This window comes from Ostrea edulis, chromosome 3, assembly GCF_947568905.1.
Source record: "Ostrea edulis chromosome 3, xbOstEdul1.1, whole genome shotgun sequence".
Taxonomy (NCBI): Eukaryota; Metazoa; Mollusca; class Bivalvia; order Ostreida; family Ostreidae; genus Ostrea; species Ostrea edulis.
This window is the reverse complement of record NC_079166.1, coordinates 50,846,480-50,907,427: the sequence shown is the minus strand read 5'-3', so window position 1 is coordinate 50,907,427 and position 60,948 is coordinate 50,846,480. Positions and strand designations below refer to the sequence as shown.

At 36.4% G+C, this 60,948-nt stretch overlaps 2 protein-coding genes and 1 pseudogene across 2 annotated transcripts; 1 reads left to right on the top strand and 2 right to left on the bottom strand.

Moving 5' to 3' along the window:
• Positions 1-2,762: 2,762 nt before the first annotated feature.
• On the bottom strand, positions 2,763-4,660 carry LOC125676447 (uncharacterized; annotated as a pseudogene).
• Positions 4,661-25,170: 20,510 nt separating this feature from the next.
• LOC125674156 (uncharacterized) lies at positions 25,171-45,334 on the bottom strand. Its single transcript, XM_048911245.2, has 2 exons — positions 45,035-45,334; positions 25,171-27,567 (listed from the first exon to the last, which is right to left on the bottom strand). The coding sequence occupies exon 2, from the start codon at positions 27,330-27,332 to the stop codon at positions 25,260-25,262; it is 2,073 nt and encodes a 690-aa protein (XP_048767202.2). The 5' UTR covers positions 27,333-27,567; positions 45,035-45,334; the 3' UTR covers positions 25,171-25,259.
• A 13,322-nt stretch (positions 45,335-58,656) lies between these two features.
• LOC130053583 (uncharacterized) lies at positions 58,657-60,273 on the top strand. The gene has a single exon (XM_056160930.1). The coding sequence runs from the start codon at positions 58,657-58,659 to the stop codon at positions 60,271-60,273; it is 1,617 nt and encodes a 538-aa protein (XP_056016905.1).
• The last annotated feature ends 675 nt before the right edge of the window (positions 60,274-60,948 follow it).

Here is a 60,948-nt window from a genome sequence, read left to right as displayed (position 1 = left end):
TATGACATGGGATATATGAGATATATATGTGAAACGCTGAGAATTCATTTATATTATGAAATTAAGTTGATTTCATACATTGACAATTTTGTTTAACGGGGAAAACATTCCATTTAGCATGTCGATCCGATTTTCCTCTGTCATACACTGAAATATATCTGCAAAAGTAACACACTATTCCGCATACTTTTAGATACTTTTTATACACCGTGTGAAAGGTTATAAACTAATGTACACTTTCTATTAAAGTACATCCGTGATCTATTTATAACAGTCATGCAAGGACGTCATACGGAAGCGCATGCTTGTCATGATACAAAATGTTCTCATGTAAACAACCAAAATAGTTTTTAAAAGTTAGTAGCTCCCTCTCTCTGTGTAGGACAGATTTTAAAACTTATGCAGTTTACGTGCATAAATGAAGCATGACCTGCCTTAAAGGACACATCTCGTGTTTTCAAAGTATACAGAATTATATGCATTTTGTCTTCCTTATGCTTATAGAAATTAATTGTAATCCCTGAAGTATTGCGATAATTAACCACAAACGGACTTAAATCGAAGCCCCGATTTCAAAAAGCCTAGTTAATTAGATAGGTAGTCACGTGGTACAGTGACGTCATATGCGACCTTCGTCGATCAACTTGTTGTAAAAGTAGTGTTAGATATTTTTAAAAACTCGGGTTTTAAGGGCCTAATTTATTTACCATAGATAACATTTATTTCGATGTTGACAAATTTCCCGAGTCTTATATTTTTTAGCCACCAGTGCATACAAATAGCGACCCAAATATAGCGAGGAAAGCGAGTATGAAATCTGCATTTGCGAGTAAATAATGTTTACATGGGATCGCTGTCTAAACACTATTTGGTAATGCCATTTCTTTGAACAACTGTAATTAGCGTTGTACTTTTCTAAAATAAACAGTGCAATTATTTTAAAATTTATTTTTGGATAAGTTAGATAGGGGTAAATTATGATACGATTACGTAGAATCTATCATTGACAACTAGGCCTACTGTCACGGGTGCATTTCGAAAAAATAAAAATAAAATTTATAGTGAAAATCGCAATACTTTTAAATTATTTTACTCAAGCAATTTTATTAATCATTATTTTTTTTAATCTAGGCCTATACGTTGTTAGGAAGTGGGAGCGCGACGTGCTGTTATTGTTACGTAATGAAAGCATTATATAATTTAATTCAAAGTTGGGAAATATCATATTTCATTATTTATAATTGAAAGTTCAATTATCTGAGGGCTGGGTGGGTAATTTTCAAAGCTGTCTGCTTATGGTTACCACTCAATGAGGTTTAAACAGGAAAAGGAAGTGGTATGATTTGGTAGCTCATACCACTAATGGGTATCTCTATAGTCAACTTGTACAAAGTTGTATTCCATCAATTTGTATATATAGTAGGTTATCACTCAATTAAAAGAGATTATCTTATATTCATTTCAATAATTCTTATTAATTGAAAATGAACAAGTAAAATGTAGCTGAGCCAACACCGCTCACAATGTTATCCAAATTAGGCACTGAATCACAATGACAACACCAAGTTGTATTTAACCTTTTATTGTTCAATCAAACTATATTACACTAGTAGTGGATAAGAATGGCCGCACAATTTTTGTAGGAATCTAGGGAGACAACTAGTATACCAATGAACGGTGGGCAAAACTAGTGGCCCCACTTTGATGCGAGTGCCAGAAGGGACCCAGGCTTAACATGGAACCACCCCATGTCTTAAATTACAAACCACGCCTGGTGGCCAGGTATACAATACCCAGCTTTTTCACCCTCTCTCTCGCTTGCTACCTGTATAAGTCACCGTTCAGTTTTAATTCCAACAGGCTTGTAGCCTCTCCTCCTTTTTATAGAGGTAGAGGGGGACCTAGCTCTGACTGCATCGGACCCCAAGCATTAAGTGAAACCAACCAACACAACATGATATATCACCTAGCCATGAGTAACCTGCCCTCATGCTTTGATGCAGATGGGGAGAGACACCCAGGTTAAGCATGAGGCCAGTTGTCTCCCTAGACCCTGCCACTGACATTGATATGATGTCCCCCACAAATTTTTTTTTGGTCTTCGTTCCAAACTTACAAGCGGTATGTACAATTAGAGGGTTATCCAGATCGAGGAGGGAAGATTTTGCCCTTTCCCTTTAAAATGAAATGCAACCCTCTTTGTAAATTATCCAAGCGTTCCTTATTGCCTGAATCTGATAAGTCTGAAAAGCTGTGCTTTTCGCACATCAATATTGGCATCATGCATGATACACGCCCCATTAACTTCAGATGTCATAAATTTTTTCAAGCATTTGTTGATCTTGCGGCGTTTCAAATCAATTTTGGGTCCCCCCTTCTTTAAAGGTGCCCCATGCCAGTAACGACGAGGGAGAATAGTGGACCAAATAAGCAATGTCTTAGGTAACAAAGCATTATAGCGGTACATGCTACATTTAATTTGATGTGAAAATTTAACTGTGGCGTTGCCCGGGGATGTAAGATCATTGGAACCTGCATGGATGACGAGCACATCTGGCTGTGGTCGGTTCCTGGGCTCCTCCACAATTATCTGGTCCAGTGATTCCCATTTCAGTCCTCTAACCCCCTTCCAAAAAATGTCTACTCCAAGGTCAAGATTCTTCCCACCTGGTCTGTTCCTAGCCCCCTCACCCGCCCAATAGGGGATGGAGGTTCCAACAATCCACACCGACTTCACACCTGTAACTTGATTTTATTTGAATTTATAATCTGATATAATTCTGAAATGCACTGGATTCCCATCTTCCCAAAATTTTGATTTCTGAGTCTGGAACCCCCAGCTTTGCTAAATCTGTGGCTCTACCTATTCTGAAGCTGTGTGGCCTAAAGTGACCTTGTATATTTTTGAACTGTAGTGCTTTCTGAAGAATGAAATTAAATTGATACCTAGTGACCTGGCGATGATCCTAGTGAACGAAAATATTGTGAGGGACAAGGCATGAGCGAATGTGCATTAACGCAAGTTGGCAGTGAACTGGACATATTTTGGGATTTGATTGCCTAGCTATATGTAATGTAGCCGTGTTGCCAACTTGGTCAGTTTTGGATTTTGGAATTATTATATCGACCTTGTCCTTGTAGATTGACAACTGAGTTAGTTGTATTGACAGGACCTCTCCTACTCTTAAGAGCCCATAATAAGACATGGAAAAGATTGTAGAAAATAGCACTGCCTCGTACGGAGCCTTGCAAATTGCGGGGAGTGCATCGATGACCTGTTCTAAAATAGAAATTGATATTGGGTCCACTGAAGTGCCTTGTTTTCTGTGAAGACCTTGCAGGGCTTTTTTAACAATGAATGTTTGAGTGTTGTCCTGAACACCTTTTAATTTATGTGCATAAGATAGAGCACTTATATACATGGTCACTGATCTATAAGCTTTACCTGTGATAGAAAGATGGGCAATAAAATGAAGGAGTTGGTCCGTTAGGATAGGAAATTGGAACGAAGACCCACTTCTGAGCAAAAATGTTTTGAAATTAGTCAATGCCCCTTGATAGGCTTTGCGTGTGTTTTCGGAGAGAGCGCCATGTAACAGTTTGCTTGCCTCACTGGTTAGATATCCCAAATATTGCGTGGTAGTGGGGTTGGCAATGGATCTGCTGTTGGTGCCATCAGCCGGAATTTTCCCCACTGTGAACGAGAGATAGCGTCTGCAATTGAATTTGATTTGGAAGGGATATGTTTGGCCTTAATAAGGATGTTGAACTCAAGACAAGTCAGAACAAGTTTCCTAACCAGCTTTATGACCCTAAGGGACCTTGATGTTACTGTTTTAACTACATTTACCACCTACATATTGTCAATGTAGAAAAGGATTTTTGAGTTGGAAAACTGCATTTTCCAAATTTGAATTGCAACAATGACTGGGAACAATTCCAAAACAGTCATGTCCCGAGTGACTCCTGACATGAACCAATCCTGAGGCCATTGTGAATAAGCCCATTTGCCTGCAAAGTGAATTCCAAACCCCCCGAATTCGCCTCCAGCGCTATCTGTGAAGAGCTGCATTGCTTCGCTGTTTACCCAATAACCCTCACCAATAACTGAGACGCCATTGTAGGACTTGAGAAAAGCAAGCCAAACCTGAAGGTCCGCCTTCATTTCTGCAGTAACACGGGTATGATGGAAGTCTTTAGTGAGACCGATATTTGCATTGATGAGGCGACGGCAAAAGACCCTACCAGGGGCGATCACTCTGCAAGCGAAATTCAACAGTCCACTGATGGACTGTAGTTGGATGAGTTTAACCTTTTTCAATCCCATGATGACCAGGAGTTTTTCATGTATATCCCTGATTTTTTCTTCAGGTAATTTCATAATCATTTCCTCCGTATCAAACTCTATGCCCAAGAAAACCAGGGTTTTTGTTGGTTCTACAGTTTTATCACTCGCAATGGGAACCCCTAAATCCTGACATAAATGACAAAAAGTGTCCAAGGTAAGCTTGCACATGGTTCGTTCTGAAGCACAGAAGAGAAAATCATCTAAATAATGTAGAATGTGGGTCTTAGGTGCATGACTGTGGATCAACCAATGAAGGAAACTGGCAAATCTGTCCCAAATGGCACAGCTTATTTCACATCCAAAAGGGAGCATTTTATCATAATGAAAAGCATGTTTGAACTGAAAACCTAATACATCAAAATCCCGACTATTGACTGGCAGCAGCCTGAAGGCAGATTTGATATCTGTCTTTGCCAGAAATGCCCCCCCCCCCCCGCCCGCCCTGCCCAGTTTGAAAATAATTTTTGCAGCATCATCAATTGTTGAATAAGTAACTGAACTGTCTTGAGAATCAATGAAGTAATTAATAGATGATGCTTCGGGGTATGACAAGTGATGGATAACCTGTAATGTTGGAAATGGGGGAGTTATGAAGGGGCCTGCTACCCGACCTAAACTGACCTCTTTTGCAATTTTTTCCTCAGCAATCGAATGTTGGTTTAGTAGACTTGCTAAGTTTTTTGACAACCTGAAAACCCTGGGGCCTTTATACTGCAAACTAAAACCGTACTAGCTGTCTGCTTATGGCTACCACTCAATGAGGTTTAAACAGGAAGAGGAAGTGGTATGATTTGGTAGCTCATACCACTAATGGGTATCTCTATAGTCAACTTGTACAAAGTTGTATTCCATCAATTTGTATATATAGTAGGTTATCACTCAATTAAAAGAGATCATCTTATATTCATTTCAATAATCCTTATTAATTGAAAATGAACAAGTAAAGTGTAGCATGTAGCTGAGCCAACATCGCTCACAATGTTATCCAAATTAGGCTCTGAATCACAATGACAACACCAAGTTGTATTTAACCTTTTATTGTTCAATCAAACTATATTACACTAGTAGTGGATAAGAATGGCCGCACAATTTTTGTAGAAATCTAGGGAGACAACTAGTATACCAATGAACGGTGGGCAAAACTAGTGGCCCCGCTTTGATGCGAGTGCCAGAAGGGACCCGGGCTTAACATGGAACCACCCCATGTCTTAAATTACAAACCACGCCTGGTGGCCAGGTATACAATACCCAGCTTTTTCACCCTCTCTCTCGCTTGCTACCTGTACAAGTCACCGTTCAGTTTTAATTCCAACAGGCTTGTAGCCTCTCCTCCTTTTTATAGAGGTAGAGGGGGACCTAGCTCTGACTGCATCGGACCCCAAGCATTAAGTGAAACCAACCAACACAACATGACATATCACCTAGCCATGAGTAACCTGCCCTCATGCTTTGATGCAGATGGGGAGAGACACCCAGGTTAAGCATGAGGCCAAAACGATAAACTCCATTTGCATTTCAACAGTAAATACCATTGTGCATTGTACAGACTGCGATCCACTTAGTCGGCCGTGCCGATCAGCTATCTTCAATCAGGGGAAGTATCAGAATATAATATTTACACTGAGAGAGAGAGAGAGAGAGAGAGAGAGAGAGAGAGAGAATATCGATGATCTTGTAATAATCGCGCTCTTATTAAGACAAATGATATCGTTAATTCGATAAAAGAGAACAGTACTAGTAACTCAATATAGCTCTCATTAATTGATAATACAGATTTATTTGATTCATTTAAAGCATGCAATAAATAAAAATTAAACATATCTTTAAATAATGTTATTTTCAATTACTTCAGTTTATGCTAATTTGGCGCACAATAGATCTTATATATCTATGCCATTTTGCGTTATTACATTCTGCGTTGAACTCGACGCAAATTGTACTAATGCAAAATGTAATAGTCGAGTTTATCATATTATGCGTCGCTATCAAGCACATAGAATCAAGGGGAGGGGACAAGAATGTATGTCCCCCATCTTTAATAAAAATATCCATTTTTTGTTATTTTATAATGCAAATAAAAGATATATTGGGTGACAACCCCTCCCCCCACTTGACCCCAGCTTGAAAGTTCTGATATAATAGTAGAAGACACACACCACCACCAATTAAGAAAATGAAGATATTATGAGGCGCTCATAGTAGAGGACTCTAACCACCCCATCCCACCCCCAACAATTGAAGAAAATGAAGTGTAGGGGGAAATTATTGAGAAAGTCAAAGTAAAAGACTCTTTAACCCTTCATTGTCTTGTATTTATATTGTATATGTGACTATTCCTAAATAAATAAACTATAAAAAAAAAAAAAAAAAAAAAAAAAAAATATTAGGACTTTGAACATTGGACAAAACATCTTGGTTTGTTTGGGTGTTTTGTTTTATTTTATTGCTGTTTTCGTTCATCTTTTTTAATTATTATTTTGAATGGCAAGAAATTTTGAAGAATCGAATTTTCCATTTTTTCCCCTGTTGTACCCCCCCCCCCCCCCCCCCCCCCCCCCCCATGAAAAATGACGATACATGTCTGGTTATTACATGTACATTTTGCTTTGCAACACATGCATGTATACTTATTGTATGGTGTAAAATTGTACCCTTAACCAAGTTTTCCTTCATTTACACAGTGTAAGGAATGATAAACCAAAATCACAAAACAAAATGCATAAAGACCAAGATATTTTCAAGCGTAGGAACTACAGTCATGGGACATAATTATTCGCCACCCTGTGCGCAAATGGCGTTGTATTTGCGATTAGGAACCGAAAATAGACCCCCGTGCTATAAATAGACAACAAATTTCCCCTTCATATTTTTACAACAGGGTCAAGCTACTAAAATTGATGACGTGTACACATACATTTTTTCGTCTGCTATTGATCATAAACTTAGTAAACATTGTTGATTGAAATGGGTCGTAAAGGGAAAGAGCTGAGCATTGAAGTCAGAAATCTCGTAGTTAATTCACACAAAGTGAACGGAAATGTTTCTAACTTATCAAAGACTTTAGGAATACCCAGATCTACCGTGCGAAGTGTTATTAAGAAATTCAAACAGCATTCTGATGTGAAAAATCGCACGGGAAGGGGCCGTAAGTGTCTATTCACGCAGAGGGATTCTAACAAACTTTCAAGGGTCATCAAAGAAAATCGGAGACGTACTTACAAAGACATAACAGGCATTATTAATGAAAATAGGAATCATCAATTTTGTACAAAAACTGTTGAAAGAAAAATAAAAAAAATTAGGATATGTACGGAGGGTTGCAAAGAAGAAAGTGGCAGTTCGTGAAGTGAATAAAAAAGAACGTGTAAAATGGTGCAAGGAGAGGAAAGATTGGACAGTTCAGCAAGAATGGTGTAAATGGATTTTCAGTGATGAGAGTCAGATTGTTATTGGGGATAACAACAAGGTATACGTGTGGCGAAAAGCGGATGAAAAGTATAACCCCCAACTAGCGTGTCCTGCTCCGCGACGAAAGTTAAGTGTTATGATCTGGGGATGCATTTGTTTTCAAGGTATGGGCACTTTGACTGATATCCAAGGTAACATTAATGCTCAAAGATATTTACAAATAATTGATGATAATATATGGCCAGTAATAGCCAGGCATTTCCCGGAGAACAACTACATTTTCATGGACGACAATGCCCCTGTTCATCGAGCCAAAATTATTAAAGATTATGTAGCTGACAACAATATTAATACAACAACATGGCCAGCACAGTCACCAGATTTAAATATAATAGAGAACATATGGTTACATTTGAAAAGAACACTAGAAACCCGTGTCCATTTTATAAACTCTCGACAAGATCTTATAGCGGAAATTCGGACTGTGTGGGAAAACATTCCATTAAACTATGTACAGAACCTTTATAATTCTATACCAGGGCGACTAAAGGAGGTAATCAGGATGAAAGGAAATCTGACCAAATACTGAGGTAAGATTTTAATTCTATCCACAGCAAACAACTTTCAAACTTCACCAAGTGGACGTGCGTTTCATGGCAGCCATTTTGAAAGTGGCGAATAATTATGTCCTATGACTGTACATTCACGAATACATAAATACATGTATTCAGAAAAATCGCATGCATGCATTGCAGGACTATAGCATATGTGTGTTTTACCTCTCTGTAACATGTCATAATGGTTACTTCAGTGTAATTTATTCATAAATATTTTCATTTTGTAGATCTGGCGCAATGGCCATACCGCTGTAAGTCGAAATTTCAAATTCAAATGTATTCGATAAGATGTTAGTATTAATAAATCAGTAAAATTCGTGTTGATGTTTTATTTTATATATTACAATGTCAATATACTGTATGCATTAGTAGGATATGCAAAAGGCAAAAGTATAAACATTTCCTTTTTCATTATTAGTGTCAATATCTATATGATCACGAAAAAACATTACATAATTTATATCCGGATTCATATACCGATTTAGATATCAATAGAAACAAAGCTGCATAGTTTGGGTGAGGGGGTTCTAATGAGTCTGATGAAATAAAAAGAAGGAACCCAACATTTGCATTCAAACTAGATGTACTTCAAAATGAATTAATTTCTGCTCTGACTGAAAGCATGATTCTAAATTCAGGAACGAATCTTGCATACAAAATAATTAATAGGGGAACACATAAATTCGAGCTCCTTTGGAATTTAATGAAATGCAGATATGCACCTTGCTTTCAACACCAATTGATATGTTGTTTCAGGCACGTATACAGAGGGTTGGGGTGGGCAGGAAGGCTGGTCTGCTTCCCCCACTTTTTTGACAATTTACTTTTTCCCCCGTTATTCTAACATACAAAGTCAGTATTTTCTACATGTACAGTTCAAACTAATATTTTTTTTAAATTTATAATTAATTCAATTATAAGCATCGAGTTGATGCAAATAACTACTGTAAGTTTCCAATATATTGTCAATCATAAATTTTTAAATAGCTGGAAATTTTTAATGCTTGTAAGCTTACATTTATATCAGTGATCAATTTTCTTTCTTTCTGTGAAATGATATATTGTACATCGAAGTAGGACGGTCTCTCTCTCTCTCTCTCTCTCTCTCTCTCTCTCCTGTTCAATCAATGAATACAGAGACCGTAAATAATTATGTGGTCCCAAAAGAGACAACAAAACTATATTTTCGTTTATAGATTTCCTTTTATATGTGTGTTTGTATTATCAACTGTTTATTATGGATTGCAAATGTAATAAACGCATTTTCGATCATTATTCCCTTATTTGTATATCCAAGTTTGTATATGATCATCGATAAATTTTGAATTGTGCACGCAATATATCCAACGAGATATTAGATTCCCGATTTCTATAAACTGCAAAACCTCGACCAGACAAGCATTCAATGCAGGGAAAAAATTTCGACTCTGACATCTCCCCTGATTGAAGACACCCTGTTTGGCACGGGTGACGTGTGTCGCAGTCTGTATAATGGAATGACAACGTGTTGTAAAGTTCTAACGAGATACAAATGGAGTTTATCATTTTGTTTCGTGGATTTATCAGAATAAAGAGAATCTAATATTTTCGGTAAGTGCACACCTCCGATACCTGTTGAATAGACGCCCGTATTTGATACCGGTTTGTTTTTTGTTTCTTGTTTTTTTTTTTTGGCGAATATACCGTGTGCATTACATATTATGCATATGGCATGCACCTTTATTTTGCAAGAATTGATATAAATAATATATTTTATGCTCTTTGCTTATTCCATTCTTACTATCAGTATGTAATTGGCAAATGATTTCGCCGCATTTATTTTATAAGAAACTGCAAATACTTCCATGCACTTGCAAGTATGCAAGAAAAGCTTCTTTTTTTCTTTCTTTTTTTTTTTGCCATTTTTTGTCTAACTTATCTAAATTTCCAGAATGTTGCATTGGTATACAATAAATATTTTGTAATTTTGAGCAAATCATAATGTTTTAAAATGTGATTTTATTTGTTTCTCATTCCCTATATATTACTTTCGGAGATGTGCACTGGTCGAATCCACCTAGAAAAATCACTCAGGTGTGACAATTACATTTGGGGTATATACGGGTAGAGTAAATTAGGCTACCTGAGAGAAATATGGCGGATAAGATGAGAAAGGTGTACGTATTTATTAATTCATGTCAGCTTTAAAGGTCCAAGGTACAAGTAGATCAAATATAGGAAACATTGCCATTCGCTAGTTACACCTCTGCCCGCCAAAGTTTGGAACAAGAACATATGATGTGGAAGCAGAAACCAACTTTATTTTGTCAGTGGCCTTATTTTGTTGTCTGTATAAATTTCTGTTAGACGAACTTTCATTATGGCAGAAGCTATGAAAGAGATTATTGACTATGGAGTATCGTTAGGTTACAAGAAGGATACTCTTAGAGAATTTGTTAAAGCTCAGCAGGATATTCAACGCGAAGAGCGACAGACAGAAAGGGAGCGAGTGAGAGAAGAGTTAGAATATATGCGAACGAGAGAGAAACAGGAGAAAGATATGCAGCTGCAGCAACTGGTCCATCAGCAACAAATGAAATACTGCACCAGAAAGAGAAACTTAAAGCCGCAGGTATCGATGAAGTGAGTGTTCAGTTGAAGGGACCGAAAATCCCAGCTTTTGAGGATGGGAAAGGTGAAATGGATAGCTAATTGCGCAGATTTGAACGATATGCAGAGTTACAAAAATGGCCGAAATCATCTTAAGCTATGAGTCTTATTGCACTTCTAAAAGGTAGGGCTTTATGCATTGCTACCAGCAGATGATGCTTTAGATTACGATCAGTTAAAATTGGCTTTTAAAGCGCTATGAACGTACAGAAGATGGGTTTAAGCGGAAATTTAGATCAGCTAAACCAGATGCGGGTGAGATATTTGAACAGTTTTCTGTTACAATGAGTAGTTATTTGCAAAGGTGTTTAAAATGGCAAGCATAGTGGAGACGTTTGAAGTATTGTTTGATTTGGTATTGCGTGATCAGTTTCTTAATGTTTGTAGTAGAGTCTTCACCCTGTTTTTGAAAGAGAGAACTCCAGAATATTCAGGACATGGCACAGCTGGCAGATCAATATTGAGAGGCAAGAGTGATCAGTGCTGTGACCCTTATCAATGCAAAGGTGAAGAAATTCAATCTCCATCAAATACTCATCCTGGAAATCACAAAGACATTTCAGGTAAGAAAGATCATGATACTAAGAGGTCATTTGTTACTAAATCTGAAAGACGATGTTATAAGTGCAATAGGTTGGGACACATTGCTTCGGAGTGCAGATCAAAACCGAAGGTTGCCGCCATCACAACTGAAGAAGCAGCATAGTTACAGGAAACGACATCCATTACAGCCTTTATTAGCACGATGCCTACGGAGACAATGACAATTTCATTGAATCTCGTCTACCACTGTTTTCTAGTCATGCTATAGAGACCAACATCACAACATGCCGTTGTCAGCAGGGTACGTTGAAGGTAAGCCAGTAACTGTGTTGATAGACACAGGATGAAGTGGAATAGTGGTACGGAAAAGTAAGATTGATGAGGTAAATATAATCAAAGATAAACTACAAAAGTGCATCTTGGCCGATGGTTCATCTATTAGAGTACCAGTTACTTCCATTTTTATTGATACGCCCTATATCATAGGAACGTTTTGAGGCATGGTGTATGGACAGGCCAGTTTACTATCTCATTATTGGCAACGTCGAGAAGGTAAGACCACCAGGAGAGCCAGATTCTCAATGGTCAGAGATACATGCTGTAGAAACCTACCAGCAAGCCAAGTCGGAACTAAAACCATATCCTCAAGTCGGGAGTTGCAGAGATCCGCAAGGAGGAAATTGTCCCAGAGGATATCAAAGCAGAACAGCAGACGGATGAATCAGTACAGAGAATACCACGATGGGTAAAGTATATTTATCAGTATGTTTTGTATCTTCAGACGATGGCAGAGATGGTCAGGGAAAACCAAGAGTAGGCTTCTCAAAGACAGGCGAAATCCTATAACAGATTTACCAGAGCACAGAGTATGAAGGTAGGGGATCGAGTGTTAGTGTTGATACCCACATATTCCAACAAGCTGCTGATGCAATGGAAATGGCAGTTCAGCGTCAAGAAGAAATTGAACAAAGTAGACTACCAGATTGACATGAAAGGTAGGTTGAAGTAGCTAAGTACTAAATTACTAGCTTGAAAATACGGATGTATATTTAATTGCTGGGATAAAATTTAGAAATTCATTTCAAAATTAAGGATTATCTCCCTCATGTATAGTTCTTATCCTTGGACGAATTTGGCTCCATTTTTTGGCACTCTAGTTTTCCTTTTAGCTCTTACAAGTTGATTGTTTTTTCGAATTTACAAAATGTCGGCTTGAGCATCACTGAAGAGACATTATTTGTTGACATGCGCATCTGAAATACAAAGTGTTGGGGATATAGGAGGTTCAGCAATAGTAAATATGAATTCAGATCTTAGTCTCAAAGACAAGAAGACTGACGCTTCAGATAGGGGAATAGGTACAGTTCCGATGCAGTTTGATGATGAAAGTGGTTTGAAACTTCCAGTGGTATATGCTATTTGGAAACTAAAGGATGGCGAATGTAAGTATTCCACAATTGAAAATGAATGCTTAGCGATGGTGTGAGCTGTCTCCCAAGTTCCCTCTATACATTATGGGTTCGAGTTTCTAATTGAAACTGATCATCAACCATTGGATTGTTTAAAAAAGCCAAAGTAATCAACGCTAGGATCATGTGATGGGCATTGTATCGATACTGCGTCATTGCAATCAGAGGAAAGGATAACCAAGGAGCTGATCATCTAAGTAGACAGTGATTAATGTTGTGTGATATTTGTATATACATGGACTGTTGTTTTTAGCCTTCATAAATGTGTGTTCAAAGTATTAGCATACTTCTCTAAAAAAGGGGGGGGGGTGTTGTCACATTTACGGTGTTACGTGTTTGTATAGTATGTTTTCAGTTATCCTCTACTCAAACACCCTTTAGAGTACCCCTCGATACCTGTATTTATTCACCTAAGTTTAGGATTTCACTCTCTTCGGACCGTGTTCCACGCAATACAGTAGCACGGGTTCCTGAAAATTCTCCTTTTGTCAAACTCTTTTAAGTTTAATTTCGAAATTCGTAACAGACACGACTTCTGAGGTCCTGATGTAATGCCTTATTGGCACTTGGTGTTCCACATAAACCGGACCAAATGTGAGCATGCATTGCTAGTAACGAATACCTGAGCCAGCAGTGGATAATGATTATGTACAATATGTCTGCAATATAAAGTGAAAACGTTTGAAATCTTGTTTTTGATTGTTAATCCTGGAAGCTATCCCGGTCAACCTGTAACATAGACAACTCCTCTTCCAGAAAGGTGAAGGCAGATTGAGGTGCATCACCTGTTTTGGTATCGGTCAAGGTGTGATGTACGGTACAAATCACGCCATTTATGTTTACTAACTCATTTATTAATCTCATTAGTCAGGAGAGTGCAAACAAGGGAAACAACTCAAGACAAACATAGAATGGATCATGAATACATCACATCCTTCCCCTTATAAAAATGATATTTTTGACTGTTTTAAGATGGACTACAAAATAACTGCAAAATTACTTCAAAATAAATTTAAACATGCATTTGATTATTGACCTGTTAATATACATGTAAATCACCATCTCAAAGAATGACAATATAAGCTGTTTTTCCAATCCAGTCCCAAAATACACTTCAAGTTATATGAATGAAATCAACAATCCAATTGTAAATTACTTACTGACAAAATATAATCACTTAAATCAATCATGTCAAAATTTAATCCAATTCTCTACTTGATTGTTAAAGCAAATAAATGAACACATTATACATAACTGTGCAGAACATATAAGCACCGATCACAATGATACACTATTCACTCCAATCACTGAATTCACTAGTAGTAACGCTCAGAAATAGTTATGCAACGGCCACTACGGGTCACATGAGCAGGGCTAATTGCTGACGGTTTGGCATCAGGTGTTACCACAGGGACAAAGCCCGTTTTGGGGCCCGAACCCTGTGATACCATAACTATAGACAAGAATAGATATGGGTTACCCCATATCTAAGATATTCGACTTTTAATTTACTTGAATTTTCACTATGCTCAGCTGATCTCTAAGAAAAGACTGCACTTATTATGAAACTGGTGTATAGTCCTTCATGTCCGTAGCAAATACCGTCACCAGTCTTTTGTCACAGTGCACACACCGGTGCTTGCAAGACATATGAAAAAATGGATAGATGGCACAAATACGGTACAAAGATATTTATGCTTTTTTGTCGAATAATAAAGAAGGAAATCAAGGAAGTTGGGGATTAGCAAATTTATTAGAATACAGCAGAAAAGTATAGCTTTAAAAATACTACATGAGAATGCGTATACCTATTAATACAACTTATTGGGGCACATACTTTGTGCAGGCTTAATTTTTTGCTAAAAATGATAATTTTTATCACAAAATTTCCCTATCAAACCAGTCTTATTTCATCATTCTTCCCAAATTTTTCCTTTTATATCTGTATGGAAATTCAAAGCAAAGACGTAAAAAAAAAATTGAAATCTCTCGGAATAAATACAATTGTACTCTAATTTTTACCATGTAACAAATTAATGTGAACTTTAGAATGGCAAAAACAAGAAGGATTGATGAAATCTACACTTTCTCCAAATTTTGTCTATGGTATAACCTTAACAGCAAAGAAACCCTTAAAAGAATAAATAGACATGTATATGTCACACTGAATACATTGCAAATGTCTTCAGACTGGTGACCTTCACCTTTTAATTGTGGTCCGAATCCAGGTGTTGAGTGTTGTATACGCATTCCGTCATTAAACAACGGGAAAACCCCACATAAATCAATGATTAACATTCTCTCTCAGAAGAAATTGTATGATAATTAACGAACAATATTCATCAAAGTAATATAATTGTTGCAATAGTATAATCAATCGTGAAAAAATTTTCAATCGAAGAATGACCTATATTTCGTGAAAAGACTGAGGAGGCAGCTAGCGTAGGAATATGAACACTTCTTATATACATTTCTGGGGGGAACGTGATTTTTCTTAAAAACATTTGACTTTAATTTTGTTTTCTCCCACGTATTACATACACATCGATATTCTATACATTTGTTGTAATCCTGTATCTGCTGATCGTGAATGGAACTATATTTTTTCAGAGCAATTGTGTGAAGAGTACCTGAATCCAGTAATATATCTTGAATAGATAGTATGCACTGATCGAATATATCAAAAAGGGTCTAACTCTGACCCAGATTAAAAAAACTAACCACTCGCTTCAAATGCCTAAAAAATCTTAAATCAGGTACGCTATGCTTAATTTGCCGAACTGCTTGCATAGATTAATGTTTTAACTACTTGCACGCCAAATTTCAAGTCACGGGTTCTTAAAATAACAAAGATACACGTCATCATTCTCTCGATTTCATTTGTTTATTTTTACAAGGACATTTACCGGTCCAGGTCACGGAGTCGTTCCTCGCCTATGACAGCAGCGAAATTCGACTAGTGTGGAAGATTTCGGACCTGTCAATTAAAATTTCACATCAATTATACGCTACTTATTTCCTCATATTTTAATAATGTTCTTCGTGTAGACGTTACACGACTTATTTTTCCTCAGCAGCATCAACTGTTGACAAGATCTGCCATTTTAATGAAAGCACTAATACCCGATAGACTTAAAATCTCAAATACCTTAAAATTGATCAAAACATTATTATTGTGATATTGCACCTAGAGAAGGAAACTGAACATTGTTTTTTGGTTTTCTTAATTTTTTGTTTTTGTTTATTTTATTTCATTTAGATTATTTTAGCCATTTTCCCCTTCTTTAAAGTTTTAGATATTTTTGGGTCTTTATTGCGTTTCTCAAAATGACAGTTAGAGTCAGGAGTTGATGTTTTGTAAAATAAGCGACCCAGATACAGCGAACATAGAGAACTTTATTAAGGTATGAGGAAGCAAGTAGTGTATAATTGATGTGAAAATTTAATTGACAGGTCCGAAATCTTCCACACTAGTCTGAATTTCGCTGCTGTCATAGGCGAGAAACGACTCCGTGACCTGGACCGGTAAATGTTCTAGTAAAATAAACAAGTCAAATCGAGAGAACGATGACGTATATATTTGTTATTTTAAGAACTTGTGACTTGAAATTTGGCATGCAAGTAGTGAAAACGTTAATCTATGCAAGGAGACCGGCAAATTACGCATAGCGTACCTAATTTAAGTTTTTTTTAGGCATTTGAAGCGAGTGGTTATTTTTTTTTATCTGGGTCAGAGTTAGACCCCTTTCTATATTTAAGGTATCGCAGGGTTCGGGCCCAAAGCGGGCTTAGCCCCTGTGGGTGTTACAGTAGTAATTTCATCATAAGCTGTAGAATGAGACAAAGAAGTTTCGGTTCCATTGACTTCTGATTTTGGCGTACTGTACGACGGAGCACTGGATATTGAAGTATCCTCTGTAACTGTGCATTCAAAGTTACTTCTAACTCGAGTTGGCCTCAAGAAATAATGTTTCCATTATTCTGAACGATGTATGAACGTTTAGCCAAATGCGAGTCTTTGATGTTCCTGCTTGTCCACTGTCCATATGGATCTCGCATTTGGCTAACCGTTCATACATCGTTCAGAATAATGGAAACATTCTTAACATGTTCTTAACATACTCATTACATGAGTAATCGCACACCTAGATGTCAATGGTTCGAGTCTAGACACGTCTGGCCACTTTGACAAGTAATCAACAGTGAGTAAATAAGAGCATCTATTTTTCATACAAAATAGATGCCTTATTTTACGAGAAGCACTCGCATTAAATTCGGGTGCGGGATATTTGGGCCCCAATAAATAAGTACAAGTGTGCATCTTATCGGGATCGGCCTCCTTTCTGATGCTGACTTCAACCAGAGCAGTCGAAGAAATAATTTGAGAAGTATCTTTTTTGTGATAGCCATTGTATTATGGCATCTGTTGAAAATCCCACCCACCCATCCCATATGCTATAGGGACAATTTTTAAGGTCTGGATACTGGCTTATGTTTTTTGTGTTTTTTCAGATACTCGTTCCTTGCCTTAGTATACGGGATGGTAGCTGTTTCCCGTTATGTTGTCGTGGCATATCTTTTGTGATGGAGGCATTTGCGCACACCAAGTCAATTGATTCTACATATATTGGTGTATTGCCAGTGAATTTGAAACTGTTCTGTGCAATTGAACTGTGACTGAATTTGTGAAACTGTGACTGTTGTCAAATGATTGCTATTATCACAACTCCCAACTGATTCCAGAACTCTAAATCAACTCTCAATTGATCCATATATATTGTGTTGCCAGTGAATTTGAAACTGTTCTGTGATTTGGTGAAACTTGCTGTTGAAAAAATGAGTGCTTTTATCATAATGCATTGCATAATTGAGCTAAAAATTGGGTTAATTTAACATACTCTAATTAATTAAGTAACCATCCGCGGTTGACCCGGGGTGGTCATTTCTGAACTTGTTGATTGATGTTGTATTTTGTGTTGATGTTGCTTTTTGTGTGGGTTTGCCCATACATGAGTTGTTATTGAATGGCATCCCACAACTTCTTGCTTTATACCACTGCCAATACTCGCCAAATAATGTTTAAACTGGTTTTGCTTGTCTTTTTCTCTGTATAAATAATGAGTTCCATCGAGTTCAAAAAGATCCATAGCAATCTTTGACCAAGGTCTTGTAGGTAATACGCTTTTTAGGATTCGTGGCTTGGTACTTTGCACAAATCTCACAGAAACTCTGTTCCCCAAACCATTCCAAAGCAGAATGCCTCTTGCACGGTTTTTAGTCTTGACGATTCCTTGATGTTCGATATGATGTTTCTCCAGCATTTCGTTTTGCAGCGACTTCGAAACAATGTGTTTATGAGACTTATGAGAATACCATCAATACAAGAGATATCGTTTCTGAAATTCCAGTAGTTCCTAATTTCTGGTGATGGATCAGCTTTGTTGTTCGGCCATCCAACTAAGACCGTATCCATGAGCTGCTGTAACTCCATATCATGAAATTCTTACTGTCATCCTCCGACAGGTTCCAAGTACAATGTAATGTATGTCTCTCCCCTTATCTCCAATCCAAATCATCAAGTAGTTACAATGCTTCTCTTCATTTTTCGAGCTCAGAGGGTCCTTTATCCAAAATTCCACGTGTTGAATAAATGTGCGCCATTCTTCTACGAGATCCGGGGCCTCTCAGTTAAATCTGGGCGTGATAGGTGAACTAATCATAGCCATGGTGTACGCTCGATTCCTATCTAAAATTCTCTGTATTTTATTTCTGTGGATGGCGATGGATGGGTTTATCCGACATCTGACACCATGTGATGTACGGTACAAATCACATCATTTACGTATACTAACTGATTTATTGATCTCATTAGTCAGGAGAGTACAGACAAAGGGATACAACTCTAAACAAACATAGAATGGGTCATGAATACATCACACAAGGGAGTCAATTCAGGTTGAAGCTGGTAAGGAAACTTTACATAAATATGCGTAATGTCCCACTCCGGCTCCATGAAAAATATTAGCTGGTTTGGGTTTTTTTTTAAGTGTGATGTCAAATCTGTGGCTTTGGTAGCAGTGATTAGGTGGTGGGAAAATGGATATAAAATTTATGTCTATACCGAGGAAATGTAGTGCTATACAGTATTACAAAGATCTTCCATAGGCTTAATTCTACTATAAAATCTTCAGAGCCAGGGACATTTTTTGTCTAACACTCAGACAGTAACAAAAGGAGATCAAAGATCTGTGATTTATTCCAAATTTTAAAGCCAGTCACATTCCATTATTCCAATAGGGATTGGGGCTGGGTGGGGCTAGTAGAGAAAGAATGGAGGAAAAAATTCCAATTCCCACAGAAGGTGAAAAAAATCTTAACCGGAATCTGAGATATTCGCTTTCGGTCATTGAATAATACATTCTGGTGCTGAAACAGAGTAAAGAGAATAAAACAAAGAAACTGTGAATGAGTTTCCCTTTGGAAGCAATGGAAAATCTGCACACAGATGAACATTTTCTGAAGTGCAAATAGTTATGGATCTGATAGCAATGTTCAATATTAGAAGAGACTTTGTCAACAATGTATAGTGCTGTGTACATCAATATCAATATTTCTTAATTCCACAATTGTTATAGATTATGGTAAAATACACGATGGGATTGATAATAATACCATATTTATATAGCACCCTTTTCATACACTATGTACGATCAAAGATGCTTAATTACATTACATTATATTTGTCTATTATGCACACATTGCATGTATTTAATTTTATGAATCAGACCAAAAATATAAATTTTTGTGTTTCTGCTAACATCCAAGTCAAAACTGGGGTAGATTGATAGTATATTCTCAAACTTCTATTTTCAAAAGAACACACAGAGACAATCTAATCTATATTTTTAAAGTTACAGGTACATAGTTGATTTGAGGGGCTCAGTTTTCACTATCAATAGTACTTTTAAATATGCTTGATATTAAGTACCTTTGAAATGAGTACAATTGTGAACTTCAAAACAATGTTTATTGAAAAATCTCTTTAACAATATATATTTTTTTAAATTCTAGGGTACGAGGTATAATTCATAAATAGCTAGTGGAAACACAACAATTCTCATTTTAGGCCCCATTGTCAATAAACAGACAATGCAAGGATTTTGTAAAGAACTGAATTTTTCTCTCAGAATACTCCATATAGCATTTATAGAACAAATAGTGATAATTTGAAGGTTGTTAAAACTTAGTGGATGCAAATTTGGGCTTTTTTATTTGACATCATAGTTTTTTTTAATCTTCAAAACATAAAACTTGTAGTGAAGGACTGAAACTTAATCAAGATAAATAAAATTTAATGAAAGTAAAGGCCATGTTCAAGGTCACTTCTTTTTTCACAAATAGATAGAAACCCAGTGAATGAAAGTCATGTTTAAGGTCGCATTTACATGTAAGGTCAAAGCATTTCATGTAAATAATGTTCTTATTATCCTACACATGTTAAATCTTGCACAAAAGTCAATCTCATGAAATAATCTTTTTGTACATGTTCAGGGACGAGGTCAAAATTATATATTACTATACTGTATCTATTTCAACTTCAGTAATTCTACAAGATCCCTCAAACATTTAGACAGCTTTGATTGTTATGTTATGGATTTAAATGTTATGTACATTATTTAAAAAAAAACTTTGCAGATTGTTTCATCTACAAGATATTCATACCAAGGCTTATACATTTTATGACACAACGTCACCAGTTAGCAATTTGAATATTTTGTGAAATTGTTTTTATCGATCGATTTGGTTGTCTATCATCATGGCTCAGTGAATAAAGCATTTATTTTTATTTAATGAAATGAATTTTTTAAAATCATGTTATCTTTATCCAAAATTGCATATTGTCTGCCTTTTTGACATTGTATATATTTATGATATATCATCATATCCTTCATGTTTAAATCATTTTTGTGCTGATTTGAAAAACTCTTTCAATTTGTAGTGAGCCACCTTAACTCTCCTTGAAAGAAGATGTGCGTATTGCTTTGCACATATTGGTCTATCTGTCAGTTGGTTCATAGACAGACATGATATTAGAAAACACTTTTCTTTATAGGCTTCCTAATGAAAGCTGATGTATCTTAGTATATAACCCTTGTTCAATTTTAGATCACTTGGTAAAAGAAGTTGGAGTAGCATAAATGTCTTTACAAATTTTTGTTTTTTCTTATCGATTGAATATTGTTTTACGTCCCTTTTGAGAATATTTCACTCATTTGGAGACGTCACCACTGCCGGTGAAGGGCTGCAAAATGTAGGCCTATGCTCGGCTCTTATGACCATTAAGCAGGGAGGGATCTTTATCGTGCCACACCTGCTATGACACGGGACCTCGGTTTTTGCGGTCTCATCTGAAGGAACGCCCCATTTAGTCGCCTCTTACAACAAGCAAGGGGGTACTGAGGACCTGTTCTAACCCGGATCCCCACAGGAATGTTTTTTTCATGAGGGACTTATAGTCAGAAACTGGTGATAATAAGTACTTATTGTTTCTTCGTACATGTAAATACATATATACAAATATAACTTCCCAATTGTCAATCCCCAAAATCATTGATTATGAACTGTACAATGATCTTTTAAATATACATTTTTATCTACTACATGATTTAACGATCAGGGGATCAGATTTATGTGGATTATTTCGAAATTGTGCATTTTAGTACAGTTTTGGTGTATAATTACTATAATTTGTATAAGATACTTTGAATTACCAATTTCAAAATTAGTATTTATTAAAATTATTTTAAAATGAGAATTTTTTCCCTTTGGTATTGATATAATTGTTGTTATGGTATGTGAAATTCATTGTGTGGTGGATTTTATCGACTTTGTCAGATTTCATAATGGTAGTCTCTTCGCATTCCTTGTCGAAATGGACAATATTATTTGCCGACCTCAATATTTTATTAGTTGGCCATATATGACAAGGCTTTTACTAAATGAACACAGACCCCTCAAACTTGGCCTACCTTGGAAGACTGATGGCTCTGAACATAGGGAAAAATGCTGAATCAGCTATTTTCTTGGGGGTACCCATAATAAAGGCATCGGTACTCGATTATGATGAAATAATGACTGGATAATAGTGACTGGATTTATGCTGCATTGCGTTGGAGGAGACGTTGAACACCGGTTGTGTCATAGGAACGGTGGAATGCAACTCAGCTCGACGAGCTCCATTTCAATATCAAGTAAAAAGCTCAACACCTCTTCATCTAAAACGCACTCGTTGACTGAGTCCCATATAACGCAGTTCAATTCATTAGTATCTCCCAGATCAAAAGTCGCCGCTTGCTCCGTCATGTTATCGACGATTACGCACAGGAAAAGATAACTCCTGCAATGAATCTAACGTAGTCCAACCCTTTTATGTTGGGTGTAATGAGTTTTATAGACGGAGGTGTTGTACACTGCATTTACAATCAGGCTAAAATAAAATATTACCTTCTAAAGAAATTAATTCCTGTTTCAAATACCGTCATTTGCGTAAAAAAAAAATCTAGGTTTTTCCATATATATACATGTATATAAACACCGAGAGTTTCCGAAAGCTTGAAGTTAGCTTCATTGCAGGATTTATCTTTTCCTGTGCGTGATCGAAGACAATGCAGACAACTTGAATTATTTTTGTTTTTATAAACTGGCAACTCTCGATACACCACCACCAAGAATAATAGGGTGAGGCTTAATATAGGATTAAACATTCTTTTTGAAGAATTTATCGATGTGTAAACTCCAGACATTTTACTCACAAACTGAATAAAAGTGCGAAGCACTTTTATGTTAAGTTTGTGAGTAAAATGGCCGGAGTTTACACATCGATAAATTCTTCAAAAAGAATGTTTGATTCTTATAATTCCAATTCATCCACTTCATTAACAATTGCAAAAATTTGAATAGTTTCCCCGCACTATGTTATTTGTTTTCAGGCGTGTATGAATACATCGCGTTTTCGGATTTATTGATGTATAAACTCTTGTTCAGCTTTATTTCTGTCCAATCAAAACACTTGTAATAAATAACATTGGAATTATTTACATGTAAATGTCACTGATAAGACTGAGCCATGCATTATTTTTTAAACACTACAGTGAATAGGGGTATAACAGATAACGTGTAGATGTGTAACATTTATAATCCCAACACAAAAATGGTACAATCTGGACAAAGGAGTATTATGATATAAGATATGATTAGTCTTCAATAGAGTTATATGTAGACGGCGGATGTGACCATTCAGCAGGATGCTCCCCTTGGGCACCTGATCTCATCTCTCATGTGTTCTGGGGGGTCTCTGTGTGCCTTACTCTTAATTTTGTATTCTTTATGGGATTTATGAGATTGGTTGTACTGTTCATTATCTTCACTTTTCCATGCATAAGTAAGCAGACAAGTTTCTTATGTATGTTACTGATTGTTGTAAATTTGTGAAATCCGTTAGGAAAACATTTTTGTTTTGAAGTCGTGTCTTTTTTGATAGAAATTCCAGTTTGACGTCTAGGGTTAGCAGCATCTTCTAGATATTTTACTGAGGTTGAAGGTCGATCCACATTTTCATACGAGTCTAAGAGTGCTTAATTTATTCTGAGCTGATAGGTGTTTTTTCCAAAGACAATTCTTTTGTCATGGTATTGCAAAAGAAAATTGTTAAAAGATTCAATATAATGAGTGTCCGAACATAATCGAAATTCCTTTGCTTTCTTGTAAACAGTTAGGCTCTTTAAAATTTTAATCAAAGTTTGTTCAGCTTCCTTTTCAGTAATCAAATATTTGGAAGGCTCATACAGGCTCATCTTCTAGAACTTGTCTGCAACTAGTATTTTCAAAACAAGAGGTGTGATCTCCTAGATAGTGCTTGACTAAATTCGAAAAGCTTTTTCTTCCTTAATTCTTTCTAATCATTAATGAATAAAACTATTGGTCATTCAATTTCGTGGTCTTAGTTGCTCAACAATAAAAATAACCATTGCGATATTTGATGTTCACGAATAATGAAACGACAATTTGAATCACAAAGTTGGTTAAAAGAGGTATACCACAACCCATTAGACCCCAAAAATGATCGAGATTACGATTCATTATATATTTGTATGGAACTTGCAGTAATACCCCAATGATAAATATATTTCATATGAATGCTCCAGATGGTACTTTTGAAAATATGATTAATGTGAAGATTTTACTTAAAATCCGACTTAATTTTTCATTCTTGCAACTCAACTCGTATATTCGTCACTTTGCTGCATTTATTTCATAGAAAACAGTTAGGAACATGTATGATTTATTACACCATATTCCCTGTATATTTTTCATGTACAGCAAAAATAGAGTTTTCCTTGGCAACATTTGTAGGTTTCCTTAACCATATAGATTTTAATACAGCTGTAAAACTCATTAATGAATTACAACGCGTAATGATTCTGTAATTTTACTAGTCCAACAACAGTGTGATAATGACAATTTGCTTTCAAAAATATCTTAATAAAAATCTTCCTACATATACTGTTACAGTAGTGTGTTGTCAACATGCGGTTGATTTATATACTTGTAAAATCTGGAAATGAAGATGGTTTCTTATATTCAGTAATAAGATACATTTTCATTTTCTTTGCCTGTTTTAGTGCATTTTATCCTGAAGGTATATGTATTCTTTAATTTCTTAAAGACTACAAATAAAGTCCAAAATCTCTGTATGGAAAAGCGTTTTGAAATCTTCCTTCTTAAGATATGGATATGAAAACAATCACGCAGAAAATAAAAGGTTTAGAGTTTGCGGTATTGCTTGTTGTCTTAAATGATTTGGTGTATGAACAAGAGGAACCAAAGTATCTATAATTAAATTTCAAGTGCTCTGTGAACTTGAGTGACCTCCATTCTTGTGAATTGTGGGGTTATATTAAATCGCTGGTGGGTAGATCTTGATGCACATATATAAAGTTCTCATTTAACGGATTAGTCGATAATCCAAACATTGAAACACCGTATTAAATATCGGCCCTTCTCACAGCAACGTGTCGACTATTTTCCTCAAAGCAGACGATACCTTATCTTACAAGAATTATTTATGAAGCTTAGATACAACATACCTCACCTTCTTTAATAAGTCTTGCTAAACATTTTAGATACAGTGCAAATAAACGATCCAATGCAGACTATCTTATATAATTAGTCATTATGAACAGATCCTTTCAATTTTTGTCTGACTTTTATACAGCTGTTTGCAAGTGTTTCATGCACCGTTAGTGTCGACTCGTCAGGTACCATATTGTAGTTATTTTCTTCATGGATGGATACCGCAGATATTTGATACATTCTCCTATCATAAAACTCGTCATCACTGTATTGTGGTAGGGTTTGGTTCAGATGTTGGCACATCATTGTATATACGTTATTTTCTCTTGGCGTTGCAATATCATGCATGTAACTCTGTTCACGAGTAACATCCCTTTCTTGACGAAGTGTCAGCTTGATCACTTCTTTCGTCCCTGTATCACTTTGTTTCGGAACGTTTACGAAGAGCTTCTTGTTTTTGTTATTATTATTGTCCAGGTGATTCGCATGGATAACCAGTGAGGGATGATAACTAACGCTTCGATTACAGGTCTGATCAGATCTGCTGGATAAGAGAGATGAAACTTCGAGTCTTCTGATGTCACTTTCTTGGTAAGAACGATCATCAGCAGAACTGGGTTCATCTTCCTCGGATTCTTGATGTCGAACACTATCCTCGAAGTCATGGACGCTTGGTAATCTGATTGCGTTCTTACTTTCATCATCTTCTCCATAATTTTCTGCTCTAATCAAACGAACTTTATCTCTGTATTGAATTAGTGCTCTACGATGCATCAAACTAGAGGTTCGAGAAACTCTTCTTTGTTCCACCTTGTCTGTCCCGTCCTGAGCACTGATTTTATTGCCTTGTAATCTATTTTCACTGAATTTGGAGGCTGGTATCTGTTCTCTTATCATGGGAGCACGGTATGTAACACGCGCCTGGGCATCCTCGGTGGATCGCTTCTTTTGTATCTCTTTGTGTTTAACATGTTCCGAGCTGTAAATAGTTCTTGTTTCACTTTCCTGATTGTCTGGAACTGTAGTCTGTCCCATTCCATTTGGGGCAAGAGCTAAAAATCTGTAAAGTTTGAATTCCTTAGCACTTTTACGTGAATGTTTCCCTCGGTCTACACGATCTTTAAACGATTTGGAGGATGATAAACCTCTTTTACAATGAGTCCGTTTTCCTTTCGATTCCATTATTGGAACACTCTGTGTCGATAAAACAGATCTTGATCCAAAAGAATCCTTACTATAACATGAGTTTCTACTAGCAATTCTGGATTCTGAGTCAGATTTGGTATCATCTCTTGGTGGTTCTGTGCTAGGACGGACAGTTTCTAGAGGTACGCGCTGAGTTGTTGCAATAATCTCTGTCTCAGGACGCATATCGATAGTGCGTATTCTCTGAGAATCGCTATCGCTATTAATGGAAACTTTTCCAGCTCCAGATTGCTTCTGAGGCATCATTTTTGTACCGTTTTTCTTCTGAAGAAACTGAATTACTTGCTTCATGTTAAGCTTATCTGGATCATGGTCATGTATAGGTGTAGTACTTCGAGGAAGCTGATTCACATTAAGCTTATATTTCTTACGTTTTTGAGCCTGTTCTCGTGCATAGTTTACTTTATGCTTCTCTAACTCAAGCTCACCTGGAGTTGGTTTTAAACCTCGCATTATTCCATTTGCTCCATAAAAATATTTTCTTTCTGATAAAACAGATTTAGTATTTTTTTTTCTATCTCTAGTAGAGAATTGAGACTGTTCCATTTCGTATTCAAACTGGGGTTCTGTATGGATATCACAATTTTGTTCATTTAAATCCAGAATGGAATATTTCTTCTCAACACAGTCTGAAACAGACGATTTTACACTGTCACTGGGGGTAATATTTTTCCCCCTATAAAATGATTTTATGAATTCTGTGGGTGGTCGTCCTGAAAATGGCACATTCTTTGACCCATCAATTGCAACTCCTTCCGAGCCAAAGGTCGTGCAAGAATTTGAGCGAGTTACGGCTAAGATTGGATAATTTCGCTTTCCTTTCCTTGCTGAATTCGAATGTACATTAGAAACTGAAGGTCTTGAAACTGTAAACTCCTTGCCGTCGTGTGAAAATGGTCCTATCTGAATAACTGTAGGTCTCCAATTAGAATTATCAGAATGCAACACAGCTGCGCTCATTTTTCTGCCCTTGCTGACGGAGCGTCAACCGAATTGTTGACTGAACAGTTAGTGATTAGGCGCATTTTAAAAGATTAATCGGGAAGGCGATTTTATTCAAACTTCTGTCGATCACTTTTTATATACTGGCTTGATGGAGGCATTCAGCGATTACATTAATAAAAGGTCTATGATTAGCCTCTCGGATACGTTAATTGCCGTTTTGAGAACTTGAGTAAATGCCAACATCCTTAACCTGTAAAATAAAATACAATAAATGTATACGAGATTTGTAATTCAGTGAAAAGCCGCTTGGATCAAATTGATCATACATGTAACAATATATGCAATGGTATAATACTGTATAATATACAGTTACTTTGGAATGGGTGTTGCTAAAACGCGGAACGGAAAACGGAAGGAAAATGGAACGGACACAGGGATTGTATGCCCCTCCCTATCTCGTGGCAAAACGTCTTTAACGCACATCTATTTACACATAATACAGTGCATGTGTGTACTTACACTGATTTATCATTTTAAAGACTTCGTAATCGCAGTACTCCAATCCTAAATAGACGAGGACTTCTGGCAGTTTATTTCTAATGTGAATACATGTACTTGTATGAAAGGTGAAGATAACAAACAGTGATCAATCTCATAGCTCCTACAAGCAATACAAAATAGATAGTTGGGCAAACACGGACCCCTGGACACACCAGAGGTAGGATCGGGTGCCTAGGAGGAGTAAGCATCCCCTGTCGACCGGTCACACCCGCCGTGAGCCCTATCTCCTGATCAGGTAAACGGAGTTATCCATAGACAACCTATCATTGGGTCAAATGCTGTATGACGTGTTTCATACCGATTGTTAAGGCGTTCTTGGTACACTGTTATTGACAAACTAGATCTTTATAACGACCATAGAATTTGCGAAATGCTGACTTCAATCGAGACTGTTGAAACCCCTGTACCATCAACTTGTTTGTCAGTAGCTTACCTCGATTTAAAAACTGACTATACGCAGAACAAGCTCTTGCATATCGAATCAGTTGAGATATATAACCACCATATGCAGGTGATAATGGAATATTGCTACATAAATATGGGAAGTTGACGATGGAGAAGCTGAAGTCATCCCGTTTATCATACAGTTGAGTTGTCAGTGTATCTTATTATTTAGATTAAAAATGATTCAAACATAAATCCTCTATTAGCCTTTTATATTAATTTTATATTAATATTTCAAATATTATATGAAAATATCAACAGCTATGAAAGAGAAACTTCAAACGTACTATACCACTACATATACCAGAAGTGGTGTTAATCAAATATGGATTCTAAAACATTCTAAAGAACTTTTAGTAAACTTGAAATCGCAAAACTTTTCTCAAATCAACAACATCAAAACGTATTAATTTTTAACACTTTACACGGCCATTCTTCACGCTAAATCAAAGACTAGATTTTTGACATCATAGACAGTTAATTCTTCAACAAAAATGGAAAACGGAAATTTTCATATGTAGTGATCAAAGATTACTTTGTTAAACACCACTCTGATTCCACGCACAAGTACTCTGAAGTTGAGATTAAAAGTATGCGGTACTTCCTCATTGACAATATCTTCGTAGTCTTTGGTGATCAGGTCTTCCAAAAGTATGTTGGAATTCCCATGGGCACGAATTGTGCTCCTTTGTTAGCTGACCTGTTCTTATATTCTTAAGAAGCAGAATTTATTCAAAAACGTCCTTGTGAGAAGGAAAAATCTCTCTGTGGCCTTCATTGCGTTATTTAGATGTAACGACGACATATTATCTATTCACAATAATAATTTTCATTCATATGTCGATTCGATATACGGTATCCCTGTGAACTCGATATAAAAGACATCACACAGTCGTCCACTTCTGCTTCATGCTTAGATATTTTAATGGAAATAGATATTAACGGCAAACTAACAACTCAGCTTTATGACTAACGGAATAATTCCATCTTCTCCATCATCAACCTCCCATGTTTATGTAGCAACATTATCATCTGCATATGGTGTTCATATCTCTCAACTGATTCGATATGCAAGAGTTTGTTCTGCGTATGGTCAGTTTTTAAATAGAGGCAGGCCACTGACAAAGAAGTTAATGGTGCAGGGGTTTCAACAGTCTCGTTTAAAGTCAACATTTCGCAAATTATATCCTCGTTATAACAATCTAGTTTGCCAATACAATATCATTGGGTCAAATGCTGTCTGACGTGTTTCAAACCGATACCGATTCTTAGGCCTTTCATGGCACAGTGATTTTGACTGCGGATAACTCTGTTTACCTGATCAGGATATAGGGCTCGCGGCGGGTGTGGCCGGTTGACAGGGGATGCTTACTCTTCTTGGGCACCTGATCCCACCTCTGGTATATCAAGGGGTCCGTGTTTGCCCAACTCTCTATTTTGTTTTGCTTATGGAAGTTAGGAGATTGACCACTGTTCGTTATCTTCACCTTTCATGAAATAAATCTGTTAATCCCTCTTAGTAAGGTCATAAACTACACCTTAGTTTTGGTTCTGTTTTAATCTTTTGTCCCCGCTGCATCTCTTCAGGTTCAACACTAATCCATAGGATACCGGTACATGTACGAACTTTCACTTTACATGAATGGATCCCAAATGTGGCAAACGTTTTATCCACACATCATAAGCTAGAGAGAGTATTCTCACCAAAATCAAATTTAATTGAACTTCCGAAAACTTCACTGTTTTAAAATGTGGCCATTCCAGATGCTCTTAAAGACCCGTAATTGTGCGATTAGTGGATCATAAATAATATACAAACTAACAAGTTCAAATATGGCTAAGTACATGTATACGACGTTTATGCCAGCATGCCATAACATTATTTACTTTATCACACACCATAACTTATATCAGATAAAGGAGGGAGAATTTGACCACTCGAATGTTAGACATCAGATTAAGAAGAACCAGGAATATCGATATCGGTACACTCAGTAGCAAACATTTTAATACATGTTGCAGGAGTAATTTTACCGTAATTCATCGAATCATATGATCTGTATTTAAATGACATATAGTTTTATGCTACATGTATGCATATTTATACACTTTGTATGTATTTCATCAAAATTCTCAAGCCCTATTATGTTTCATTTTATTTAATTATTACTGTTTCTTTCTTAGAGTATTGAAACATCGTAATTAAGGTCTTCCGTTTCCAATCTTCACATTGTAAGTCTCTCTCTCTCTCTCTCTCTCTCTCTCTCTCTCTCTCTCTCTCTCTCTCTCTCTCTCATATTGAGTATTCCGTTTCCAACGGAATTCCTTATTGTTACTATAAGGTTTACTTCCTCTATTATTATGTTTGGGAATATATTGATTTTCCTCTGTTTATTCAGGTATTTAGGTCTTCTGTCTCAACGGAAGACTTTATTGTTGTTCTGTTGTTTCTTTTTCTCATTTATTAAGGTTATGGTGATTGTACAGTTTATGATTAAGGTTCCAGACGGAAGACCTTATGTTGATTGTACAGCTTATGATTTGTTATCATTCTTTTTCTCCCTTTCTTGTCCGAGCGATTTCTCAGAGATGGATTTTCTTGAAATTTTCAGTGGGTTTTAGGAAATGAAATTGAGGTCCCCCCCCCCCCATTCACTTCCTGTTGGCAAATAAGTCTGATTGTCTGTTTCAAAAAGAGAATTTTGTCCGTAAAATTTCTCAGAAACGGTAGCAAATTTACACACCAAATTCTTGTGCTTAATAGACCTCGAGTAATAAGTGTGCAGAACGGTGTTAAGAATGTCAGCCGTAACTTCCGGTCGTCACCGGAAGTGAACAAAGAAACGTCAAATTTCATCAAATTTATGTTTTTGAAAAACTTCCATGGTATAACTAAGTCTCCTTTGGAATTTCAGAAAATGTTAGACTTACCGGAAGTTAAAACATCAACTTTCGGTTTTCAGATTAAGAGTTCGTAATGTTGGTTTTTCTTTGTTCCCATATATCTCGCTGATCAATAGAATGTTTGATATGATTTCCACATATGTTATTCCCATTATCTATCTCTAGAGTAACGTCAAATATCTCTTTTTTTTCAAAATTCACTTCTGGTCGGCAAACACTGTCGATTTTCTAGGTGTTTTTTTTAAAAGAGATTTTGTCCACAACTTAACTCATAAACGGTTGCAGATTTACACACCAAATTATGTGGAAAATGCATCTCGACGGGTAGGTGAGCAGAACGCGGTTAAGAATACTGGTCTTCACTTCTGGTCGTCACCGAAAGTGAACAATGAAACGTCAAATTTCACATTGATGTCTTCAAAACAAAACTTGCACCTTATAGCGAGGTCTCTTTGCAGTTTTAGAAAATGTTAGACTTACCAGAAATCAAAACGGCAACTTCCGGTTTCTTGATGGAAAAAAAAAACCTTTATAATTTTCGTCTTTTGTGCCACCATGTCTCTAGAGTAATGCTTATGTTTCAAGTGTTTGATGTGATTTTGATATGTACTACTCAAGAAATGTTTAGAATCACCCGTATAATAATCACTGCTGCAATGATAAAATATCACAAAATATTAAAGTTTAATTAAAGCGAGGAATGTCGTTCAGTTTCATACATATCATTATTAAGGTTATCTAGACAACGTCATTTTATCGCAAACGTCACTCAAAAGTAACGAAAGTGTTAAGAAAGATTTCATTATTCTGGGAAAAAATATACTTTTCTTAAACAAGCTCCTGAATTTGGTTTGGTATTGAAACCTGTATCCAGGCTTATATCGTGTTCAGTCGACCTTAAACAATACCTTGAAGAGTAAAAGAATCGAAATCGAACACGCACGTATAGCTACTCAATGTCAGCATGGGTAAACGACCTTCGTTGTCACCCGCGGAAAGATCTCGAGTTGTAGGGATGCTGCTAGCATGTTCATCAACGTATGAAATAACTAGAACGTTTGGGGTAGCTCAAAGCACAGTGTCAAAGTTAATGCCGAGATATAGGGAGACCAATTCTGTCAGTGGCAGGCCTAGATCAGAACATCCAAAGAAATCAAATCTACGACAAGACAGGTTCATCCGTACACTTGCTTTAAGAACACGAAGTATATCAGCCAGGACTCCCCAGACTGAATTGAGAAATGCAACCGGAATACGTGTCTCGGACCAAACAATAAGGAACCGTTTGCACGCCGGTAACCTACGTTCTAGGCGTCCAGCATTAAGGGTACCTTTGACACAACGTCACCGACGTCTCCGTCTTGATTGGTGCAAGCGACACTTGAGATGGAATCAAGCTCAGTGGACTCCTTTGTGCTTCACTGATGAAAGCAGATCTAATCTTCGATTTAATGATGGCAGAGTACGTGTGTACCGCCGTCCTGGAGAACGTTTTTTGACGCTACTGCGAGGGAATATGATCGATACGGCGGTGGTTCCGTGATGGTGCTGGCCGGTATTTCTACTAACAGAAGGACTCAACTTTATACTATTGATGGAAATTTAACACTTCGACGCTACATTGATGAACTTCTGCAACCAATAGTTCTTCCTTTTCTTCAAAGGCTGGGAGGGAACGCCATCTTTCAAGATGATAATGCCAGACCCCATCGGGGACGAAACGTGAATGATTTTATCCAGCAGCACAATATCACGAGAATGGAATGAACCGCCGCGGTGGCCGAGAGGTTAGAGCGTTCGCCCCGCATGTGGAAGGCCCGGGGTTTGAATCCCGGCTGCGACACACCTAAGTCGTTAAAACAGGTAGTGACAGTTCCATCGCCAAACGCTCGGCATCAGGTGTGAATGTCACGAGTTCTCGGAGATGACCTTAAAAACGGATGACCCGTGTCACAGTAGGTGTGGCACGCTAAAGAAACCTCACTGCTCAATGGCCGTAAGCGCCCAGCATAGGCCTAAATTTGAAGCCCTTCACCGGTCTTGGTGACGTCTCCATATGAGTGAAAAATTCTCGAATGAGACGTTAAGCAAGAATCAATCAATCAATCCACCGGCAAATTCCCCCGATCTGAGCCCTATTGAGTATCTCTGGGATGAACTTGGAAGGCGAATGTTTAGTACCAACCCTCCAAACACCATCAACCAGCTTCGGGACCGCCTTAACCAAGAATGGAATAACATCCCCCAATCTACATGTACCAAAGGGGCTTGCATTCGAAGCATGAGGAAGCATTGCACTGCCTGTATTAATGCTAATGGAGGACATACGCGCTACTGACGTGACATTTCGATATGTGTGACTTTGTAATTTGACCCCTAGCATGTTTGAAATGTTGATCATTTAACTGTTTACGTTAGAACAAAAATATCTCTGTATAAATACGTCCACAGGATATTTATAACATTATACATTTTTTTGTTAATTTACACAATTTGTTAAAATTGAATGAATCGAATTAAATGATTCTAAACTTTTTTTGAGTAGTATATGTTAATGACACTATCAATATCTAAAGCTTAGTCAATTTGTTTTTCAAAATTTACTTCCGGTCGGTAGTAAGACACCACTTTCTGTTCTTGTTGTTGTTGTTTTTTATCTACCCCTTTTTGTCGATAACACCTTTAGACAGAGACGTGAAACTTTCAGGGATTATAGACAGTAAAGCGTTGCAATGATTCATGGGAGAACACATCTGAATATTACTTCCGGTCGTCGCCGGAAGAGATGAAAAAGGTGATTTTTTAAAATCTATTTTTCTTTGTTTTTCATATCATATAGATGTTGGCGACTTAAAATTATGTGTTTTATTCTTCTTGCTATTTTTCAGAAACTATTTGAGATTAAATTATGAAATTTGTGTGTCTGTCAATTGCAGTCGTCACAAGAAGTGATGAAATATAATTTCTAATGAGAAAATCTATGAGAAATGAAATTTTCAGAGATGATAAACACCTGTGCTTGTTACTTTTATAGAGATATGTCGAAAAATTCACTTTCACGGAAGGATGACATAGGAATGTGTGTGTGGGGGGGGGGGGTGCGTGCGTGCGTGCGATCATAGATCATGAATTTTTGTGATTATCTTATTGCCAAGTTTCACTTGCTATAGATCCCCGTATTAAAGACTCTAGATTCACATGATTGGAAATTTAAAACGACTTCCACTAAACATTCACCGGCATTAGATACCTGATTTTATTTGTGACTCGATCTGTTGAAAGGTGAAATATTCCAATTGATATCGACACTTGGTCCTGGATCATTAGGTTTCAAAACTCATTTCTGAGACAAGTCATGTGAAGATTTTCTTTTCCTGTTGAATTTATTTATTGTTTATTTAGATGTACCAGTTAATGGCGCCTTTTATAGAATCGTTAACGACATTTAACTTGATAAAATGTTATGCATTGGTAAACAAAACACCTTTGAAAATAGGAGAAAAATACTCGGTAGATTTAATCCAGATGCAAGTTTATACCTTTTTGATAATTATGCATCTGTGTATATATACTCATGTTTTTTTATTCGCTATTTGCTTATAATCCATGTGGCAGAAGACATGTACTCCGAAATGTCATACTTGAATCGTTTGCTTCAGTTTTGTAATTGAATGAAATAAATTGGAAAATAGTTTTCATGTTATGATCTTGCAATATAATCCGAATCTTATTATATTTTACGGATTGGGTTTGACGTGTCGTAGAAAAAAAATGGCTGAATCCTGGTTTGTATATCATATTTTACTAGACAAAGAGACTAACGCAGATTGGACATTTAACTTTGTTTATAAAGTAAAAAATACCACTGTTAGAAATCGTATCATATAACCTTTAAATAATGAAAAATACAGTAGGGTTATCATGATAAGTTAACAGAAACCATGAAGAGTTTAACTACTCTAAGTACTACGTATGAACTTTAACTTTTCTCTAGCCACTCGATTTGGTCCCTCGAAGCGCTCGGCACCAAATCTCTTGGTACTAAAGTTCACCAACATATACGACCAGTGGCCTGAGTCCGGAATGCTGCGGACCAATGGATTTCACTCGATACCAATTTATATGTATACATTACTAACTCCTGCACTATGTAAAGAAAGAAACCCGCCAAAAAGACCCTTTACGGTTATAGTAGATACATGAAAGGTGAAGATAAGGAGCTCTAGCATATGTTTTATTTCAACTTCAGAGTACTTGTGCGTGGAATCAGGGTGGTCTTTAACAAAGTAATTTTTTGGATGACTGATCACTAGTTATGAATGTTTCCGTTTTCCATTTTTGTTGAAGAAGCAACTGTCTATGATGCTAAAAAGTCTAGTCTTTACTTCATCGTTAGGAATGGTCGTGTAAAGTGTTGAAAAAAAAGGTTTTGATGTTATTGAATTGGGAAAAGTTTTGCCATTTCAAATTTCCTAAAAGTTTCTTAGAATGTTTTAGAATCCACATTTGATTAACACCTATGGAATCCGGATAGGGCCACGTAGTTCACTATCGCACCATCGCATCATCGAGGTTTGGGTCGATGGTGCGATGGCGCGATAATGCGATGACGATGGTGCGATGACGATGACGCGATGGTGCGATAGCGCGATGACGATGGTAAGATGGCGCGATAATGCGATAACGATAGTGCGATACTGCGATGGAGCGATACTGCGATGACGCGATGGTACGATGGCGATGATGCGACGCCGCGATACCATTATGCCATCGGTATCGCGTTATCGCATCATCGCCATCGTACCATTGCGTCATCGTAGTATCGCTCCATCGCACCATCGTTATCGCATTATCGCGCCATCTTACCATCGTCATCGCGCTATCGCACCATCGCGTCATCGTCATCGCACCATCGCGCCATCGTCATCGCATTATCGCGCCATCGCACCATCGACCCAAACCTCGATGGTGCGATGGTGTGATAGTGAACTACGTGGCCCTATCCGGATTCCATAAACACCACTTCTGGCACATGTAGTCGCACAGTAAGTTTGAATTTTCTCCTTCACAACTGTTAATATTGTCGTGAGGAGGAAAGATAGAGGCTTGTAAGAGCACTTACTGGATCCAGCAATGTATCTTTGTACATGTAAAGGTTTTTATGTAGTTTAGGAATCCAGTATAGGTACGGTAACTCATATTCATTCGACTGGGATATTAAAAATGTCCAAAACTGAAGCATGGTTTTGAAGAATTTCATCTTTTGAAAGGGCAGTTGGAGTATAAAATTACCAAAAGTGGAATTAATGCCAAGTTCGTTTAAAATACAGTTGTAATAATGAGCCTTACAAACAAAGATAATATTATTACAAGCTTGTTACAAGCTTACAAGCTACATGTAGCAGCTTATGGAAGTTCATATCGATTCACGGAATGTATCTGTAAAATGTTTCATTTATAATACAGGATGCCTTGTAAGATTTACATTAATTTTGTTAAATACATTGTATATGTAACTATACTGGCATTCTGTTGTAATGTATTAATGTCTTTGTTTTGTGTTTTTGTATGTCTATTTTTTGTGTGCATCTTTGCGAGTGTGTGTTCGTATTTTCTAGTTTCCCCCTTTCTATTCCTCCAATAATAAATTGTCATAGACGAACCCAATATTGTTGTTATATGAAGCAAAACAGTGACCCTTGGACAAAGAGAAGAAAATATTTTTTAAAATAGCAACAAAACATTATTTTTAAAAAAAAATAACTTGACGGCGAACGTGCAAATCTTGAAGAACTGACTGTGTTAAATTGGAGGAAATGTTGGGACACTTCTACATGGATTTACGTAGAGAGGATGAAATATATTACAAAGTGAATTCGCCATGGCATATATATCAAATATAACAGATATCAAAGTCAACTCCTTTCATCAGAAAATCTTATGCTGTTTTAAGAATGGGGAAGGGGAAGTAGTTCACCACCCTTTTAATCACAGACACTGACTTGAAAGCATTGCATACAAGTATTAATGGGTAACTCAGAGGTTTGAGCGATTGTCGACGCCATGTATGTTATTGTTGCCACTGAATTATTGGAATTTCAGCTTTTAGAACTGTTTGTAGACATAAATATGTACTGCTCATATGTTGGGGTTTATAACACAATCAAATACATGTTACGTCTTTGTAATTTTGAATTCAATACTACGGAGGCATATCAGTTATTTCATATTTTAACTTTTTAGCTTTTTCAATTTTGTTTCAACTTTTTATTTTTTATTCTATATTTTTGTTTGAAGAATTCTGTTTTAACATTTTTGTGTCTGTTCATCATTCTATTTTTACAATTTCATACCTGCACTTTCTAAAGAAAGCTTTGGTGTATTGTTGTCCGTCTGTCACATTTTCTTTTTCCTCAAACTCCTCTTTTATTTTAAACAGTAACCAATTAATCTTTTGGAAAATGATAGGTGGTGTCCTGTAGATGTGCAATAAGGTTTCAGAATTTTCAATTTTACCCTGGGGGCAAAAATGGTAAACCTGGTTCCCAGAACTCCTCTTACATTTTATGCAGTACCCAAATCATCATTTGGGAATTGATTAGTGGTGTCCTTTAGATGTGCAATACTTTTTCAGAATTTTTATTTTCACCTGGAGGGGAAAATGGGGAGGCAATCAACGAACAAAAACCTGGTGCTCAAGGAATTGTGACATGTGCAACAAGAATATATTTACTTTCAGGGTTGGAATCTCGGTTAATTTTCTTGTGTGAAATATTACAGGCACTCGACGTTTTAAATATCTATAATAAAAAAATTGTCTTTCTGTAAACATAATATTCACAAGATATATCATGCCGCCATCTTGGTTTTCTGTTTTATTAGCTGCATCGCTTGAAAATTTCAGCGAAAAGTTCGATATAATGTGATAATTAGACCCCTACCGTTTAGAAGCAACTCTGTCAAGGTCTTACCTCTCGCATCGTCATGGTGAACTGGAAATAAAGTCCATTTATCGGCTATAATCAACCGTCAAATATTGTCTACTGCTTCTCAAATGCGAAAAATCGCTGAATAGTGGACCGAAGTTGACATAATTTCGGGATAGCCCTTTTTTCATTGGTCGATAAAATTAAAAATAGTAAATATTATAATTATCAGTAAATATGTTCTAGAGAGCGAGGTAATGGATCTTGAACCACGGGCACTGGAAGTTAATGTAAATATATAGTATGTGCATGTATGAAAAAGGAAGGGTAGGACACCCTTTTTGAGGCAAATTCGGGTTTGGGTTATTTTGGGCGTTTTTCAAACGGCCTGACGCGATGAATCGTTCACATATACCTTACTTTCAATATATGTACGGTTTCTTTCCGTTCCAATGCCGTTCATTCGAAGAAAAAGATGTTTTTACACCTCCAAGTGCCTAAGAATTTCGCTACAATGTCTTACTTTCGGTTTAATCGCACTGAATCGAAAGGTAAGATCTGATTGGTCAATGTGATAAACATTTATAAGTTTATGTCATATTTTTATTGGTTGTGAAATAATGATAAGAATATTTGAACTATAAAAACAAACATGGCTCATGTACTTAACCACTAGTCTCTAACACCATCATGAAGTAATAATCCTGAGAATTATTTTCTCTACATATGTATTTATGGATTAGATAACGTGTGTCAATTCAGACTTCAATTTTATTATTGACCTATCAGAACTTACCTTTCGATTCAGTGCGATTAAACCGGAAGTAAGACATTCTAGCGAAATTCTTAGGCACCTGGAGGTGTAAAAACATCTTTTTCTTCGAATGAACGGCATTGGAAGGGAAAGAAACCGTACATATATTGAAAGTAAGGTATATGTGAACGATTCATCGCGTCAGGCCGTTTGAAAAACGCCCACAATAACCCAAACTCGAATTTGCCTCAAAAAGAGTGTCCTACCCTTCCTTTTTCATACATGCACATACTATATATTTACATTAACTTCCAGTGCCCGTGTCTTGAACACTATTCTATTAGTATACATGTATACTTTATTCACTTTTTACAACGTTAAACATGATAACTTCACTTATTCATGCATTCGTTGTATTGAAAGTTGAAAGTAAATGTCATACGTAATAAGAAAAGTTCACATATTGAATCAACACACGCGCGCGCGCGCGCGTACACGTGGGTGTACTCTTAAACGTTCCCAGTGATATTGTCCTGTACTGCCTATCTGTAAATTTTCAGTGTTGTAGCAATGGGTGACAAAATGTGGGTCGGAGTCAAAACAGGGGGATGGGTGGGTCATGAGCAATTCCAATATTGTTTTGGTGATGCGATAGATTTAATAAATTTCCCGTGCCAGCCTGTCCCGAAACCACACAACTGTGCCTGAATTTTATTGTTTGCAGGGTTGCAACTACCCTGCATTCAGTGCCACCACCCCCCCCCCCTTTTCCCCCGCACAAGCGTCAGAGGGTACATTAACAAGGGAAGTCTCGTTTGCATAAGCATGTCAACTTCGGTCCACTATATTCAGCGATTTTTAACATTTGAGAAGCAATAGACGATATTTGACGGTTGATTATAGCCAATAAATGGACTTTATTTCCAGTTCACCATAACGATGCGAGAGGTAAGACCTTGACAGAGTTGCTTCTAAACGGTAGGGGTCTAATTATCACATTATATCGAACCTTTCGCGGAAATTTTCAAGCGATGCAGCTGGTAAAACAGAAAACCAAGATGGCGGCGTGATATACCTTGGGAATATTATGTTTACAGAAAGAATTTTTTTATTATAGATATTTAAAACGTCGAGTGTCTGTGTGAAATATCGATAAAATAGAAACTTGTGTCTTGATTCAAATATTTTTGAAAATAAGTTTAAAAGACGTGTATTAATAAGAATTAGCAATAATTTGAGTTTAAATCAAGCAATAAGCGATTTATATGATTTTTAGCGTTAAAATAGAGGGGTATCCCCAAATTTTAGAAAAACTGCCTCCGTGAAACAGAATGATTTTAGCATGAACATGTTCTTCGAGTTTTCCACTAAAAAACTGTCGCTTTGAATCGAGGGCATTTTTTTGTATATTTCAAAAAGTCGAAACGATTTCACTGATATCATTTTCAATTTCACCTGTACTTTAATTTTCCATTGCTACTTAAGTTCTACTGCTTAGTTCAGTGGATAAGGTCGTAGAATTTAAAATGTAAAGAAGTCATCATTTTTAACGACCGGGTTCGAATCCCTCACGGACACAAGATTAATTTCCAATATTACGTTTTCCATCTAGATGTTTTCTTAATTGAAACACACTTACAATGTGACGAGTTTGAAATAAAATTCCAACCTAGACATTATTTAGTTTGTGAATGGGATACCTGTATTTTAAAAGTCAAGGCTGCTAACGAGAATTCTTAGGTTTTAAAGCTTTGAAAGAAAAATGTCAAACAAGGTAAATAACTGTTAAACAGTTTGAATGGATAAGACAATATGTATTCCAGTAGAAAATTGCTATGGTAATCAATGTTTTTAGGTGCATGCACTTGGAATTTTGTTGAATTTTAGTAATGCGTATTAATCTTCCCATATTTTGTTTTGTAGTAAGAGTTATGTACAGATGGTTGTAGAAAATAATGCATACGAGTTTAAGAGCTTTTAGACAATTTAATTTTCACGATTTCAGAAATAATGTTTAGACTATGTACGGACACATAAAATATTTTAGGCTTGCCCTTAGTTCTGGGGAATCCCATAGGTATTTAAATGGCCAATACTAATAAGAGTTTAAATAGGAATGAAGTTAAGTTCTACGTCACTGGTGTTGGAATATTACCGCTTCTGTGCAACACCCCCTTTTTTCTGCTATGTGAAAATCGTAATTTTTAATCTTTGCCATTAGTGATTTGTTCACTGAAAATATGTATCCTTTTGGGGTTCCGGAACATAATAGGTAGCTTAATGAAGTATATGCCCCCTTGTATGCATGTTGTAAGATGCAAGGAGGATCCAGGAATTGCGGTTTGGGGAGCAACTTTTATATGCAGGGGTCTTGGCAACGCCTTGAGACTCCCAGTGGGTCCAGGGCGAAGCCCTGGTGGGGATCCATGGGGCGAAGCCCCCGTGAGCTCCTGGATTTCACAGATTTTATAGAGCTTGAAATATGTCTCCTATGTAGTCATTTTTACCATTTTCAGTCATTTTTAATAAGGTAAAATTAATAAAATGACGCAAATTCTATGGGTTTTAGAAAAAAATGTAAGTTCTCCCAATAAAAGTAATTCAATAAATCAAAAAAATTTTGTCATTTATTTCTCCGAGAGTGGAAAAAATTATTGCTTCTTTATCGTTTACATTTTTCTTAACAGGACTCTTTAAAAATTAAGTTGTTATTAGCCTTCATTATGACCCTACATGATGTAAAATTAGGAACTTTCAGGTGAATGTAATTGCCCTTAAAGGTCTATGTGACCCCTTTTAAAGGTTCTATATGTTTGACTTCATTGTTCTATAATCTTTTATCAGTTTGTTTTATTCCAACACCCTAGAGACATTTATTAGAGAGGTCTGAAAAGTGGTCCACCGTTTGGTGGCCCCAGGTGGTACCCCTACAGCCCCTACCTGAGGGCAGAAAATGATAGTCCTAGGTCTCCACTTCCTTGCCTTGCATACGCCTTTTGTGGACTCTTCAAAGATTAATTTGTTATTAATATTCATTATTCCCCTATGTGATGAAACGTCAGAAACTTTCAGGTGAGCTCAATTGCTTTCAAGTATGAAACTCGGTAATTAAAATTTTTTGATTAGTTGTTTAAAAAATTATCAATTTGATTTATTTTGTATTACTTTTTAGTATTCCGTCTGAAAACTCTCAGTACTTTGATGAACTTTCTAATACGCAAGTTCCGAGTTACCCAAAAGTTATTTCCCTTTGTCGAACTCTTTCGCATTTTGTGACGTATGGTGGGTACACAATGTATACATTATATCGTAGACTGGTATTGTACATAACGATTACGTACGATAAATGTAATAAAAGCGTAACTTTTGTTTATATCAATCACTGGTACGCATATTCTGGCCATATCAAGCATAATTTGTTTGAATAAGATCATCAAATTGGCTATTGAATCATTATTCGTTTCCTCTTCTACATGAGTGACGCTTTTATTAAAGAATGATGGCAATTAACAATATTTGTTTGAGCCATTTTGTTATCCAATACTCATAAACACACTAAAGTTGCCTTTTCCCTGAGATAGGATGGTCTCAGAAACTCTGAATATCATCTTTTAAGAAATAATACAACGATAGTAAATAGCAAATGTGCCCACTGTCATCATATTTACGTCATAATTTACGGAAGAGTTCGACAAAGGGAAATAACTCTTGGGGAACTCGGAACTTCCGTATTGGCTGCTAGCTTCTATGACCTTATTGGCTGCTGGTTAATGGATGCTAGCTTCAGCCTAGTTGGTCAAATGCAATTGTCAAATCTCGTGTAGAATTGCGCGATGAACATTTCGTTTTCTTGTATTGAATTAGTTTTTTATTTTAGCCAAGTCAGGGGAAGGGGTATTTTCGTCACATTTATTAATGGAATTTACTACATTATACTAATGTATCCAAGAAGGGTGTTCCTAAATATAAATGCAATGAATATTTTTTAGAATAATTATAAAGTGAATACCACAAGTACAGTATACGTGAATGAGGTCATTACACTTTTTGCATCATTGCAATGCGCATAGATTGCCAGTCTTTACAGAAGCAAAATTATGCGTTGGTTCATTTACACTGGAACCGCATCTATTTGTCGTGAAGAAAGAATAATATATGCAGCTAACTTTACAGAAAACATCATAAGGCGCGATTTTGTGTGAAACCATTAATGTACAATGATACCTAAAATGCATATGTACAGTTTCCGTAATCTCCCTAATAGTTCTGAAACATCTATATGTTTTCCATAATCATTGTGCACCAAAACATCTATCTTCTCCAGATTGCAAGCTCTTGAGAGATGTGACACTGCAGTGTGACAAATTCACATTCACGGTAGTCATAAAATTCGTGTAAATTAGCGACACATCGTCTCCCTAATCAGTGAATCATGGATGTTAAAGCAATACAAGCAGTAACTGACGGAAAATAAATTAAAAAATAAAAGAACAAATAGTCAACATATATGTGATTGAATATATATAACTTAATAGAATCAGAGTGAATCTGAAGCAATAAACCCATCAAATCAGCAGAAAATATAGATTCATGAATCATTGTCATCCTGTCAGTAATTCCTGCTTGTAACCTCCGATGTGCATTGACCTTGGAGGTCACAAGTTCGGAAAAAGCGAAAGAGAGGCACTGAGCACGTGGTAAATTAATTGTAAACAGTTTAACATGTCAATTTTATTTTTAAAAAAATCACAATCAAAATTTCATTTGAGTGGCATATTTGCGTAATTATTACCTTTTTACACTTGCATAGTATTTCTAGTCATTCATGAAACAACGTAATATGTTAAATCAAACGACACGTGTCGTTACTCGCGTCAGTTTCCGTCTTTGTATATGGCCTCGGTCTCAGCAACCCGATTATGTTCGGCAATCATCGTTCCCATGTCCGTGTATACGACACAATGGCGGTTTATACGAAACGCTCATTGTAGGTGTGCTCTCAAACAATATTCCCTTGTTTATTTTGCAGAATTTTTCTTCAGATCTTGGGCATTATATTAGTTAAACCGGTAGGTGTTATTTGGTGAATAATTTGATAGTTGAAAAAATACCGTCAGTTAGAGCTTGTATTGCTTGGTGTCCTCCGAATCTATCACCTCTCTTCTACTTTGTATATGGTATTCATTTAAAGTAAATTGTATAGGCGGATTAAAATGATCTGTAAAGACATTTCCCGTGTTTCTGTGCAAATAAAAGTATATCATTCGGTGTGGAAAACTTATCTATAGAAATAACGGGAATAAAATCCTAACAGTTAATTCGACAAATGCGTAAAATATCACTTTCGGTAGGCAACAGACGAATGAATCAAAGTGAGTCGTCAGGGGACAAGTAAACAAGGGAAGGACGCCTTATCAACCCGTCCACAAATCATAAAGTCAATCTGGTAGCACGGTATTTCAGATGCGATAAAAGGAAATAACATGTCTGTGTATCGATAATACAATGTATTTCATTCGATCTGACAGGTTAATATATTAGACGCGCTGTGAAAATTCCTCTACGAATCGAAGTATTTCATATTCATCGGTGCATAAATATCTTTGTAGAGAAAACTGAGATATTTAATTCTAGGTATTTTGAAAGCTACTCTTAAATAAATGTACAGGATTGTTTACCTCGAGACATTACAAACTGTGAGAAAAAATGAAGTAACATTATTGTTGTGCATCTTTATCATCAATCAAGCATCGTCTAATTGTTTTACACAACTGATTGATATCATGATTAGATTTTCATACACCTAAGAGAATGAGAAATCTTTACATAGTCATCAAGATCTAATATTCACCTTTTTTTGAGTTATTATTATTTTTAAGAAATCACCACGGGATGTAAAGGGATGGTTAGATATTTGGTATCAAGAAATTGGTATCATGAAATTATTTAACTTCTTTATCAGAACTACCAGTATTTTACTTAAAAGTAATTCTTTCTTCTTGCAATTCATGTGACTGTTCACAGATCATTGATACAAAAATGCTGTCAAACGTGAAGACAATAATATCTTTTGTCTGTTGTACAACTTAGCATTAAAGAAAAAGTAATAGACAGAAATTATATCTGACCTGACTTTTTGCGAGTACAACTCCCGCCATCACCGCCGCCAAGGTTTGCCTTCATGAGAGTCATTCATTCTGTCAATAGGCACCAGGTCTGAAGTATCCCAAAGTTTACTTATCACTTAAAACATTTAAATCGCGTATTGAACATTCCTGTTTTCTCTTACTCCTTTATAGTTAAGTAATGACCCTGTGATCTTAAATACCTCCAACCATGTCTACCGAAATTATCTTTTCCGATTTTTCGATTTCTAACAGCAGGCATGAAAATATTCCTGATTTGTTAAATGCGTCTAATATTAGCATGAGAGTAATCCAGTTTAAAGGTATTAGACGGAAATGGATTACCACGTCCATATTGTATAAGACTGCATTTTTAAATCATTGTATGTATAGAATAGATCGCTTTTCAACAAATCTAAAAGTTATTTGAGATCGGGTTATTAATGTTTTGAAGTTCATGCACAACAAACAGTTCAAGTACTACGCACATTTTAAAATTATAATTAACTACAGTATAAAAGAGGTGAAATAAAAACATACAAAACTTTACGACTGTAATAAGATCAGAAGAAATTATTCCTTGTTAATCAACTGCAGTCTGTCATTTTGAAATGTAACAATCATTTCAATTGGATGTTTTACACATCGAAGCAACCGAGACTTTGTCTATAGAAAAAATACTACAATCAATAAATATCGAACTCAGGAACAAACTACGTAAACGTGTACACAGTGATTTGGTTGATAAAAAGCACAAAATCAATTGATTAATTGTACCTAGATTGTACTTAGATTTAGCATTGAAGAGGAAGAAAGAAAGAAAGAGCAAGAGAGAGAGAATTGTTTACTCAATTGAAGAGTGATCTTTTAATTGGAACAACAATGTACACAGGGTGATTGGATTTGTCTTTTGTATTGCACCTTGAAAAGAACAAGAGTAATGGAAACGTTTAGAAAGCCACGATTCATTTAAATCTCTGTCAAAACTCCAGTTAGCCTTGTTATAAATACAAGTTGTTGTTCAAATCGAACTAACAGTAGTCATAATTCCCGAGCAGTTGCAGGAAGCACACTGCAATCAAATAAGTTTTTAACTTCATGTCTAATTTTAAAACGGCATAAATATCTTCCTTTAGATTTGATAATGAAAATTTATTTACCGAAACATTGGTAATGATAGTAAAATGTAATTAGTAACCCGTGTAATGATAGTAAAATGTAATTAGTAACCCGTGTTACAGATATTCTCATGGAAATGTGTCTGTGTATATCTTCTAAAATGGATTTATCATAGGTACAATTAATCAATTGGTTCTGTGCTCTTTTTCATTGTTTGATAACGCCTTTATCTTTGAAACGCACATTTCATACTTCTAATGTGTATAGTAATTTTATGTGATTGATGAGTTTGAGTAAATAGTATTATGCAGATATTCGGGTGTTAATTGATGGAAAATCTTAAAAAGTTTAATTAGTCGGTGGTTTTCTCTTCGAATGGAAAGAGGTTCCCAACCCGTTTCTTTGTACAATAAATGTATGGCTGCCATTCTATTTCCCCTGTTACTATTCTTGCAGCTTCTAGTTGCATGCTTTCAATTTTTCTTGTCAAATAGTCAGGTAGGTAGCCCTATATTATGTCGGCATATTCCATGCTAAGTCATTGGCAATAATTATTCCTATGTGTTTATGGGAATCTATTTCATTTAAATAAACATTATCAATAAAAAAAATGAAGGATGAAAAGGTTTTCTGGTTTTTCGAGATATTGTTAGGCATTCCGTTTTTGAGGGATTAAATTTTACTAACTATTATTGCCAACACTCATTAATTTTGGCAAGATCACTATTGATAATTGCGACTGCGATGGCCGTGATTTCAACAACAATATACAACGATCTGTCATCCACAAAAAGTTTGATAATACAATTTTAATACAAAAATCTTTAATATAGATCAGAAAAAGTAGAGGTCCAAATATGCTTCCCTGGGGTACACCTGCTTTTATATATGACTCGTCAGATTTGGCTCCATTTATTACAACACATTGTTTTCTCTTCGATAGATACATGTAATTCTTAAACCATTTAAGCAATGATCCAGTTATACCTACTCTCTCTAATTTATATTTCAAACCATTGTGCCAAACTTTGTCAAAAGCTTTACTTTTGTCAAAAAATACCACCCTGATTTCCTTACCCTCGTCGATAGCTTTGCAAAAATCACTCATTATATTTTAAAACAACTAGTACTTATTGTAACGGGGACCGTTACAGATGTTCCCCAAACATTTTCCCATTTAGAAAGTGGTGTCATTTGTTTCAGTACAAGTGGTTTTGATCATATCAATCTGTGAAGTGTCTGAATATATAACTATTTTGTAACGTTCAGTCCATTTCATGCTAAAACAAATCACTTATAGATATTTGAAAGTTCTGTACACGTGCACGCACGTGTGTGCACGTGCTGGTGAGTAATTTGACCACGTTGATACATTACAAGTCTAAATATATGACTACAAGAGAAGTTTCTCAACAGTTCAATGAAAAACGAGAAATGAACAGCAACTCAAAACTACAAAGACCGAAATCAATGCACGTGCATACACGTGCACGTGAGTACGACACAGCAATTTTGTTGATGCTATTCAATAGGCACTTGAACGATATACTTACTATATGAATTTGATATCGATTGCTTGACGTATAAGAAAGTTATGGGGATTTCAAAATCGTCTAATCAGAAATAAGCACACGTGCATGTGCGTACAGGGAAGTGATTTTGACACCATCAATAAATGGAGGGGTCAACAACATATCTGCAACCTAAATTTCAAACATATTCATTGCAATTCCAATGCACGTGCATTCACGCGCATGCGATATTGATAATGGAATATTTGCTAACACCATTTAATAGGCATTCATATCATACATCTACAGGGTAAATTCGAATTCATTTGAGTTTTTAATTCAATAGTTATGGCCATTTTAGTACCCGAAAAATGAAATAAAAGCTATACACGTGCATACACGCGCACGTGAGTATGACTGAGCACCAATATTGATGTCATTCAATAGATATTTGATATATATACTTACAGCATAAATTTCATATTGTTTCCATCATTTATAAGAAAGTTATGGCGATTTGAAAATCGTCCAATCAGAATTTAGCACACCTGCATGCACGTTCCGGAAAGTAATTTTGATTGAAGATATTTATTTAGAAACTGAAGATACATATACTACCTAAGTTTCAAAAGATTTTGACAAAAAAAAACAAAAAAGTTATGATCATTGAAAGAATTGACCCTTTAAAAGAAAATGCATGTGCGTGCACATGCGCCTTTGCAATTTTTATTACACTTATCTGTCGATATTTCGAATGTCTACATATCCTGTAAATATCATTAGATATCATTTAATTATGTGAAAGTTATAGACGTTTTTGTATTATCCAATAAAATTAAAGCACACGTGCATGCACGTTAAAAAAATGTAATTTTGACTAAGCCAAACAGTTAAGGGTCTCAAGTTTCACTTACGATATAGATATCAAACGATTTCATTGAAAAATAAAAAAATTAAAAGTTAGACTAATTCCAAAATTTGTAAACAAAACATCCAATGCACATGCATGCATTTTCAGAGAAAATGACATTCGTTCCGCACATCTACATACATGTAAATCTTATTACAAAGCTACAAGTCACCACCAATCATCCCTGAAAGTTTCAAGACTCAATCATTAAACCTTTATGAGAAAACGGCCGGAGAAAATGTCATTTGAAAAACGGAAATTAGGCCCTATCTCGCGACCGGAAGTAAAATTTTGAAATAGTATGAAAGGGTTTCCTAGAGATGGATAATGTCAATAACTTATGTAAACATCGTAATATAAAGTTGATAGATAAGTGAGATATACGAGAACAAAGAAAGACCCATTTCTTGAAGTTTTCCCTCTAAAAACCGGAAATTGTAGGTTAAACTTCCGGTAAGTTTAACATTTTCTGAAATTCCGAAAGAGATCGAATTAATCTATGCAAGTTTTGTTTCAGAAGCATAAATTTGAAATTTGACGTTTCTTTTGTTCACTTCCGGTGACGGACCACAATGATAAACCTTAATATGTTGTACGGTGTGACCGTTGAGACGAGCGAAGCCCATTAACATCTTGCCACACGACTTTTCTCCGCCTCTTCATTTAACGCGGGAAATATAACGCGCTTGGTGTAAACAGTTACAAATTGTGACGTCATATTAGCTGCAATGTTTTACTTCAAACTTCCACCAGAGTTCGTTTGCTCACAAACCAAACTCTTCCACTTAGGCATTATGGGATAGCGATTTCTTAGACTGCGTATACTGTGACGTCACTGTAGAATGACGAAAAAACATAACGTCAAACGTAAACAACTTTCAAAACAAGAACGTAAACATCAAGTCCATTACTTTACACAATAATTTGAACAGTCTCCATACTTTATAATGATCTTTTGATCATTTTATGTTTAAAATAAAATCCATACTTTTATAGTAATGCTCTTAATATTAATATCTTCAAACTTTTAACTGCGAACTACTTCTTTAGTGTAATTTGTCTGCGTGATAATCGCGGACTCACAATATACAAATCTGTATATTGTGGTGCGTCACATAGGAGAGGTCTATTCGTAGGTGACGTAATGAGGCCTCGACGGGGAGTTTGTGTTTTACTTCTCTCAAACCAAGCAAACACAAAACGTTTGAAGCTATGAGAAAGCTTGTCTGGAATTTAAAAACGTTAATTGTACTTTCTAAACAATCTAATTATTTTAATTACGGGATTGTCAATGAAGTATACCGCAGTGACGGCGACATTTTTCCGGAGGCATTATGGGTAGTCCCCATCATTTTTCAGCTGATGAAGAGCAAACCACGTGACTCAATTGCGTAATCATTGGAGCGAGCTCGTCGCGACGCGAGCTTCGCTCGCTATTACAGAACTACAAGTCACCATCTATCATCCCTGAAAGTTTCAAGACTCAATCTTTAACGGTTTAGGAGAAAACGCCTGGACAAAATGTCATTTTGAAAATTGAAATTAGGCCGTAATTCTCCACCGGAAGTGATTTTCGAAAAAAGAAAAAAGCTGAATTTAGTTCAATTTATGTTGCATTTTTCCTGAAACTTTCATGAAAATCTGTCTAGCCGTTTTCGAGAAATCGCGTGCACAAAATCGGTAAGAAAAAGAATAATAACTAGAAACTAGACACGCATTACTAGTAATTAGTAGGTCTTCCGTTTGTTCACTTCCTGGTAAAGAGTTTTCTGACGATACGAAAACCATTCAAATATATCAGAGAATGTATTTTAACAATAAATGAGAAGTGTATTATCGAATTTTTTACTCATTTCTTGTAACTTCCGGTGACGACCGGAAGTACTATTCAGATGTGTTTTCCTGTAAATCACAGCGACTCTTTACTGTCTATATTCCCTGAAAATTTCACGTCTCTATCTGAAAGAGTTCTCAACAAAAAGAAGTAGACTAAAGAAAGAAAAAGTAGTAGGTAACTACCGACCGGAAGTCAATTTTGAAAAACAAAATTGTCAAAACTCTAGAAGTTGATACTATTCTTAAGACATGTGAAAATCATATCAAACACTTCAAAGATAAGCGAGATTTATGGGGACAAAGAGACGAAAAGTAAAAAAGCATTTTATCAAGAAACCGGAAGTAGTCGTTTTGACTACCGACGGGGTCAATATATTTTTGACACTTTGAAAGAGACTTAATAAACTAGTATAGGTTTCAATTTAAAAGAAAAATTTTGAAATATACGATTATTTCAATCACTTCCGGTGACGACAGGAAGTGACGGTCGACATGCTCAACACCCTATTGCATGCTTACAAACAGAGATTGATCATCCCTGAATATTTGATAAACCTATCTTTTACCCTTTCCAAGAAAAATGCTGGACAAAATCTCGTATGAGAAACAGAAAATCGGCCATATTTTCCCTACCGGAAGTGAATTTTGGAAAAACAAAAATAAACACAGCAAAGTCATTTCATAAGACATCATTCCTGAAAATTTCAAGAAAATCTAGCAAGCCATCTCTGAGAAATCACTCGAAGAAATCGAAAAATCGTCATGTTTTTCAAATACTTCCGGTATAGAGCGGAAGTGACGGAAGAAAAAATTGAAAGTATGTGTACAATGGCCTAATGCTAGTTGATCAACCCTACAAGTTTCAAGCGTCTATATATATTCATTATTGAGAAACTGAAAAAACAAAGTTTGAATTTGTCCACCCATTATCTCACGACCAGAAGTGAATTTTCGAAAAATATATGACGTTACTCTAGACATTTATAGTGTCTACAACATATGTTAAATACAAGTCAAACACTTGTTTAGTAAACGAGATTTAAGGCATTGAAAAAGGAGAATTTGAAAAGGTTTTCCGTAATTACCGGAAGTCGACGTTTTGATTTCCGGTTGGGTCAACGGTTTTCAATACTCCAAAAGACATCTGATAAAGTGGTATAGGTTTCGATTCAACAGCTACAACTTTAATTTTTCGATTCATTTTATCACTTCCGGTGACGACCGGAAGTGACGGCCGACATTATGAACCCCCAACTGCACGCCTACAAAGTGAGATCTATCAATTCTGAAAATTTGGTGACTCTATCTTTTACCGTTTCTGAGAAAAACGCTGGACAACGAAAAGAGCTAATAAGCCATATTTGCCGACCGGAAGTGAATTTTGAGAAATTGAAAAAAATTCTCCGAGGTATTTTCATTCTCTATCACCCCTGAGAATTTCAAGAAAATCCATTCAGCCATCTCTGAGCAATCGAGGGAGGGGGGGAATAATAATAATAACTAGATGTGATCTCGTTGCGAGCAACGAGTGGGTCTTCCGTCCAATTTTAGATGTGATAAGAATTTGACTGAGATTTTCGTTCATAAATAATGATACAAATAAATTATCTAGACGTACAATTTAGCTTCGGTAATGTTTTACAAATATTGATCATTTAAGTGTTATAAATTAAAGACTCTCTGCCCCTCTCGGCCTAAGGGGGTCAGCCTTTTTTCGAGAAAAAAGTTAATAATGTTATTTACTGCGATAAAAATTCGACTGATCAGGCGAGTCATGTCGCCCGGAGGCCTAAATTTGATATCATTCTAGATATATCTCGCAAACCTGAACAAATTTTGTTCTACATGTCCTAAGGAAATTTTCTTGAGAAAAAAGTTATTTATTACGACATTTATCATACTGTTAAGGCGAGTCATAAGACCCGTGGGCTTTTTTCTGGATATCGTTTGAAAGATCTTGCAAACCTGAACAACATTTGTTCTACATGTCTTATTAAAAGTTTGTTGACAAAAATGTTATAGATTGCAACAATAACCCAACTGTTCAGGTGAGCCATGGGACCCGCAGGCCTATTTATTAACATTGTTAGTTAACGCTTGCGAAAGTGAACAACATTTGTTCTACATGTCTTATCAAAAGTTTCTCCAGAAAAAAGTTATTGATTGTGACACTAATCAAACTGTTCAGGCAAGCCATGAGGCCCGTTCGCCTTTTTCATGATGTTGTTCGAAAGATCTTGCAAAACTGAACAACTTTTGTTCTAGATGTCTTATTAAAAGTTTCTTGACCAAAATGTTATAGATTGCAACAATAACCCAACTGTTCAGGTGAGCCATGGGACCCGCAGGCCTATTTATTAACATCGTTAGTTAACGCTTGCGAAACTGAACAACATTTGTTCTACATGTCTTATCAAAAGTTTCTCGAGAAAAAAGTTATTAATGTTATTAATTGTGGTACAAATTCCACTGTTCAGGCGAGCCATGACGCCCTGAGGCCTATTTTTTGATATCATTAGATAGATCTTGCAAAACTGAACAACTTTTATTCTACATGTCTTATCAAAAGTTTCGTGAGAAAAAAGTTAATCATTGTAACAGAAATTCAATGGTTCAGGCGAGCCATGAGGCCTATGGGCCCATTTCTTGATATGACACAAAAAATCTCAATAAACTGTACAACTTTGGTTATATTTGTCTAAGCAAAATATTTACGAGTAAAAAGTTATGATTTAAAACGTGGAAAAAAATGGGACACTTTTTTAAACTCCATTTTCGACCCCTACCGAGCTTCTATACTAGGCACTTCCGGAAATTTTTAAAACCCATGTGCACAACTACAACATGTCGTCTAACATCACTGAAAATTTCAGCACTCTAGCTTTTATGATTTTTGAGATTTTGTCCGGACAAAATGGTCATCTGAAAATCGATAAAAGGGGGATAACTTCCAAACGGAAGTGAATTTTCAAAAATCCAAAAAAAGATATAAACTTCAGATAGCAATGCATCAACCCTAAAAATTTGAAGTAAATTGATCAAGCCATCTCTGAGAAATCCTCTGCACAAAATCGGTAAAGAAAAAAAAAAAGAATAAAAATAATAAGAAAAGTGAAAAATCAACAATAGAATAATAGAAGGTTCTTCCGCTGAAGACGGAAGACCCTAATAAGAATAATAAGAAACGGAGCAAAAACAATATGTTTCCGACAATTTGTGTTCGAAGACATAATAAACAGTAGAATCACTAGAAGGTCTTCCGTTGGTAACGGAAGACCTTAATAAGAAACAGTAGAATCACTATAAGGTCTTCCGTGAAGAACGGAAGACCTTAATAAGAAGAAGAAAAGTGAAAAATCAACAATAGAATAATAGAAAGGTCTTCCGCTGAAGACGGAAGACCCTAATAAGAAAAATAAGAAAAGTGAAAAATCAACAGTAGAATAATAGAAGGTTCTTCCGCTGAAGACTTTTCCTCTAATAATAAAAGAGGAAAAGAAACAACAGAATAACAAGAAGGTCTTCCGTCGGAAACGGAAGACCTAAAAAAGAAACAATAGAATAATAGAAGGTTCTTCCGCTGAAGACGGAAGACCCTAATAAGAAACGGAGCAAAAACAATATGTCTCCGACACTATGTGTTCGGAGACATAATAATAAAAAACGGAGCAAAAACAATATGTCTCCGACACTATGTGTTCGGAGACATACATGTAATAAGAAACAGAGTAAAACCAATATGTTCCCAAACGAAGTTTGGGGAACATAATAAGAAACAGAGTAAAACCAATATGTTCCCAAACTTCGTTTAGGGAACATAATAATAATAATAAGAAGAAACAGAGTAAAACCAATATGTTCCCAAACTTCGTTTGGCGAACATAATAAGAAACAGAGTAAAACCAATATGTCCCCAAACTTTGTTTGGGGAACATAACTAATAGTTGCGGAATCGTTTGGTCGAAACCCAGACTGTCCCGGTGTTAATATATTCTTATCGTGAATAAAATCATCAATATGTCTGAATACACATCGTTCCATAGATTTTCCTACCACACTTAATAGAGATATACATGTAGGTCTATAATTACTAACAACTTCCTTTGACCCTGTTTTGTAAACTGGTATTATTATCTGAAAGAACTACAATACTAGACAAGTAAATTAAATTCAAGAAATCAAAGCAAGAACTACATTATTTAAGGTTGGGCTTTCCTATTTTCTGTATCGATTCTTTATGGCAAGACTTTGTTATTCCGAAGAGTTTGAACTTGTGATCTCGACCTTGGAGTTAGACCTCCTGTTTCCAAAAATTGATTTATTCAATATCTCCTGAACTATTTAAGGTAGATCTTTCATATTTTGTAGATAGATTTCTTATGGCAAGATCTGTCACTTCACATTATTCACATTATGAACTTTGACCTTGCAACCTTATAGTTTAACCTACTTGTTAGAAAATGTAACCTAATAAATATATTCGGAATTATTCAAAGTAGGGCTTTCATATTTTTTTATATAGATTCTTTAGGACATAACTTTTTGATACGATCATGTTTGATCTTGTGACCTTGACCTACTTCTTAATTCTTCTGGCAAGATCTTTCATTTCACACCATGATGTATGTGTTGCTACAACTTATTACACGTACAACCTATCTATAAATGATGTATGAATTATTTATTGTAAGCTTTCACTTTCCTTTTGAGTACTTCCTGTTTTAAAGTTTTTACTTCAAACACTCCTTTGCAATTCGAGCAGCATATTCTATCCTTCGCCATCGTTCGATGTAGACCATCATGTAAGTTTTTAAACATTTCTGAATTAGTTTTGAACATTATAAATTCTCTCATAACTATTATTTTTTCCTAGGAACTTTTGAATTGATATATATTTTCATTTTGCCAATGTGTGAACCATGTGAGTAATTTTCTTTCCTATTTTTCTGAGGCTTTTACCACTTCATACATACACAAATAAAGTACATGTTAGCACACATGTATTTGTGTTGTCGTTGGTTTGCTAGCTGTCTGCACCAGACAGCATAGTAAAAGGATTATGGTATGATGGCTGAATTCTTAACAGAGAAGCGGACACGGACATTAACAGAAAAAGGACAACAGATGTTTAATGAACGCCATGAAATACTTAAAGACCTAGCTGAAAAATCCTGGAATGAAGTAGATGTTCTAGTGACTATAGGAACGTGTGAGAAAGATCTGAAGAAACTGAGGGAAGTAGACTCTTTATTGAACACAAAATTCAAACAATTCTGTAAACATTCTAGCGAATATGAGAATTATCTCTGTAGTATCAACACTGAGGAGTCTACTCAACTACTATCAGATTACAAAGTGTATATGAACAAGTGTATTAGTATTGTGAAAAGAGCTTCAAATGACTTAAAAACTGTTAAATTGGAACTGATAGAAACGATGTCACGTGTTTCATCTAATGGCTCTTTAGCAAGTATAAAGAGCAAAAGCGGAAGCTGGCAAAGCGAAACTACAATTCATTAAACAGGAAGGACAGTTGATGAGACAAAAAGCTGAAATTGAAGCTGAGCTGAACGTTACTCGCCAGCAGAAGGAGATAGCAGCCCTTGAAGCGGAGACAAAAGTGTTAGAAGCAGGCAGAGACAAATCATGTAATGATCTTCCTTCCGAAATTGCAGATAAGGAGGAAATGACTAAGAAATTTGTAATGGATGACCATGTGACAGACTCAAAAGCAAACATTGATCATATCCCTCATGTGAACCCCCCTCCTGTAGAACTGCCTAATACTCAGCAAGTTGACATTAGTGAGCCAGTACCTCAATATCACTACACAGGTTTGCCTAATTTTCATGGCATACCTACAGTGAACATTCCGCAAAACCCTTCTCCAGTATATATCCCGACAGCGAGCAGATACAAGTTTACACCTACTAATATTCCAACAGAGAATCCCTGTGTTGCTCCTATGATAGACTTTTCAAAATTCATGCTCAGAAAAGACCTTCTCCTCACAAGATTTTCAAAGTTTGATGATAAAGCAGAAACCTTTGCGGCGTGGTCTGCTTCATTTCGTAGTATAACAAGTGAACTCTCGCTTACACCTTTTGAAGAAATGGACTTAATTGTGAAATGGCTTGGACCGGAATCATCAAAATTTGCACAGACTCTGCGTTCAGCCACTCCTCATGATCCACGCCTTGGTCTTAGAAGAATATGGGATCGTCTTCATGATAGATATGATAGACCAGAGATGATAGAGCAGGCCTTGAAGAGGAAACTCAACTCTTTCCCTGTCCTTACAAACAAGGAGAACGTGAAATTATATGATCTTGTGGACGTACTTATCGAAGTGGAATCTGCAATGGCAAATCCTGAATTAACACTACTCCTGAGTTATTTTAATTCATCAACTGGTGTTCTCCCAATTGTGACAAAACTGCCACCCTCGCATCAAGAAAAGTGGTCGACCAAAGCTTCAAATTAAAAGAAACGTCACTGTGTTCCTTTCCCGCCATTTTCATTTTTCGTAAATTATGTACGAGAAATGTGTGAAATGCGTAACGATCCTGGACTAACGTCACTCACTTTAGTTTAGCATGGAGCCAAATCCAAGTCAAAAAATACATCTAATGATGTAACATCTCGGAAGATAGAAATATCAACCTCAAGTTCCGTCCTATCCACAATGCTGGTCATTCTCTCAATGAATGCCATGGATTCAGAAAGTGATCTCTTCAAGATCGTCAGAAGTTTTTGAGAGACAAACATATTTGTTTCCGATGTTGTACCTCGGACAATCATATTTCAAAGAACTGTACTGCGGATGTGAAATGTGAAATTTGTAGTAACTCTCGCCATGCTACAGCTTTACATGTAAATCGTAGCAATAATGTTCCGTTCGTTCACCCTCAGACTCCTGATCAAACTAAGGAGAGTCATGGCGGGGAGACAGCATATATGAATGCAGAGGAAGTTGGAAGTCTGTGCACTAAACTGTGTCGTGATGTCATTGGAGGTTGTTCTTGTGGCAAAATTGTTCTTGTGGATGTGTTTACTACTACAAATCCAAAATCAGCAACTCGTGTGTATGCTGTAATCGATGATCAGAGCAACCGTACTCTAATCTCTACTGATCTGATGAATCAGTTAGGAGTCGAAGGTGGAACTAAGACTTATAACCTGTCCACTTGTTCGGGAAATTCGACATTTGAAGGAAGGTGTGTTGATAGATTGTGTGTTAAGTCAATTGATGGCTCAGCTGAGTTCAATTTACCTAAAGTTATAGAATGTGACTCTATTCCGAGTGACTTATGTGAAATTCCTACTCCAGAAGTGGTCATTCACCATGCACATCTCAACAAGATTTCTTCGAAATTACCGGAATTAGATCCTAATGTGAAATTTGGACTATTGATTGGTCGCGACTTACCCGACGTCCATCGTGTCAAAGATCAAATCATCGGTAGTAAAGGTCAGCCCTTTGCTCAACATCTTCCGTTAGGCTGGGTTATTATTGGTGAAGTTCGTATTGGCAAAACTCATCCTCCAAAGAAAGTGAATGTGCGCAAAACAAACATACTCAACGATGGCCGCCATACAACATTTCCTTTGTGTCCAAACAACATCAACGTCAAAGAAATTCATAATGATGTGTTTGTTAGGACTCCAAATGACAATAAAGTTGGTTCATCAGTTGAAGACCGGAAATTCCTTACACTCATGGATGCAGAGTTCTGTAAGGATAAGACTGGCCACTGGTCTGCACCCTTGCCTTTCAAAGACTGTAAACCTCCGATGCCAAACAATTTTCTACAGGCAAAGAAACGTGCTCAGGTTCTCGAATCCAGTTTTCGCAAGGATCCCAGAAAAAAGGAACATTTTTTCGCTTTCATGTCAAAAGTGCTAGGAAGTGGGGCAGCTGAAGTAGCTCCCACTCAGATAGACTGTGAATGTTGGTACCTTCCATTTTTTGGGTGTACCATCCCAAAAAGCCGAACCAAATAAGGGGTGTTTTTTATTCTTCTGCAGAATTTAACAATATTTCCTTGAACAGTGTGTTAATGTCTGGACCAGATTTAACAAACAATCTCATTGGAATTCTTATGCGTTTCCGAAAGGATGCAATAGCTATCTGTGGGGACATTGAGCAAATGTTTTATGCATTTCATGTACATGAAGAACATCGCAATTATCTTAGGTTCCTTTGGTATGAAGATAATGACTTTACAAAACCTCTGATTGAATATCGCATGAAAAGTCATGTATTTGGAAATAGTCCGTCCCCAGCTGTAGCTACATATGGCCTCCACAAGGCCTCGTCAGTCGGCGACTCATGCGTTCAAGAGTTTGTCAACAACAATTTCTATGTTGATGATGGACTTATCTCACTTCCAAGTGCATCCGAAGCTGTGAATCTCATGAAGAAAACACAAGCAACACTTAGAGAAAATGGACATATTGGTCTACATAAAATTGCTTCAAACAGTGTTGATGTTATGGAGGCTTTTCCTATGGACGGCTTGGAAAAGAATTTGAAAAACTTTAACGTTTGTGAAACCTTACCTGTTCAGCACAACTTGGGGATGATTTGGGATTTGAACAAAGATATGTTTGTGTTTCAAATTGCGGACAATGAAAAGCCACTAACTAAACGAGGACTTTTATCAACAATGAACAGTTTATTTGATCCCTTGGGATTCATTTCTCCTGTGACAATCAGTGGGAAAATACTCCAGCGTGAACTTGTACCATCTGGAAGTGATTGGGATGAACCACTATCTAACGACAACATCAACAAATGGAGATCTTGGCTAGATGCTTTACATTCTATGAACGGTTACCATGTTCCACGTATGATTGTATCTACCTCAGTTTCTACTGTTGATGTTCATGTATTTTCTGATGCCTCCGAGCAGGCAGTAGCTGCTGTAGCGTACGTTAGAGTGATATGTGAATCTGGAGATTCGTCTATAGGATTCCTCATGGGCAAGTCCAAGCTTGCACCCCTCAAAGGTCATACTATTCCCAGATTGGAGTTATGTGGAGCAGTGTTAGCCACTGAAGTAGGAGAAGCTATATCAACTTACCTGAGTATATCTTTGGACCATTTTCATTACTACACGGATAGCAAAGTAGTTCTAGGATATATCTCGAACACTACCCGGAGATTCTTCATGTATGTCAGCAACAGGGTGGAAAAGATCCACAGAATCTCATCTCCATCACAGTGGTCCTATGTCGCTACAGACCGCAATCCAGCAGATGCTGCAACTAGGCACTCTAACGCAGTAGACTCATCGGTGAATCGTTGGATATCTGATCCTGAATGGCTGAAACATGTATCTGATGAGACTATGGCAGAGACATTTCCTCTTATTTCTCCAGAATGCGATAGTGAAATTCGTCAGGAAGTAGTTTCTATGAAAACAAAACTTTCTATCAATTCATTGGAGCCTCGTTTTGTGAGATTTGACAAATGGGAAACACTTGTAAAGGCCATTTTAGTTCTGAAACTCTTCATATTAAATCGGCTAAAGAAGAATGGACAGAAAATATACGTAGATCTATTCAAAGACACCGAAATGTTTGTTATCAGCCAAGTTCAGCAGAAAACCTACCGGAAAGAGATTGAAAACCTTAAATGCGGAAAACCCATTCCGAGAGACAGCAAAATACTAAGACTGGATCCTTTTCTTGATACAAGTGGAATCCTACGTGTTGGAGGAAGGTTGAAGTATAGCTCCAAAATGTTACTTGGTGAGAAAAATCCAGTTCTTGTTCCCGGCAAACACCACATAGCAAAACTTATCGTACTTCATTTGAATTGGTACGCCATCAAGACGCCACCTGACAGATGGTGCTATTAGAGCTGCAGGTTATTGGATAACCAGCTGTAAGCGACTTGTATACTCCTTAATTTCTTCCTGTGTGAAATGTCGTAGGTTACGTGGAGCCTTTGTGTCCCAAAAGATGGCAGATTTACCGGAAGAAAGACTGACATCTTGTCCGCCTTTCACACATGTGGGAGTCGACTGTTTTTGGACCGTGGGATATCGTGACAAGACGAACTCGTGGTGGCTCTGCAAATTCCAAAAGGTGGGCTGTTTTGTTTGCGTGTTTATCCTGTCGTGGAGTCCACATAGAGGTTATTGAAGAAATGAGTACCTCATCCTTCATTAATGCCTTACGTCGTTTCATCTCAATCAGGGGACATGTGAAAGAATTCTTTTCAGACTAACTTTGTTGGTGGAACAAGAGAACTCGGGATCAACTCCATTTATGTTGAAGATTCATCTTTGAAAGCATTCCCTCAAAAACAAGAAACTGTGTGGAGGTTCAACACACTCCTCTCATTGCACATGGGAGGTGCTTGGGAACGCCTCATAGGTGTTACCCGTCGAATATTGGACTCTATTTTGTTTTAGGTCAAACATACCAAACTCACGGATGAAGTATTGTGCACCTTTATGGCTGAAGCCACAGCCATCATAAATGCACGTCCATTGGTCCCCGTTTCCAGAGACCCTGATTCGCCATGTATA

Bases quoted from the DNA above. Each gene is read 5' to 3' on its own strand.
- LOC125674156 (XM_048911245.2), bottom strand. From the start codon at position 27,332: ATGAGCGCAGCTGTGTTGCATTCTGATAATTCTAATTGGAGACCTACA.
- LOC130053583 (XM_056160930.1), top strand. From the start codon at position 58,657: ATGAAAAGTCATGTATTTGGAAATAGTCCGTCCCCAGCTGTAGCTACA.